This window comes from Acomys minous (genome assembly GCF_964271855.1).
Source record: "Acomys minous genome assembly, chromosome: 6".
Classification (NCBI taxonomy): domain Eukaryota; kingdom Metazoa; phylum Chordata; class Mammalia; order Rodentia; family Muridae; genus Acomys; species Acomys minous.
In genome coordinates this window covers 112948876-113020017 of record NC_140487.1, presented here as the reverse complement: position 1 = coordinate 113020017, position 71142 = coordinate 112948876, and the positions used below count along the sequence as shown (strand labels likewise).

Below are 71142 nucleotides of genomic sequence, written 5' to 3'. Positions count from 1 at the left end.
TTTGTTTTGCTTTGGGTTTTTTGTTTGTTTGTTTGTTTGTTGTTTGAGACAGGGTTTCTCTGTGTAGCCTTGGCTATCCTGGACTCACTTTGTAGACCAGGCTGGCCTCGAACTCACAGAGATCTGCCTGTCTCTGCCTCCCAAATGCTGGGATTAAAGGTGTGCGCCACCATGCCTGGCTAACTTTAATTTTTGTTTATGACTAGTGTGTGTCTGTGTACAGACACAGGCCTGATATGTATGTGGACATGTGTGCCAAGATCAGAGGCCAACTTTGTGAGTTGGTTCTTTCCCGTCACCTGTACATGGGCTCCAGTGATTCAGCTTAGGTGGCAGGGTTATGCAGCAAGCACCTATACCCACAGAGACACTTTGCCGGCCACTCCTCTTCTGTGTTTGAGAAAGAATCTCATAAAGCCTAGGGTGGTCTCGAACTTGCTGTGTAGCCAAGGGCAACCTTGAACTCCTTATCTTCCTGCCTTGTCCTAGGATTACAGGGGCTATCAGCATCTCCCCTCTCACCCACTATTTTTTTTCTTTTGACTGGTTCACACTCTATAATGCAGACTGGCTTGGAATTCATGATTTTGCCTCAGCTCCCAAGTGCTTGCACTGCCCTGTGTACTGCCATGCCAGGCTCCCTTCATCCCTTCCTGGTGACCAAGTCTGGGATCTCTGCATGCTAGGCAAGCATCGTGCCACTGAGCTACTCCCTGTTCCCTTTTTTATTTGTTTGTTTGTTTGTTTGTTTTTTCCGAGACAGGGTTTCTCTGTGTAGCTTTGGCTGTCCTGGACTCACTTTGTAGACCAGGCTGGCCTCACACTCATAGTGATCTGCCTGCCTCTGCCTCCTGAGTGCTGGGATTAAAGGCGTGCGCCACCACCGCCCGGCCACCCTGTTCCTTTTATTATAGCTATTTAAATTTTATGTGTATGCGTGTGTTGCCTCCATGTACATACGTGCACTACAGGTGAACACAATGCCAGAAGCAGGGGTTTGATTCCCTGGAATTGGAGTTAAAGACGATTGTGAGCTGCCGTGTGGATGCTGGGAACTGAACCTCGGTCTCTTGCAAGAGCAGCCAGTGCTCTTAACTGCCGAGCCATCTCACCAGCCCCTACCCAGGCCCGCAGTCTTTGTTGTTTTTTGAGACAAGGTTTCTCTATGTAGCCCTGGCTGTCCTGTAACTCACAGAGAGATCCGCCTGCTTCTGCCTCCTGAGTGCTGGGATTAAAGACATGTGCCAGCCGGGCAGTGGTAAGCGCACACCTTTAATCCCAGCGCTCAGGAGGCAGAGGCAGGTGGGTCACTGTGAGTTCGAGGCCAGCCTGGTTTACAAAGCGAGTCCAGAATAGCCTAGGCTACACAGAGAAACTCTGTCTTGAACAAAAAAAAAAAAAAAAAAAAAAAAAAAAAAAAAGAAAAAAGAAAAAAAGAAAGAAAGAAAGAACCCAAACAAACTAAAAAAACAGAAAATAAAGGCATGTGCCCCCACCACCATCAGGCCAGCCCCTTGTTCTTTATAACACAGGTACTAGTGGCCTCTTTTGTGATTTCTGCCCTGAAGCAACATCTGAAGGCCTCCAGTGACATCCTAGACTTGTTTTTTTCCCCTGTCCCCTCAGCAAATAAGTATTGTGTGCACAGTGTTCCATGACACAACTCGTTCTAGGTTGTCTCTACAGTGCATCCTCCTGATACATGAGCCTGGCTCCAAGAGGAGCAATCTCTTCATTTTTTTTTTTTCTTTCAAGACAGGGTTTCTCTGTGTAGCTCTGGCTGTCCTGGACTTCCTCTGTAGACCAGGCTGGGCTCAAACTCACAGAGATCCACCTGCCTCTGCCTCCCAAGTGCTGGGATTAAAGGTGTGTGCCACCACGCCTGGCTAATCTCTTTATTTCTGTTACCAGCCCAGCGCTGGCACAAGTTGGGAAGCTCATAGTTGCTACCTAATCTTAGATGATCACAAATAAGTTCAGTTTTGTGGTTCATCAAATGTTATGCTGGGGTGGAAACAAAGAGTAAAAGAAACTTCCGCTTCCTGTGCTGGGGACAGTGGTAGAAATAAAACCAAGGAGAAGAGGCGTGGGGGAGGGCTCACCGGGGGCTACTTCCTTCTCAGCCTTTGGCTGCTCCTTTTGAAAGCTGGAGGGCTCTTGGGTACTTAGCAACAACCGTGACAGCCCAGCACAGAAACTGGGTGTGTCTCCTGGGCAGGAAGCCACTAACTCAGCCCAAGCAGCCACTTCCTCTGGCTACAAACTCCGCCCCTAGTCAGCTGAAACTTAGTGGGGTTTTTTGTTGTTGTTGTTGTTTTCTTTCAGACAAGGTCTTATACAGTAGTCCAGGAGGCTCTGGAACTCACTGTGACATCCAAGCTGGCCTCCAGCTGATGGCAATCCTCCTGCCTCAGGCTCTGAAGTGCTCTGATTATAGGCATGAGTCACCACACCCAGCTGCTTAACATCTTGGGGCCCCACGAGCACTTCTACCGCTTAATCCGGTACGTGAGCTCATACATCACACCTCATCTTTGAGCTTTAGCTCCGGCATCTGTCTCATTCCTGCCTCATTCTCAGGTAGGAGCAGCCTCGAATAGCACCTGAGGTGCAGACAACGTCAGTGTCAGTCAGCACCCAGTGTGGGAGAGTATGACCCTGCAGCTCAGGGAGGACCAAGGAATTCTTTCTCAGCTGCCTCTTGCCTCTTGTTTCTCTGACCCTCTCATAAACCAGGGGCAATGTGCAGTCTTTCCCCTCCCCATGTCTGTCTGTCTCATTATTTTTTTTAAATATTTATTTATTATTTATATAATATTCTGCCCACATGTGTGGCTGTACACCAGAAGAGGGCATTCAACCTTATTATAGATGGTCATGAGCCACCATGTGGTGGCTGGGAATTGAACTCAGGACCTTTGGAAGAACAGACGGTGCTCTTAACCTCTGAGCCATCTCTCCAGCCCCCTGTCTCATTATTATTATTATAATTATTATTTTTTTTTTTTTTGGTTTTTCGAAACAGGGTTTCTCTGTGTAGCCTTGGCTGTCCTGGACTCGCTTTGTAGACCAGGCTGGCCTCAAACTCACAGTGATCCACCTGCCTCTGCCTCCCGAGTGCTGGGATTAAAGGTGTGCGCTACCACGCCCGGCCCTGTCTCATTATTATTATCATCGTTATTATTACAGTCTGCCTGGCCTAGAACTTTCTTTGTAGACCAGGCTGGCCACAAATGTACAGAAATCCACCTGCCTCTGCCTCTTGAATGCTATAGTCAAAGGCATATGCCACCATGACTAGCTTTTGTTTTTATTTTTTGGTTTTTTGAGACAGGGTTTCTCTGTGTAGCCTTGCCTATCCTGGACTCACTTTGTAGACCAGGCTGGCCTTGAACTCACAGCGATCCACCTGCCTCTGCCTCTCGAGTGCTGGGATTAAAGGCCTGCGCTACCACCCCTGGCCCTAGCTTTTTTATTTTTATTTATCTGTTGTGTAATGAATGTTTTGCCTGCATGTATGTGTATGTATGTGCACCACATACATGCATGGTGTCTGTGGAAGACAGGAGAGGGGTTCTGATCCCCTGGGACTGGAAGTAAGGATGCTTGTGAGCTGCTATGTGGGTGCTGGGAATTGAATATGAGTCCTATATAAAAGCAAAAAACAGAGTCAGGTGTGGTGGCGCACGCCTTTAATCCCCGCACTCGGGTGGCAGAGGCAGGCGGATCGCTGTGAGTTCGAGGTCAGCCTGGTCTACAAAGTGAGTCTGGGACACCAAGGGTACACAGAGAAATCCTGTCTCAAACAAACAAACAAACAAACAAATAAATAAAGGCAACAAATACTCTTAAGCACTGAGCTGTCTCTTTATCCCTCTTTTATCATCATCATCATTTATTTATTTATTTATTTATTTATTTATTTATTTATTTATTGAGACAGGGTCTCTCCATATAGTCCTGGTTGTTCTGGAACTCACTATGTAGACCAGGCTGGCCTCGAACTCATGGAGCTCCACCTGCCTCTGTATCTTGAGCGTTGCGTGGGTTTTGTTTTGCTTTCTAACCTCTCATTTTTATATTTCATGCACTGATTTTTGATCTCACCTCTTTCCCTTCTCTCTCGGCTTTCTCTTTCCCAGGATCAACAAACCTTTTATTTAAGACTTCCAAGCTGGGCATGATGGCTCATGCCTTTGATCCCAGCACTCAGGAGGCAGAGAAAGGCAAGTTGCTGTGAGTCTGAGGCCAGCCTGCTCTACAAAGAGAGTCCAGGACAGCCATAGCCAAGGCTGTTACACAGAGAAACCCTGTCTTGAAAAACCAAAAACTAAAAAATAAATAAAAAACTTCCAGCTGAGGGAGGCAGATGGATCTCTGTGAGTCCAAGGCTAGCCTGGTCTACAAATTGAGTCCAGGACAGAGAAACCCTGTCTTGGAACAGCCCCCACTCTCTGCAAAAAAAAAAAAAAAAAAAACGACTTCCAGCTGCATCTGCCATCCCAGCACTCAGGAGGCAGAGGTAAGGGGTTATCCATGCCTGCATAGTGAATTGAGTCTAGCCTGGGCTACTTAAGACCTTATCTCAAACAAACAAACAAACAGGACCGGGTGTGGTAGCACACATCTTTAATCCCAGCACTTGGAGGCAGAGGTAGGTGGATCTCTGTGAGTTCGAGGCCAGCCTGGCCTACAAAGTGGGTCCAGGACAGCCAAAGTTACAAGGTAGTCTCAGGGGAAAAAAACAAATAAATAAAAAGTGCCCAAATCTTTACTGAATGACTTAGTGCATTTGCAATTAACTAGTATTCCACAGTTCCTGTGTGGAGGTCAAAGGCCAACAGGTAGGAGTTTGTTCTCTCTGTCCACCATGTTGGTCTTAGGGATAGGACTCAGGTTGTCAGGCCTGGCCACGAGTGCTTCTCCCACTGCGCCACCTCACTGGCCCGCCACCCCCCTCTCCCTGTTGTACGTCCCCGTCTGTTTTGTGCTGTTGTCCTTCTTCCCTGTCCATTGATTCTCACAGGCTCCTCACTAGTTTCCTGCCCTTTGCCCACGCTCAGTCTTACATGGATATCATATATAACAGCGAGCGGTGCAGATGGCACTTAGGAGGGAGCATCTGGCATCAATCTCTCCGAGTCTGAGTTATCTCACTAGAATGCTGTACATACTTTTTAATGACTGACTAAAACTCTGCTGGAGACGTGCGCCACATTTTCATATCCGTTGATTGGTCGGTGGCCATCTAGGCTGATTCCGTGACATTGCCACACGAAAGGAGAGTCAATAAACATGGCTGTGCGCGCCGCGCGCTGCGTCTTAGCACTGAGGGTGCGCCCTGGCAGGAAGTCCTTGGATGGTTTTTTTTTTTTAAGTGAAGGAGACAGAGCACAGGAAAGTAGAGAAGTGAGGTCACTGCTGAGGAAGTGATGAGCCCTGAGAGGGAAGTGAAGTTATGCGGTGAGACAGGGCTGTGGTGCTGCTTAAGCCCAGTCAAGAATAGATGCTCTTTTTTTTTTTTTTTTTGGTTTTTCGAGACAAGGTCTCTCTGTGTAGCCTTGGCTGTCCTGGACTCACTTTGTAGACCAGGCTGGCCTCGAACTCATAGCGATCCGCCTGCCTCTGCCTCCCGAGTGCTGGGATTACAGGCATGCGCCACCACTCCCGGCTTAGATGTTCTTTTGTTTGTTTGTTTGTTTGTTTGTTTGTTTTTTTCGAGACAGGGTTTCTCTGAGTAGCCTTTGGCTGTCCTGGACTCACTTTGTAGACCAGGCTGGCCTCGAACTCACAATGATGCGCCTGCTTCTGCCTCCCAAGTGCTGGGATTAAAGGCGTGCGTCGCCACGCGCAGTTAGAATAGATGTTCTTAAAGAAGCAAGCCTCCAGCCAAGGCCTGTAAGAGGGATGAGTGGGCTGAGGGACAGAACAAGTACAAAGGTGTGAGGAACAGCAAAGAGCAGCATGCTGTAGCTCAGCCAGCAAGTGTGTGGTCCAGACGAGATAGAGAGTTGTACAAGGCCAGCTGTTGAGGGCCTCACAGGTTATAGGCTCCGGGTTTCATTTCAAAGGCCAGGAGGAGCTATTGATGCAGAAGTTATTTCAGAAGTGCCAGAATAAATAGTCAACTGGCCCACAAGAGCAAGTCTCAGATTGCCTCCCTCTTAGAACTCCATCCTTGTGTGAGGTCTCGCTTGAACCCTACAGAATTGGGGGGGGGGCGCAGCAGAGAAGCTTGGCTGTTTTTCTGTTTTCTCACTTCCTTTTGCCCATCATGTTGTCTGTCTTCGGGCACCTAGCTTACTTCCGGTAAGCCTGGGCCAGTCAAAGGAAAGTCAGCCTGAGAGTGGGTTCAGTGGGGCTTTTTTTCTTTGACTCCAAGAATGGTCCTCAGACACGACTATTGATGTGGGCACAAACGGGGAGGACAGGAGGACGGGCTGCACAGGGTGTGGGTGCCTGGGTCATAGAGCAGGCTATGGCTGCAGCAGTGGCACATCCACATAGGTGGCAGGCGGCTGGAGTCCAGCAGCAGGCTGGGGCTCCTAGCAAGGCCTGGGCTGGGTAGTCATGGATAGCCTTGAACTTCTGGTCTTCCTAGATTAACACTCTACCAACTGAAGCACACCCTGCTGTAATTCTTGTTTTGTTCTTTTATTTTTTTAAAAAAGATTTATTTATTTATCCTATATACAGTGTTCTGCCTGCATGCCAGAAGAGGATACCAGATCGCATCATAGATGGTTGTGAGCCACCGTGTGGTTGCTGGGAATTGAACTCAGAACCTTTGGAAGAGCACGCAGTGCTTTTAACCACTGAGCCATCTCTCCAGCCCCGCTCTCCCTTTTTAAGGCTCTGGCTTTGACTCATTGCAAGTGTGCAATGTAAGTCTGTAACCAATGATGACCTGAAACTCTGGATCCTCCTGTCTCTACCTTCCTAGTCCCAGACATACAGATAGACAACAGCATCATACTGGCTTGAAATTGCCAGCCAGGCATGGTGGCGCACGCCTTTTAATCCCAGCACTCGGGAGGCAGAGGCAGGTGGATCTCAGAGTTCGAGGCCAGCCTGGTCTACAAAGCAAGTCCAGGACAGCTGAGGCTACAGGGTTTCTCTGTTACCTTTACTTATTCATTTGTGGGGCGAGGTGGGGGCTCATGCCAAAGCTCAAGAGTGAAGGACAAAGGACGGTTTGTCAGTTGGTTCCCTCCTTCCACCCTGTGGGTCTTAGGGCTTAGGCTCAGGTCAGCAGGCTTAGCAGCAGGCACCTTTACCGGCTGAGTTCAGTCACAGGCCTTTTAAAAACATTTATGGCCCCAGACACCCACTCACCAACCCAGATGGTTGTCAAGGTTGTCATAAGACAACCTATTATAGTACATATGGCTATAGGGTAAGACATTCATTTCTAGGTTCACCGATGGTGAAAATGCATGCAGACCAGAATAAGCTGTAAACAGGAGAATGAGGTAGAATAAAAGTTACAATTTCCGGGGCCGGGCGTGGTGGCGCACGCCTTTAATCCCAGCACTCGGGAGGCAGAGATAGGCGGATCGCTGTGAGTTCGAGGCCAGCCTGGACTACAAAGCGAGTCTAGGACAGCCAAGACTACACAGAGAAACCCTGTCTCGAAAAAAAAAAAAAAAGTTACAATTTCCTTGTCAAAAAAAAAAGGGGGGGGGGCTGGAGAGATGGCTCAGTGGTTAAGAGCACTGCCTGTTCTTCCAAAGGACCCGGGTTCAATTCCCAGCACCCACATGGCAGCTCACAACTGTCTGTAACTCCAAGATCTGATGCTTTCACATCAATGCACATAGATTAAAACTAAATAAAATATTAAAAAAAAATTGTCAGGCAGTGGTACCAGCACTCGGAAGGCAGAGGCAGGCAGATCACTGTGAGTTCCAGGCCAGCCTGGTCTACAAAGTGAGTTTCAGGTCAGCCAGAGCTGTCTCGAAAAACAAAACAAACAAATAAATATATATATATTTACTAATTTTTATTTTACATGTTTAGGTGTTTTGCCTGCATGCATGTTTGTGTACCAGATAGTTGTGAGCTAGACAGTCAGATAGACAGTTGTGAGCTGCCATGCAGGTGTTGTTAACTGAACCCTGGTCCTCTGGAGGAACAGCAGGGCTCTTAACTCTTTCTTTTCTTTTTTTAATTTTAAGATTTATTTATTTGGTTTGCTGTCTTTGTCTCTGTCTCTCTGGATTAGTCCACTCACTTCCCTGCTCTCTCCCATGCTCACTTAATAAACTTCTCCATATTAAAAAAGAAAGAAAGAAAGAAAGAAAGAAAGAAAGAAAGAAAAAAGATTTGCCAGGTGTGATGGCACATGCGTTTAATCTCAGCACTCGGGAGGCAGAGGCAGGTGGATTGCTGTGAGTTTGAGGCTAGCCTGGTCTACAAAGTGAGTCCAGCCAAGGCTACACACACTCAGAGACCCTGTCTTGAAAAACCAAAAAAAAAAAAAAAAAAAAAAAGAAAAAAGATTTATATATTACATTTTGCCTTCATGTACATCAGGAGAGGGGTACCAGATCTCATTATAGATAGTTGTGAGCCACCATGTGGTTGTTGGGAATTGAACTCAGGACCTCTGGAAGAGCAAGCAGTGCTCGTGACCTCTGAGCCATCTCTCCAACCCCAAGGATTCTTAACTCTCCCCTCTTTACTCTTAAGCTATCTCTCCCACCCCACCCCCCTTTTTTGTTTTAATTTTTGAGATTGTAATTTAATTGCAACATTGCTCCCTTCCTTTCCTCCCTGGAGATCCTCCCATGACTCCTCCTTGATCTCCTTTAGTTTTATAGTCTTTCCCCCCATTAATTGTTACTGCATGCACATATGTATTTGTGTGTTTATTCCTAAGTAAACCCTGTTGAGTCCATCTGATGTTCTTTGTATGTGTGTTTTTAGGGCTGGCCGTTTGGTCCTGGACACCAATCAGTATGCTCTTCTCTAGGGAGGATCACCTCTCCAGCCCAAGCTTTATTCAGTTGCCTGTGGCTCTTTGTGTCAGGTTGCGGCCTCGTGGGCTTTTCCCCCTTTCAGTTTGGCATGTTCGTTGGTGTCACCCTTGTTCTGCTCGTGTTTGGGCAGCCATACTGCCGAGACTTTACACAAAGTCCTTGATCCTCTGCCTCATACACACTTTCCACCCCTCTTCTGCAATGTTCCCTGAGTCTTAGTGTGGGCGTATTGTGTAGAAGTGTCCATTGGGACTGCACAACTCTGCACAGCGATTGGTTGTGGTTTTCTGTAGTTCCAAAGGGAAGTTTCTTTGATGGGGGTGAAAAACCACACTTGTCTGTCATTCTAACCATTTTTCCCCCCCAAGACAGGGTTTCTCTGTGCAGCCCTGGCTGTCCTGTCCTAGAACTCACTCTGTAGACCAGGCTAGCCTGGAACTCAGAAATTTGTCTGCTTCTGCCTCCTGAGTGCTGGGATTAAAGTTGTGTGCCACCAGCACTCGGGAGGCAGAGGCAGGCAGATCTCTGTGAGTTTGAGGCCAGCGAGGGCTACAGAGTGAGTTCCAGGACAGCCACAGCTACACAAAGCAATCCTGTCTTGAAAAAAAAAAAGAAAGAAAGAAAAGGAAAAAAAAGTTGTGCCCCACTACTTCTCCACCATCCCCATCTTTTAAAATAGGCATAGGTCCCCAGCACTTGGGAGGCAGAGGCAGACAGATTGCTATGATTTTTGAGGCCAGCCTGGTCTACAAGAAAAACCCAAAACAAAAGGCACAGGTCCCATCCCTGCTGTTGAATCAGCAGCAGGTCTTTCTGCGTTGCTGTGATTGGTCAAGCCTGGGCTATACTTCCGCCCCTACAGGTAGAAGCAGCTGCAGGCTCATCTATGGAGCACATTAAGCTGGAGTCTAGGCTGCTTCAGGAGAAGGGGCCATGCTGTCACTACCAGACAAGCAGTTGATGCTTGAGCCAGAACTACAGGTGAGGGACACTTGGGGACCCTCTGGTAGCCACTTTTATGTCAACTTGACACAAGCTAAAGTCATCAGAGAGGAGGAAGTCTCCATTGAGAAAATACCTCCATAAAACCAGGCTGCAAGCAATGCTGGAGGGCATTTCTTCTATTTATTTGTTTGTTTGTTTGTTTGCTTTTCGAGGCAGAGTTTCTCTGTGTAGCCTTGCCTGTCCTAGACTCAATTTGTAGATCCACCTGCCTCTACCTCCCAAGTGCTGGAACTAACGGTGTGTGCCACCATGCTGGCTTGTAGAGCATTTCTTAATTAGTGCCTGCCCTGGTGGTCCTGGGTTCTATAAAAAAAGCAGGTTGGGCAAGCCAGGAAGCAGCACTCCTCCAGGGCCTTTGCATCAACTCCTGCCTCCAGGTTCTTGCCCTGTTTGAGTTCCTGTCCTGACTTCCTTCACTGATGGACTACAGTGTGGGAGTATAAGCGGAATAAACCCTCTCCTCCTCAAGTTACTGTTGGTCATGGTCATTGCAACAGAAACCCTACATAAGAGAGGCCTGTAGGCTGCAGTCTTGTTACTTCAGTGGGGCTGCAGCCAGAAGGACTGGGTTAGGGGAAGGAGACAGGAGCCAGTCCGGCGTCTGGGCTGGGAGAAAGTGTTAGGTAAATTGGGGTCAAGGAGTAACCCCACTCCAACTTGGGGTAATGGAAAGGTCAAGGGTGCCTTCTGACAAAAACTGGACCCAAGAGGCAAAGTGCTGAGTTAGTCCTTGTCCTCAGAATAAATGTGGGAAAGGTCAAACAGTTGGGTGACATCCCATCAAGATACAGCAGTTTGTGGAAAGGGCAGACATTGTCTGGGGACGTTCATGGGACTGTGAGGCAGGATAAAAGAAAGGCCAGAGGCGACAGGCCTTGGGAACAGAGAAAACCAACAGTTTTTCTCAGGCTAAGAAATTGATACCTTATTTTTTTTGTGTGTGTGATAGTGAAAAGTTGGCTTTTTCGCAGACAGTGTTGGTAAATGGCAGAACACTTGCCTAGCATTTGGTGGGCCCTGGATTCTTCCTGACACCAAAGAAAGGCAAGATGACCTACATTCCAACAGGTTGAGATTGTCCACCTAAGGTAAATGCCCTGATGGTAGAATGTGACATGGAAAGATGTTTACAGTGCAGCTTTGAGAGAAGCAGATTCCAGGCTGGGAGGTGGCTTAGTGGGCAAAGTGCTTGCCATGCCCGCGTGAAGACTTGAGTTCTAATCCCTAGGGCCTGCCTACAGCTGGACGCAATAGCAAACACCTGTAATCTCAGAGCTCTACCTCCCAAGTGCTAAGATTATTGACATGCAGTGACACACCCTACTGGATGCCATGCCATGCCCAGTTAAGTGACCTTTGTTGTTGTTGTTGTTTTTTGAGATAAGGTGTTATGTTATGGATCCCAGGATAAACTGAAGTCTCTATATGATCAAGGATCAAGGATGACCCTTTATTTTCCTGCCTCTGCCTCCCAAGTGCTGGGATCATAGGTGTTCACCTCCCATGCTTTATTAAAGTGGTACTGAGGATCAAAATCAGGGCTTTGCTGCTGGGCAGTAGTGGTGTATGCCTTTAATCCCAGCACTGGGGAGGCAGAGGCAGGAGAATTTCTTTGAGTTTGAGGTCAGCCTGGTCTACAAAGTAAGTCCAGGACAGCCAAGGCTACAAAGAGAAACCCTGTCTGGAAAACCAAACCAAACCAAACCAAAAATCAGGGCTTCCTGCATGCTAGGCAAGCACTTTACTGACGGGGCTACATCTTCCATCTCCAGCCCACAAATGAACATTATTAAGATAAGATTTCTGGGCTGGAGAGATGGCTCAGATAGTTAAGGACACTGTCTGCTCCTCCAGTAGGTTCTGAGTTCAATTCCCAGCACCCACATGGTGGCTCACAAACATCTATAACGTGGTCTGATGCCCTTTTCTGGCCTGCAGATGTACATGCAGGCAGAGAACTGTGTACATAATAATAAATACCTCTTTTTTTTAAAAGATAAGATTTTCACCGGGCAGTGGTGGTGCATGCCTTTAATCCCAGGTACTCAGGGGGCAGAGGCAGGTGGATCGCTGTGAGTTCGGGTCTACAAAGCGAGTCCAGGACAGCCAAGGCTAACACAGAGAGACCCTGTCTCAAAAAACAAAACAAAGCAAAATAAGAAGATTTTCTGTAATATTCGGAAGCATTTGAGAACAGGAGAGGATGTCTATTCTCTACTAGTTTGCACACTAACAAGGAAGACAGCTAATAAACAGGCGTGAGGAAGATAGGAAAGGTAGAAGGATGTGATGGGTCAGACCAAACCAAAGGGGCCAGGGAAGAGAAGCCAGGCGGAGTAAATGCAGGGCCTTTTTTTTTTTTTTTAAGATTTTATTTATTTATTATTAAGAAAACACTGCGCTACCTGCATGTGTGCCAGCATGTCAGAAGAGGTCATCGGATCACATTATAGATGGTTGTGAGCCACCATGTGGTTGCTGGGAATTGAACTCAGGACCTCTGGAAGAACAGACAGTGCTCTTAACCTCTGAGTCATCTCTCCAGCCCAGTGCAGGCTCTTTTTGAGAGGGAAAGTCTCTAGCGCTAAACAAAAACAGCATGTCACTACCTCTCTTTGAGAAGCAAAAAAGGAGGCAGGGTGAGGAGATGCATGCCTACAGTCCCAGTCCTTGGAGGTGGAGGCAGGAACCTCAGGAGTTCAAGATTTATCTCTGTTACATGGTTGTGTTCAAAGCCAGGCTGGGCTACATGGGACCCTGTCTCAAAAGTCATGAAAAAACCAAACAAAACCAAACCACAGCCTGGGTATGGTATAGGACATCTTTAATCCCGGCACTCAGGAAGCAGAGGCAAGGGGGAATCTCTGAGTTCCGGGCCAGCCTGGGCTATAGAGCAAATTCCAGTACATCCAGGGATACAGAGAAGCCCTGGAAAAACAAAATAACAACAACAACAAAAGGCAGCTCAGGCACGGTGGTGCATTTCTTGACTATCAGAACTCAGGATGCAAAGGCAGGCGGATGGCTGTGAGTTCCAGGACAGTCTAGGACAGCAAGGGCTACATAATGACACTCTATCTCAATAAAACAAACAAACAAACAATATATATATTTACATATTTTCTTTACAAAGTTGCAGGGATCAAAATAAACTTTAGTTACAACACTGTGCACATTTCTGTTCATAGTTTTATTACAAATAAAATCACTGCTAAAAGGTATAGGGAACCCTGTGTGGTGGTTTTAACGCCTTTAATCCCAGCACTGGGGAGGCAGAGGCAGGAGGATCTTTGTGAGTTCGAGGCCAGCCTGGTGTACAAAGCGAGTCCAGAACAGCCAAGGCTACACAGAGAAATCCTGTCTCGAAAAAACAATACAAAACAAAACCAAAAACCTAAAAAAAAAAAAAAAAAGGTGCAGAGAACAAATTTGAGCAAGCAAGGAACACAGGGCGCGCGTGCGCGACACGGGACGAAGCGGTTGTTCAATCCCGCCCCTCCCGGGCCGCCTCAGCTCCTTCTTTCTTTTTGTCCCTCCCACTTCCGCGGGCACCCAACCGTGCGTCCCCTGCGTGCTGACGTCAGGCGCGTGCCCCTGTCCCGCAGCCGAGGAGGCCCCGCGCAGTGCTGCCAACGCCCCGGCGGAGAAGCTGAGGTGAGTGCGGGGCCCGAGTAGCCTCCCCGCGGGAGTGTCTTCAGTGCTGCCCGGTCCCCGTCGCGTGCCCCCCGTCCTCCCTCGGTCCTCGAGGAGGCTCGCGTCCGGGGCATCCTGGTGCCTGCGGGCCGCGCGGCCGCGAGGGAGGGATTGCCGGGTTCGCATGCGTCCGCGGGCCGGGGTTCTGAGGGGAACGAGGCGGGGTCGCGGCGAGGCTTGGGGCCGGAATGGCGGCGAGGCGCGGCCGGGGATGGCGGCGGCGGCGGCGGCGGAGGGCGCAGCCCCGCCGAGCTGTCAGCGTCGGCGAGAGGGCCGGGCACACCCATCCCACTCGCTCCCCTCCCCCTCCGACCGCCCGCGGGCTCGGGAGGCGCCGAGGCGCGGGGTGGGGTGGGGTGGGGTGGGGGAACGTACGGCCCGGACCAGGGCCTCTGAGGCCGGGGGCTGCCTGTGCGTTGTCGGCCTCGACTTCCTGCTTCCCGGGCCCCGCCGCGGCCGCGTTGCTGCTGGCGGGGGAGGGGAGCGGAACTGCGGCCGCAGGGCCGGGCCGGGGCCGTGGTGACGGACCGGGCGGCTCTGCGCCTGCGCCCCTCGGCGGTCCCCAGCCCCGCGCTGTGTCCTCTCCTGCCCTGCGGCTCCCGGGGCTCTCAGGACCGGGGCGGCCTCTGCCTTCCGGGACCTGCTTAAGCACCTCCCGAAACCCCGCCTAGCCACTTGTTCGGTTCCTCATTACTAGCAGGAAATTTTCTTTGTTGTTATTATTTTTTAAATTCCTTTTTCCTCTCCCTTTAAGTCCGGGAGAAATCCAGTGTGGAAGATTACGTCATCGCAGCATAAGGGGTGAGAGTTTTAACTCCTACAAAGTCGGGGCTCACCAAATTAAGCCTGCATTTTGCGGCCTTAGTGGGTCACTCCACTCACTCAGCACATTGGTTTAGAGTAAGGTTTTTTTGTTTTTGTTGTTGAAATCCTGTTGTCTTTAGGTGCCTGAGATGCACCTAAAATACGGAAGGTTCAAAATCTCAGGCTTACGTTATTTTTGGTCAGAGAATACAGGCTGTCTGCAGTCACTTGTGTAGGCATGAACTTTAAAGGATTCCTTGGCTGTGTTTTCTTGGTGAGCTCGTGGGAGCAATTTTTTTTTTTTTTAAATCACACTCAATAATTGTGACTTACCCTGATGTGAAGAACCCAAATTCAGTGTGTGGTTTGAAGAGTGAGCTGAAAAGAGTAGCCATTCACCTGATTTGTCTTTCTTAGAATTGCAACTTAAAGTTGCATATTTTAGTTTTACCTTTAAAGATGGCCTTTGGATTTATTTTTTACTTTGGTACAGGGTCTCCATATGTAGTCTCTGCTAGCCTTGAATTTAAAGGGACCATCCTGCTAGTCTCTGCCTCCCAAGTGCTGGGATTACAGACATGAGCTACTTAAATTACCACCCTTGATTTAAATTTTTAACCCCAAAACCTGAGTAATATTTTTAGACTTCTTGGATTACTAGAATTGTGTGTCCTTTAACTATAATATATACTTGTGTTGAAGAATATTAATATTGTAAAACAAATGAGATCCAGTGTGTAGTGCATTTTTTGTAGTGGTGGCTCGTGTTTGAACAAGACTTAATCCCGTTATTGCTCCTCTGTATAGAAAACAGGATTACTTGTTAAGAAATACCATAGTGGTGGATTCAAATTAGCTTTTTGTAGTTTGTTGGTAGGGAGCTTGAATCTTCCAAAATACATTGTTAGTCTTGTTGTAGTTTTCTTCTGAGACAGGGTTTCTCTGTGTAGCCTTGGCTGTCCTGGACTTGCTTTGTAGACCAGGCTGGCCATGAACTGAGCAATCCACCTGCCTTTGCCTCCCAAGAGCTGGGATTAAAGGTGTACGCCACCACCACCCAGCTCTACATTAATTTTAATGTGACATCTAGGAATATAAAATTGGAACACTTATTTACTACTATAATGTTTTTTAGCTTATATTTAAAAATAAGTTTATATGTGGGCCAATTTGTATTCATTTAAAAAGCTTATATGTGAACCAATTTGTATTTTTTTCTCTTTTTAATTAACTAGTCTGGGCTGGTAAGATGGTTCAGTGGATAAAAGCACTTGTCAGACAGGCCTGACTACCTTAGTTGGATACCCCAGAAACCCATGGTGGAAGGAGAGAATCCTGACTCTCAAAAAGTGTTCTCTAGCTGGGCTTAGAGGTCCAGTATGTATGTATGTATGTATGTATGTATGTATGTATGTATGTATTTTTTGAGACAGGATTTCACTGTGTAGCCTTGGCTGTCCTGGACTTGCTTTGTAGACTAGGCTGGCCTTGAGCTCTCAGAGCTCTGCCTGCCTCTTGACTCCCAAGTGCTAGAATTAAAGGCGTGGACCACCACATGGTCTATGTTTTAATCTCAGTGCTGGGAAGGCAGAGGCAGGCAATCTCTGAGTTTGAGGCCAGTCTGGTCTATATAGAGAGTTGGAGGACAGCCAAGGCTAGAGAGACCCTGTCTTGAAAAACAAAAAAGCTGTCTTATGATACTCTCACTATTCCCAAAATGCATGTGTACACACTTTAACAAATACACACAATAATAATAAATAAAAATTAATTTACTTAGGCTTTTTGAGACAGGGTTTCTCTGTATAGCCTTGGCTATCCTGCACTTGCTTTGTAGATCAGGCTGGCCTTGAACTCAGATCCACCTGCCTCTGCCTCCCAAGTGCTGGGATTTGCACCACTGCGCCCAGCTTAAATTTTTAAGTTTTAGGCTGAGGCAAGGACATAGATTGATAACTGAGTATTTAAAAGGAGTTTTTAAAAACAGTAATTTGTTCAAGACCCAAAGGTGTCTTGTCTTCTGTTAAACTCTCAATGTGTTTTCATACCATGACAACACCTGTGCTTAGTAAACATACCCCCCACTCCCCTTAACCTAAGCAAACCCTTTCAGACTAAATCCTGAACTTTATAGTTAAAAAGATTTGTTTTCATAGGGTTTTTTTCTTTTTTTGTACTTGATGTATTCTAAAACTTTTATTTCAGATTTTCATACATGTATACAGAGTATTTTATGTGTTGCTAATACTCATCCCTGTTTCCTTCTGTCCCTTAATCTTCTCAGGATGTCCCTCTCTTTTTCTTTTTTTTTTGTGACCCACTGAGTCTAATTAATGCAGCACCACTTGGCATCTTATGATCTATAAAACATTTCTAGTTATCTTTATGAAGTGTTACTGCTTTTTAAAATTTTTTTTTTGTCTAAAAGCTGTTAAATCTGTAAAACTCTGTACTTTGTCTTTTGGAGGAAGGAACACTGATAGGGCTTGGATGCACAGGTCAAACTACTTTGATATATAAGGCCACAATTTAAATAGAATTCTCTCATTTTAGTTTTTTTTTTTTTTAAAGAGGGTAAAGAGCATTTAATCACTCTTTTGAAAGGGAACAATTCATATTGGATGCATTTTTCTTCCATAAACAGCTCTCTATATTCCTCAGTGTAAAAGGGCTATTCTGTATATCTGTGATAGTGCTTTTTCAATCTTTGCAAAATGCTTGCTGCCAGCTTCGGCTGATAGAACATAAATGAGTCCTATGAAGCCAAGGGGTTTGACTTGGTATGATCATCCTGTATCCCTGGCACCTGCCGTACATATAATATGTCTTTAATAAAAAATTGTAGAATGAGTAAATTTGGTAATTTCTAAGGGTTATTACCATTCTCATTTACTGTACATCTTTAGGCCTTCGTGTTTGTTTCCTTAGATTACTTATGTGCCTGGTCAACCATATCTAAATCTGGACTCTCTGAAACTTGCTAAGCGCCTCTTGCTTGACCTTATCCATTTGCAGCTGCACTATCTGGAAAATTTGCTACCAATTAGAAAATCATCTGGTCATTATTCTTTTATTCTCCTAAAACATATCCAGACTTAACATCTGTTTCCTCATCTTTCCTTCCTTTCTGTGTTTGCAAATAGTAGCTTATTTCTGCCCCCTTCTTCCCCCCTGCAGTGTCAAGTTTCCTGGTCATGTGATGTTTTGTCCCTTTGAGTTTCTACTTTTAGTTGCTCATCTCTTCTGTCCAAGTATTTTTATTGAACCATTTTTTTGTTAGTGCCCTTCATGTTTGTCTGCCACTGCTGCTGTTTAAGTTCAGGGTGTCAGGATTCCTCTTCATTAGCGTCAAAGCGCCTCTTTTTTGGTTACCCTGGGACATTGGTCTCGAGAGTGTTTATTCCACGAGGAGACTTTAAATGTTTTGTTACCTAAATGGTGTTCTTGAAGTTGAAAAAAGTTAAGCTGGTCAGGGTAGCACATCATTATAATCTTAAAGCATGGGAAGTACAGGGAGATCTGGAAGAAGTTTAAGGCTTGCCTTGGTGACACGGAGTTCAAGGCCAGTCTGAATTAGATGAGACCATGTCTCCGTTAAAAAAAAAATCAGTTTTTATTTGTCCCCCACCCCCCCAAACGGTTTCTCTGTGTAATAGCCCTGGCTGTCCTGGAACTCTTTGTAGACCAGGCTGGCCTCGAATTTACAGAGATCTGCCTGTCTTGGCCTCCTGAGTGCTGGGATTACTGGTGTGCCCCACCACACCTGGCTTTCTTGAGGCTCTTTATTCCATTTGCTGCTTTGTGTTCATGAACTGCTGCTCCTGCTTAGTGTGAGTAGAAGCATAGACTGGAGCCTGACTGCTTGAGTTGAAGTCCTTGATTATTAGCCATGTGCACTTTTTTTTTCAAGACAGGGTTTCTCTGTGTAGCCTTGGCTGCCTGCCTCTGCCTACGTAGTGCTGGGATTAAAGGCGAGTGTGGGCCACCACGCCCAGTTCCATGTGTAGTCTTAAGTCAGGTGGCTTTAGTTTATTCTTTGAAAAATGAGACTAGCAAGCCTGGCAGGTAACTCAGGCTTGTAATCCCAGCACTTAGAAAGAGGAGGCAGGGAAATCTGGAGTTTAAGTTTATAAGTCTTGGCTGTAGGAGTTAGATGCCAGGCTGAGTGAGCTATATGAGGCCTGAAAACTGAAAACAAAAAATAAAGCTAGTAACAGTACCTGCCTCACAGTGTGAAAGATTTTATCAGTTAATGTATATGACCTGTTTTAAGACTGGTCACCTCCAGGCAGAGCTGTGTAGTTGTTTGCTCTCACTATCACTACCTCTTAGGCCCTACCCCGTGACCTTTAGAAGTTGTGCTTATTTCACACATAAATGGGTTTATAACTCTCCCTCCCACAAACTAATCTCATGAATCCTAAAGAATTCCAAGTGGAGATTGTTATCTCCTTTACATTTTTATCTTTCCCACTGTCATAGAATCAATAAATACAGGGGCTGCAGGTGTGACTCAGAACAGTTATTAATATACCCAACACAAAATCGTAAACATAACTTAAAATCTGAGGGGGTGTGTGTATGTGAGAGAGAACGTGTGAGAGTGTGATTGTGTGGTGTGTTTGTAGGTACATTCTGCCACAGTTTGTGCGAGTTTAGAGGACAGTTTTGCTGAGTCTGATCTTGATGCCATTAATATGGGTTCTGGCAATTGAACTGAGATATTTAGGTTTGCATAGTAGAAACTATTATCCTCTGAGCCATCCAGCTAGTCCTTTTCTTAGTTTTTCTTTTCTTTCTTTCTTTCTTTCTTTCTTTTTTTTTTTTGAGACAGAGTCTCATGAATCTCAAGCAGGGCTTGAACTACATTGTGTACAGATGACTTAAAATTTCTGGCTTTCCTGCTTCCATCTCCCAAGCACTAGGATTAGAGGCATGTGCTACTACTATGCTAGATCTATGTGGGTGTTAGAGATCAGGGCTTCATGCATGTTGGGCAAGTGGTCTGTCAACTGAGCTATATTAAGAAATATTTTTTATTTGCTGATCATGGTGGTGCAAGCTTTGATCCCAATAGTTGAGAATTGAAGACAGAGAAATCTCTGTGAGTTTGAGGCCAGCCTGGTCTCCATAGAGAGTTACAGGACACCCAGAGCTACATAGTAAGACTTGGCCTTCCCCCCAACCCTCCCCCCCCAAAAAAAAAGACAAACAAAAAACAAAGCAAAGCAAAACCATTTTTTTATTTACTATGTATGTGCATGTGTGGGTACATGGAGGTCAGAAAACTAGTTAAGGGAATAGAGAATTGGTTCTTTTCTGGTCCATATGGGTCTAGGTATTGGACTACGCTGTCCACCTATTGAGGAGAGCACCTTTTCCTTCTGAGCCGTCTCCCTGGTCTATTCTGCCATTTAAAAAAGACATTTTAAAACTCAGAGTTTGGTTTGTAAGGATCCTTAAACCAGTCTCCCCAGATAGCAGGGATGGCTGTAGTTATCCTCTGAGAATGTTAGCAGAGTGGCTCTATACTTGCTTAATTTTAAAGCTGTAGATTAGGGTCAGAAGTAGAGTTTTTCTCTTTTAGAACAATATCAGTTTATATTTCTCCAACAAAACTTGCTTGTTGTTTAAGGTACTTTTTGTAAGAATTACAACCTTTTAATCAGGAGTTGGGCAGATAATCTTTTACAGTGTATAAGAACTTTGGAATTCCCTTATGGGCTATCACAGTCAAAGATACTATAGAATATGATTAAGTTGTCACATTTAAAGTGAGGATTGGCATTTCATGTTAGCATGTTGTTGAATGACTTTTCACATATTGACCCTGACTTTGAGGAAATGAAGTGAAAATGGCAGAATTATCAGTCTGAAGGAGCCACAAATGGAACTACTGTGGTGATAGAGAGCTGCCTTAATGGTTTAACCCTTGGCTGTCTTCCCCCTTTAGTTCCCAGCACTTGGGTGGCTCAAAACTACCTTTAGCTCCAGCTCCTAGGGCACCTACACACACGTGCATATATTCCCCCCCCCCCAACTTCTTTTGAAGATCATCATTTCAGTGTCATTGCGAATCCCAGATTGTCTGACATACTGGCAAAACTAATTTTAGGAGGTGGAGAGATGGCTCAGTAATTAAGAGCACTAGCTGCTCTTCTAGAGGACCCAGGTTTGATTCCTAGCCCGTCCACGGCAGCTCACAAACACCTGTAGCTTTAGGTCTAGGAGATCCGATGCCCTCTTTTGGCCTCTGTGTACACACATAGTGTAGGCAAAACAATGGCATACACACAAAATAAAATATAAAAACAATTTGAAGGGGTCAGGTTCCAATATGTGTCTGGTGTAAAAGAGAGTTAGAGACTTTAGAAACTAGAAGATAGTTCAGTGGACAAATCAAGTGTGAGGAGTGCCAGTGGTATCCCACAGGTAATACCAGCTTGCAAAGTCAAGAGATGTGATCCCCAGAGCAAACTGTTTAGCAAGACTAGCATATTAGTGAGCTCTGTTTGACTGAGAGAGACCCTGTCTTATCCTATAAAGGTGGAAGGAGGGATAGAGGATGATTTCCAGATACAAACTTCAAGTGTTTGCATCCACATGAAAAATTTATATGCACATATGTACATATTAAACACAGGAAACTGAGAAAAGAAAAGGTTAAGTATATGTTGATGGTGGAAAGGGAGGAAGATAGAAATAAATTTGGGATTTCCCACATGAAGGCATTTGTGCTGAGGTTGGTATTGTGCCAACATAGGGAACTCCTCCTCCTGAGAACCAGCAGAGAACAGTGCTTTCCTCCCACATCAGTTACAGTTTGGGAAACATTGTTAGTGATGCATGCTCTTTCCATCCAAAACAATGAGGTGTTCTGTGTGCTGTCAACATAACAAGCTGGGCAGTGGTGGCGCATGCCTTTAATCCCAACACTTGGGAGGCCAGAGGCAGGCGGATTGCTGTGAGTTCGAGGCCAGCCTGGTCTACAATGCGAGTCCAGGACAGCTAAGGCTATACAGAGAAACTCTGTCTCAAAAACAACAACAACAACAACAACCACCACCACCAAAACCAAAAACCAAAAACAAAACATATCTTAACAAAAAATGTAAAAGAGTTCTGCATCTTTATGCAATTTAATAAGGCATTACAAGTCATTAGAAGTACACAGTAACTTAAAAAATGCATGCTAGCACTTTTAGCTTTCTACGCTTGGTGGTCAGTTTGGCTTCTCCTTTTTTGCAGTTTTTCCTGATCTACCACAAAGTGCCTCTCCCCTTTTCATAAGGCCTTGTAGACAGCCCCATTATCGCCTAGCTTTTGTTCTTTACCTTTTGTGGGAGGTTGTTGAGACAGGGTTTCTCTGTACAGCCAGGCTAGCCTTGAACTCACAGAGATCCACCTGCCTCTGCCTCCCTGAGTGCTAGGATTACAGGCATGCACCACCTTGCCTGACTCTTCACCTTTTTTGTTGTTGCTGTTTTTTGTTTTTTGAGCCAGGGTTTCTCTATGTTATCTTGGTTGTCCTAGACTCACTTTGTAGACCAGGTTGGCCTCGAACTCACAGCGATCCACCTGCCTCTGCCTCTGGAGTGCTGGGATTAAAGGTGTGGGCCACCATGCCTGGTGCCCCCTGCCCTTGCTTTTTAATACCTTTACTATTTCCATCAATCAGGCTTTGTTTGGGTAACACAATGATGCATGATGCTTTGATTTTTCCCAAGGGTGGTTTTTGTTGCTGTATCCAATTTCTGATTCTTGTTTTGGTCCCCCTGCCCCCCCCCCCCCCATTTGTTTTTGTTTTGAGACAGGGCTTCTCTGTGTAGCCTTCGGTATCTTGGACTCTCTTTATAGACCAGGGTGGCCTCAAACAACAATCCACCTGTCTTTGCCTCTCCAAGTGTTGGGATTACAGGCGTGTACCACCATGTCCAGCTTTGTTTTTTTCTTTTCTTTTTTCCTTTCTTGTTTTTGTCTGAGACAGGGTTTCTCTGTGTAGCCTTGGCTGTCCTGTACTCACTTTGTAGACCAGGCTGGCCTTGAACTCACAAAGATCCTCCTGCCTCTGCCTCCCAGCTTTCTTTTTAATTCTTTATGTAGATAGTAATAGATTAGGAAGCTAGAGGAATATATTATAGTTTATTTTGTGTCCAATGACCACATTTTGACTTGATGCATATCTAAACCACACTCACTGTCTTACTGGTTTAGGAGCTTCAGCTTTGTGATGGTCATAGTTCCAAATGTTGGTGGTGAGCAGTGACTAAAAAGGACTAAGACAAATCTGTCAAAATTTACACGGGAGTGTGTGAGTTGTAGATACAGGTTTGAGAAAATGAAGAGGTGGATAAGACTTGATAGCATGTTTCTCATTGAGCCATCTCCTAGGTCCCAGTGTGTCTGTGGTTCCTCCCTCCCTCCCTCCCTCCCTCCCTCCCTCCCTCCCTCCCGCCTTCTATTCCTCCCTCCCTCTCCCTCTTTCTTTTTTCTTTCTCTTTTTCTTTTCTTTCTTTCTTTTTTTTTTTTTTTTCCGAGACAGGGTTTCTCTGTGTAGCCTTGACTGTCCTGGACTCGCTTTGTAGACCAGGCTGGCCACAAACTCACAACGATCTGCCTGTGTCCTAGATTCTATCTACTTACTTATTTACTTTTGAGACATTATTAATTTGTTGGTGTTATTTGAGCCAGTGTTTCTTTGTGTAGTCCTTGTTGTTCTGGAACTTGCTTTGTAGACCAGGCTGGCCTTGAATTTAGAGATTGCCTGCCTCTGCCTCCCAGTGCTGGGATTAAAGGAGTTAGAAAACAACACAGGGTTGTCTCTTCCCCTCATATTAAAGACACAGTCAGCTGGGCAGTGGTAGCGCACGCCTTTAATCCCAGCACTCGGGAGGCAGAGGCAGGCCGCATCACTGTGAGTTCGAGGCCAGCCTGGTCTACAGAGTGAGTCTAGGACAGCCAAGGCTACACAGAGAAACCCTGTTTTGGAAAAAAAAGACACAATCTTACTCTTAAGCATGGCCTAACCTTGTTATTGGTATGTTGCCTAGGCTAGCCCTGAAGTTACAGTTACCTTCTTGCCTCAGTTTACCAAGTGCTAGGATTACAGATGTGCTCTACTGAGCCAGTTTTGTTGTTGGTAGGGTGTCTGTGCTGGAGATCATACCTGTACTTTTTTCTTCCTAGAAATGCTCTGTTACTGCATTAAAGCCTCATAACCCCATCTTTAATCTTCCCTTATATAAATATACTAGTCATGGATAGGGCTGCCCATATGATGTCATTTTCCTTATTTTTTTTTTTTTCCCCTGAGACAGGGTTTCTTTGTGTGTAAACTTGCCTGTCCTGGACTTGCTTTGTAGACCAGGCTAGCCTTGGTCTGCCTGCCTCTGCCTCTGGAGGCACGCCACCACACCCGGCTTCATAGCATTTCTTTATATTACAGCCTTTCTTACAGTTTTCTATTGTCTTTTGCTCCTGTTTTTTTGTGTAAGCAGGCTTAACAATGGAATTGCCAGGTCAAAGAATGTGCAAAATTTGGATACTTACCCTAGTACGGGAGACAGCTTGTTGGTTTTGGTCACCTCCCTCCCCTGGGCGCACCCACGAGCAAAAAATTATTTTTACTTGCATGTATGCATGTGTACCACATTGTGCCTGGTGTTTCACAGAGGCCAGAATGCATTGACTCTTTTGGGACTGGAGTTAAAGATAGTTGATGTTGTGACCCCTACAGATGGTATTGGTAATTGAACCCTGGTCCTCTGTAAGAGCAGCTAGTGCTCTTAATTCTTGAGCCATCTCTGCAGCCTCTTACAAACTTTGAAAATAAACTCTGGTTAGGTGCACAGCCATTTAATCCCAGCACTCAAAGGCAGAAGCAGGCAGATCTCTTGAGTTCCAGGCTGGCCAGGGTTTTATAGTTAGAGCCTGACTCAAAATAAAATCACTCAAAACCACCGATGCCAACAAGAGTAACAAAAACACAAAACAAACAAGAGTATTGAAAACAAGCTCTTCCCTTCTCCCCTCCCCCCCAGACAGGGTTTCTCTGTGTAGCCTTGACAGTCCTGGACTTGCTTTGTAGGTCAGGCTGGCCTCGAACTCACAGCGATCCACCTGCCTCTGCCTCCCAAGTGTTGGGATTAAAGGCATGCATCATCATCCCTGGCCCACAGAGATCTTCTTGCCTCTCTCTCCCTGAGTGCTAGGATTACAGGCTTGTGCGACCATGCTTGGCTTCAGAACTCACATCTTAAACCACAAGCAGGAAGCAAAGAAAGAGGAAACTAAGAAGTCTCAAAGCTACCTCCTCCTCCCACATACGTCTCTAGCAGGGCCACACCTCCCAAATCTACCCAAACAGTGCCACTAACTGGGACAAGAGCCTTTGAAAGATGTTCTCAGTCAAACCTCCGGTGGAGGGAACTGACTTTACTGAGATGTGAGGGATGAGAATCATCTACCAGAACAGTGGGAGGGAGGCTGGAGTGTTGACTCAGTGGTGAAGAGTACTTGCTGCCCTAGCAGAAGGCATGGGTTCAATTCCCAGTACCCATGTGCTGACTCACAACCACCTGTAATTCCAGTCCCAGGGAATTCAGTGTTCTAGTGTCCATGTGCACTTGCACACATGTGTACATACACATATACACAGGCAAAACACATACACATATAAAATAATCTAAGAAAATTGTTTTTAAAAGAATAGTGGGGAAAGGAGTATTGTTAAGTGAAGGCTTGGGAGTGGTGCTGGAGAGATGGCTCAGAGGTTAAGAGAGCTGGCTGTTTTTCCAGAGGTCCTGAGTTCAGTTCCCAGCAACCACATGGTGGCTCACAACCTTCCAAGGAGATCTAGTGCCCTTTTATGGCATGAGGCAGAACACTGTATACATAATAAATACATTATTCTTAAAAAACAAAACAAAACAAAAATGCGATGGTGGCGCATGCCTTTAATCCCAGCGCTCAGGTTGCAGAGGCAGGCAGATTGCTGTGAGTTCAAGGCCAGCCTGGTCTACAAAGGGAGTCCAGGACAACAAAAGCTACACAGAGAAACCCTGTCTCAAAAAATCAAAACAAAAACCAAAAACGTAAAGACAGGCTGCTTGACATGTTTGAAGACCAAAGGTTCAGCAAAAAAGGATGAAAGCTGGGTGTGGTGGCACACGCCTTTAGTCCTAGCACACTGTGGAGGCAGAGGCAGGCGGTCCCTGAGCCAGCCCAGTCCAGGACAGACAAGACAGGGCTACAGAAAGAAGCCCTGTCTCGAAAAACAAAACAAAACAAAACAAAACAAAAAAGAGCCAGGAAAGGATTTGCTTTGGAAGCTGCCCTTGTTTGGGCTGTGATAGTAAAATAACTGAGGACGAGGCAATAAACTAATCTCTCATAGTCTGGAAGGGAGACAGTCAAGATAAAGGTGCTGGCAGATGAAGGTTATGTGTGGTTGCCTTCTGAATACACAGTTGGTGTTTTCTTGTTGCTCTTATTCACCAGCTAATACTTAATCCTCTTCCCAAAGGCTCCCTCCCGATGCTATTACCACAGGATTTAGAGTTTTGTCATGAGATTTAGAGGGATTCAGACATTCAAAACACAGTAGGAGGATTTTGAACACACAGTTGGCAGTTTTGAAATCTAGAATAAGTAGGTTTTGCAGAGGCGAGGTTTTGGGTGGAAGGTTGGGTGATGGTGCGAATAAAGGCAGACTTTGAATAAGCACGGATCATTTTGGACAGCTGAAGTGGCTGTTTATTAACAGATTATCTTGGCAATGTAAGATTCCTAGAAGCAAAGTAGTTCTACTGCTCTCTGTCAACCTCACCTGAGGTGTTGACTGGCTTCTCTTGTGTTACCTGGTTTCTTAGGTGAAGTGTGTGAAGATGCACCTTTAATCCCGATTTCTTTCTTTCTTTCTTTCTTTCTTTCTTTCTTTCTTTCTTTCTTTCTTTCTTTCTTTCTTTCTTTCTTTCTTTCATTGTACATTGGTGTTTGCCTGCATGCATGTCTGTGTGAGGGTGTTGGATCCCCTGGAACTAGAGTTATAGACAGTTGTGAGCTGCCATGTGGGTGCTTGGAATTGAACCTGGGTCCTCTGGAAGAAGAGTCAGTCAGTGCTCTTAACTGCTGAGCCACCTCCCCAGCCCTATCCAGATTTTTTGAGGTTGGAAGATCTACCTTTGTAGGCCACACAGTCTAGTTGCAGTTTATATTATATAAAGGACATGGAAGAAGCTTTTTTTTTTTTTTTCACTTTGCCTACTTGCTCTCACTGGCAAGTCCATTTCTTCACTGGCATTAGAACTTACTTCTTCAGGGTTCTAGTGTATACTAAAGACCAGAAGAGACATCCAGCCTTGTGGACTGAACAGTTATTGGATTCTTGGGCCTTCTGATGGTAGATAGCTATTGGACTAGCTGGACCACAGCTTGTAAGCCATTCTAATGAATCTCCTTTCTTGTTCCTCTGTCTGTCTGTCTGTCTGTCTGTCTGTCTCTCTTTATATATCTATATAGATAGATACCCATTCCTCTAGAGATCCCTGACTAATACAGATTTTGGTACCAGAAGTGGTTCTAGAGCAACAGAAGTATAAGGATGAATATTTTAAGTATCTGGAATAGGCTTCCCAATTTGCAAACACTTAAGAGTTACTGAAACCTCTACTAGAAGCGCCAAGAGTACGGCAAGCCCATATTATGAACTATTTTTACAAACTTGAGACAAATACATTTCTTACCCTGATTCACCAGTTGCAAGATACAAAAGATTTGATGACTCTGCATATAAAACTTGACAGTTTGTGGAAAAATAAGGAAAATGATGACGTTAGTTGGTTGTTCCTAGCATCTCTGGAAAAACTGACAAAGGAAAAGAATGTGCTCCATGATAAAATTAACCAGCGTCTAGCATCTCAGAATATGATGAAGGATAACAAACTTAGTGATAGGCTCCAGATGCGCATAAACAATTTACAGGTTTCTAAATGTGTACTGGAAGAGACTCTTCTCTCCAGGAGCCACAGAGCTCAAGTTGTGGAAAATGAAACTGAAGTCCTCATAAGACTAGCTGAATTACAGTGAGAATTCAAGTCCCACACAGTTAAAGTAGAGTGGGATTCTGAAATTTAGGATGGAGATGTATGGGAGGAACCTATTGAGGCTGAGAACTTTGAATTCTCAGATTATCTTACCTGAGGGAATACTCTTCTCACCCTCAGCAAAAGATGTACTCTTACCCCACCCCCTAAAATAGTCTTTCTACCATTGACCGGAGAAATTAATCCAACATTATCTGTTAAGCCAGCAGTAGCTTTCCCTGAAGGAGATGCCAGTCAAGTCAATAATGATGTACTTCAGAGCCCACCAATACTTGTCTCTAGACCTATAACAGACTTGGAACTTTGCGTGGAAAAGCCATTTAGTGTTGAAAGGTTGGTGAGCTGTTCTGTGGGAGCTTGGAAGAGAAGAACATTGAGAGTGCAGACAATGCCCGCCTGGCCTGTGAAGTTTCAGAGGGAAGTTTGAGAGTCCCTTAATGACTTCCATCAGGGCCATTTGCTGTTTTGAGTTAAGAATTTGTGGGGTTGGTTAGCTGGGGCCAAGAATCAGCTGTGATTAACAAGATAGTAGAACCACTAAAGAAAAACCTTTGCTGGGACAATGAATGCTGGTCAGCTGGGGAATGGCACCTTATCTGGGGCTCAGTGCTGATCTCTGCTGTGGGCTGATCTGGCACTCAGCAGCAGCTGTAGCCCGGTGAGTGGAAGCCCATGTTGTCAAGCCCTATCATCCTGGTCACTTTGTTCATGGGCCCATTGGGCAGTGACAGGGATAGCTGGAGAAAGAGACTGACTGTCTGCAGGATGTGTCTGTCTGTTTGATTTGGATTCTTCCTCTGCTGGTCACTTTTCGGTGAGCATTCATGTGGGAAACAAGTATCTTCACATCCTTTTGGAGAGATCTATCTACATGCTTCTTACTCAGATATCTTTCTCACCAATTTTCCAATCATGCTGTTTCCAGTCCCTGGCCATACAGCTAATCAGTTGGCTATAACCAATGAATAATCACACACCCAGGCCATTTTTTTCTTCCAAACAAAATGTACGACCATGTGTACTGCTGGAGATTCTGCCCAATGTACTTCGTTGGTGATTTTCAGGGTTATCCCAGAGAGGCTTGCAGCTGTCCAGTGTGGTTCCTGTATAAAATACAGAACCAGGCCCTAGTCCTCTCTTCATAAGAGAATAGAATTGTTGCCTTCTGACTCTCTTTTTTCCTAGTGGGCATTGAACTGTAGGTTATGCAGGCTAGGTCAGTTGTCCTGTTGCTTTTTCTAAATGACTGCCTAGAAAGACATCAGTTATCAGTGATGTTAGGAAGGAGGACTATATGGAGGTGATAAATGCATTTCATCTGTACTCAGAAGGCTTTTTCATTTCTAGGGGGCATGAACATTAGAGATGGCTTTGTATGGTACAAAGTTTAGCACATACCAGATTCTCAATAAAGTTTGTTGAATGAGTGAAAAAAATTATACTAAGGAGGGAGAATTTTAGTTTCTATTCTGTTTATGGTATTTTCAAGTACCAGGTTTAAAATGATATAGCTTATTTAAATATTTAGCAATTGATTAGAAAAAAATTTGGGATGCTGGGATTGAAATCAGGCTTTCTCTATGTTAAACACATTGGGAAGTGGAGGCAGGCAGATCTCCTTAAGTGTAAGGCCAGCCTGGTCTACAAAGCGAGTCCAGGACAGCCAGGACCACACAGAGAAACCCTGTCTCCAAAAACAAAACAAAAAACAAACAAAATCCCAAACACATTATTACTACTGACCAAAACCTTAATTCCTTTACTCAGTTTTTTAAGTCCCTTCCCTACCTCCAATTATGTAGCTCAGACTGGCCTCAGATATGTAGCTAGGATGGCCTTGAAAATCTGATACACTTGTGTGGGTTTTTTTTTTGTTTGTTTGTTTTGTTTTTAATTTTTTATTTTTTGTTTTTTGAGACAGGGTTTCTCAGCCTTGGCTGTCCTGGACTCGCTTTGTAGACCAGGCTGGCCTCGAACTCACAGCGATCCACCTGCCTCTGCCTCCCGAGTGCTGGGATTAAAGGCGTGCGCCACCATGCCTGACCTTTTTTTTTTTTTTGGTTTTTTGAGACAAGGTTTCTCTGTAGCCTTGGCTGTCCTGGACTTGCTTTGTAGACCAGGCCGGCCTCGAACTCATAGTGATCCGCCTGCCTCTGCCTTCTGAGTGCTGGGATTAAAGGCGTGCGCCACCACGCCCGGCATTTTTTTTTGTTTTTTCAAGACAAGGTTTCTCTGTCAGGCTTTCTCTGTGTAGCCTTGGCTGTCCTGGACTCACTTTGTAGACCAGGCTAGCCTCAAACTCACAGCAATCCGCCTGCCAGTGCCTCCTTAGTGCTGGCATTAAAGGCGTGAGCTACCATGCCTGGTGTACACTTGTGTTTTTTGTTTTGTTTTGTGTTTTTTGAGTTGCAGGATTACAGTGACTTGCTACCATGCTGAGCTTTTTGTTTTGACTTTTTGAAGAACTCTAATTTCTGTTTACTGATGGTTCTGAAAACTACAGAGTTTAAAACAAGTCTTTTTTTTTTTTTTGGTTTTTTTTTTTTTTTTTTTTGAGACAAGGTTTCTCTGTGTAGCCTTGGCTGTCCTAGACTCGCTTTGTAGACCAGGCTGGCCTCGAACTCACAGCGATCCGCCTGCCTCTGCCTCCCGAGTGCTGGGATTAAAGGCGTGCGCCACCACGCCCGGCCTAAAACAACTCTTTATAGGTGGCATTTATATGCATGTATGTGCACACGCATATAGTTTATCATTATATTCCCCTGGTTGGTTTGGAACTCATGATTCCTTTGCTGAGATGACAGGCATGTGCCATCATTTGTTTAATGTTTAGAGTTGAGCCGAGCATGGTGTCACATGCTTGTAATCACAGCACTTGGGGAGGTAGAGGCAGGTGGATCGATGGCCAGCCTGGTCTACAAAGCGAGTACAGGACAGCCAAGGCTATACAGAGACACCCCATCTTAAAAAAAAAGTTTAGAGTTGGAAAGGAATGTCAGGACATCCTTACTAGCTTTTTGGCTTTGAGGCAAGTCTTTGTATTCAAGTTAGAATTTTCTCCTTTCCTCTTTTTCTCCACGTAGCCTCAGGGCCATACAGAGCAGACTCAGAATTTGCTGTAAAGTTCCTGCGTCAGTCTTCCAGGTATTGAGATGGTAGGTGTGAGCTTCTACACCCAGTCCAGAATTTTCTTACCTATAAAATGTGGGCTGAAATTAGTTCATTAAAAGATCTTCATATCTAACTTACTCATTCTTTGTCTTGGTTCTTTTGAGGAATGGTGGGAGAATTAATACAATAAGTTATGTTTATTTTAGGGTTCAGAAACATTTACAGTATATTGCTTGTATGAGGAAAAGGGTAACTATGGAGGAAGTATAGAATAATTTTTTGTGAATTGAGGATGTACTTCAGTTGCTTACCATGTACAAAGCTCTGGCTTCTATCCCTAGCTCTGAGACTAGCCTGGGATACATGAGAGTCTGTCAAGCTTTTTTTTTTTGGTAGGAGAAATTTGTAAGCAATGTTGTGTTCTTAGAATATTTGCATCGGCCCATGTGTTACGTGATGTAGAACCAAATAGGACAGTCTGCTAGAGCAACTCCACACACATAAATGTAGACTGCTTCTGTAGTATGAGCACATGTGTGAGGCCAGGGGGGCATGTGAGGTTTCTTAATCCTCACTGTCCTTTTTTGAGGGGGTTGGGGGACGGGGTCTTGCACTGACCCTGTTGCTTGCTGATCTCATCTAGACTACTTGTCCAGCAAACTCAGGGAATAATTCTGTCTCCTACCCAGTCCAGGACCAGTGTGTGCAGATGTGCCTGGCTTTTGGTGCAGGGAGTGGAATTCAGAGCTGCATGGTTGCTAGCACTTAACCAACTGAACCACCTCTCCAGCTCTTTTGTGGGTTTTAACTCCTAGATTCCCAAAGGCTATTTGGAGTGCCAAAATGTAGGAACTAGAAGATCAAGGCATTGGTGTTGAGGCCTGGAGAGATGACCCAGCAGTTGAGATGGGATACTGCTTTAGCAGAGGACCCTAGTTTGTATCCCAGCACTAGGCTGCTCACAACCACTTTTTTGTTTGTTTTGAGACAGGATTTCTCTATGTAATGGCTGCCCTGAAACTCTGTAGTCCAGGCAGGCATTGAACTCAGAGATATGCCTATCTCTGCCTCTGAAGTGCTTGGGATTAAAAGGCGTACATCACCATTGCCCAGCTCACAAACACTTAGAATAGCAGATCTAGGGTACTTGATGTCCTCTTCTGACCTCTGCGTGCACCTGTGCATATCTGCCTTTTCCCCCCTTAAAGATTGAGCATGGTGGCATGAACATGGTGGTGTGAATATTCTAGCACTAAAGAGGCAGAGACAGGCAGTTCTTGGTGACTTCTAGGTAGTGTGGGCTAGAGAGACTCTGTCTCAAACTAATACTTATTGTCTAATTATGTGTAGTGTGTGCACATGAGTGTAGGTGTCAGATTCCTTGCATCTGGAGATACAGGCCTGGGAACTAAACTGGACTGCCTGTAAAGAACAGAATAAGTTCTTAACTGCTGCTACACATCTCTACACATTGCCATCTATTAAGTTTACACTCTGGGGAAGATCCATTTATACATTTTCATATGTAAAGAAGGGAAAGGTGAGCCACAGGAAGTTTTGCCCTACATAGATGGAGTTTGATGGAGCCATCCTGATTCCAGAACCCAGGATCTTGACAAAGGATCCATAACCAGTTTCCAAAAAATTGCTGAGGTTGGGAAACATGAAAAGAGGAGCTTTGTAGGTACACTGCTCTCTCTGCCCCCTTCTACTTAAAATAGCAGTTTGTAGGGTAAAGAAATGGGAAATGAACTCCTGTTTCTTGTTTCTTCTTTATTTCTCCTTCCATGTTACTATCAAAGTGAAGCGTTTGGTCACCATGTCATTGTTTTTATTAATGTTACTTCTTAGAGAAAGCGTGGTAATGTTTAAGAGCAAAGACTTGGGATTTAGGGTGCTTGGATTTAAATTGCAGTTCCACCACTTATCTGCTGAGTAACCTTGATCTAGTTATCACTGAGGCTCATCTTACCTGTGAAATATGTAGAAGATATTGCATACCGTAGAGCAGTGGTTCTCAAACTTCCTAATGCTGTGGCCCTTTAATATAGGTGTCTTGCGGGGTGTGGTGGCGCACGCCTTTAATCTCAGCGCTCAGGAGGAAGCAGCATGTGGATCATCAACAACAGTAACACAAGCAACCAAAACAAAATAATACAGTTCCTCATGTTGTGATGACCCTAACCATAAAATTATTTTCTTTTTGTTTTTGTTCTTTTAATTTTCCGAGACAGGGTTTCTCTCTGTAACCTTGGCTGTCATGGACTTGCTTTGTAGACCAGGCTGGCCTTGAACTCAACAGAGATCTACCTGCCTCTGCTTCCTGAGTGCTGGGGTTAAAGGCATGTGCCACCATGCCCAGCTTCACAAAATTATTTTCATTGCTACTTTATAACTAATTTTGCTACTGTTATGAATCAGCATTCTTGGAGATAAAGGTTTGCCAAGGGGGTTGAGAACCTCTGCCTTTGTACGTGGCTGGGAGGGTGAAGAGTGAATGTGTAATGTGTGTAGAGCAGTCTTGGCACCTATTATCATGGTTATAGCCTTGAGAATAGTTATAGGTTGAACCAGTAACTGTTTGGTGATCAGAGTGTTTGCTCATTAATGTATGTTGCTGCTTTGTTTTTGTCATGTACTTAGATGAGCCTTGAGCTGCTGCTGTGTAGCTGAGGTGTCCTTGAACTTCTGGTCTTTCTGCCTCCACCATTCAGTAATGGGATTATAGGCATGTGCGACCACCACACCTGGTGTTTTATGTGGTGTTGGAGCTCAAACCCAGAGACTTATGCATGGTAGGTCAGTGCGATAGCAACTGAACTATGTCCCTAATTCTGAATATTTCTTTTATGCATATAAAGGAAAAAAGATGAAAATTGATGCAAATTCAATAAAGAAAGAAATATAATCATGATAGTTGAAGATGTGATGCTGAGGACTGAACTTTGGCATTGTGCACGCTAGGCAAGCAGTCCACCTCTGAGCTGCGTTTCTAGCCCTGCAGATTATTTATTTATTTATTTTTAAAAGATTTATTATGTATACAGTGCTCTGCCTGCATGTATGCCTACACACAAGAAAAGGGCATTATATCACATTATAAATGGTTATGAGCCACCATGTGGTTGCTGGGAATTGAACTCAGGACCTCTGAAAGAGCAGCCAGTGCTCCTAACTGCTGAGCCATCTCTCCAGCCCCAGAATGTTTATTTTTAAGTTAAAGGTATATACTATAATACTCCATTTATGTAGCGCCTGCCATTGATCCCAGGACTACGTTTATGCCAGACAAGGGCACTACCAGCTAAGCTACACCTCCAGCCTGCTTCTTTCTTTTTAAAAATATTGATCTCAAAAAGAAAAAAAATTGATCTCACCTTAATTATGTGTGTGGATAAGTTCATGTGTGTACAGGTATCCAAGGAGAACAGAGAGGACATCAGGATATTGAGCTAGAGCTGACAGGTGCATGAGTGTGGCAGTGAGCCTGGGTCTGTCCATCCATCCAATCTGTTTGTTGTCATGGGTCTTACTGTGTAGTTCTGACTGGTTTTGAACTCAAAGAGATCTGATTGCCAATGTCTTCATTGCTGAGATTAAAAGCATGTGCTACCATATCTCACTATATTTACTTTTAAGTATTAGTAAGCATATTTTTCATTTTTAAAACTGCTGGTACCTGTGTGTGTGTGTGTGCGCGCACACACACAGGGTTGCCAGAGGATTATCTTCAGGTACTATCCACTTCTTTCTGGTCTTTTTTTTTGAGGCATGATGTTTCACTGTCTGAAACTTATCAAATAGCTAGTATGGCTAGCTAGGAAGCCCCCGGGGATCAGCCCTTCTCTACCTCCCTAGCTCTGAAATTGCAGGTGTGTACCACCATGCACAAATACGCTCAGCTTAAAAATTTTTCCCCCATTTATTGTGTGTGTGAGTGTTAGGGATTTCATAGAGTGCCATGTCACATGTGTAGAGTTCAGAGGACAACTTGGGAGTTGGTTCTTTCCTTCTACTATGTGGGTCTCCAGTATTGAATTCAGGTCATCAGATTTGGTGACAATTAGCCATCTTGTTAGTCCCCAGCTTTTGTGTGTGTTAGGTGCTCAGGTCCTTGTGCTTGCAAGGCAAGTGTTTTATTGACTGAGCCTCTTATCTTTTGAGACAGTCTCACCTGTGTAGTCTGGTCTGGGATTTACTATGTAGCCCAGCTTGTGCATATATTCAATATTTTCCCAAGTACTGAGATTTTAGTTGTTGCCACCATGTTCAGCTTATAGTTTCTATGAGTAGTGGGGCTTTATATCTTCTGGGACTGATGTGCTTTTATATTTTATGTGAGTTTTTCATCCATTCATCAGCTTATAACGTGTCAGTCTGTGCTGTGTTTAAAGTACAGTGGTATGTGAAATGAAATGCTGTAGGCACCTATACAGAGATGTTAATGAGTATTTATAAATTGTGATAAAAAATTGTGAGGGGAGCAAGTTTTAGAAATACACAGGCAACTGGGCATGGTGGCTCACACCTGTAATCCCAGCATTCTGAGAAGCAGAGGCAGGCAGATCTGTGGGAGTCTGAGGGCAGCCTAGCCTACTAAGTGAGTGCAGAACAGCCAAGGCTACACAGAGAAACCCTCCCCACTCAAAAATACACAGGCATGGCATCTAACCCTTGGGTTTATATTTGAACTAGTGGGATTGTGTGTGTGTGTATTTTAACACATTGATTGATTGATTGATTGTTTATATTGCTTATATATGCTATGCATGGTATGCATATGGTTATCAGAGGATAACTTGTAGAAGTCAGTTTTCCTACCGTGGTTTCATGGATTGAACTCAGGCCATCAGGCTTGGTGGCAAGTGGCTTCATTGGTCAAGCCATTTTGCTGCCCCAAAGGACTATATTTTCATGTTTAATAAGATGGCAGCTCTAACCAGAAAGAAATTGTAAGCCCCCCAGTGATTACACAAATGATTTATTTCAAGAAAAACTGTGGGTTTGTTGAATCTGATATTCCTTTGTGCTGGGGAAGATCATTCATTTGGTAAAGTACAAACTACCTGAGTTCAATTACCAGAACCCACATAAAAACGTTGGTACTTGATGCTCAGTTTGTCTATTTTATTTGGTGAATACTAGGCCATTGAGAAACCTTGTTTGAAAAATAACCAAGCAGCCGGGCGTGGTTGGTGCACGCCTTTAATCCCAGCACTAGTGAGGCAGAGGCAGGCAGACTACTGTGAGTTCCAGGCCAGCCTGGTCTACAAAGTGAGTCTAGGACAGCCAGGGCAACACAGAGAACCAATGAGACTATCCTATACTTTTGCACACAAGTGTATGTGTACTTGTACACAGATACACATACATATACTGACATACAAAGACTTCATATTTTAATTTCAGAGATGTCAAAAAATGAGGGGGGAGTCCCTGAAAAGATGGCTCAGTAGTTAAGAACATTTATTTGTTTCTTGGGCTCTTTTTTGCTTTTTGAGACAGGGTTTCTCTGTGTAGCCTTGGCTGTCTTGGAACTCACTTTGTAGACCAGGCTGGCTTGGTACTCATGGAGATCCACCTATCTCTGCTTCCCGAGTGCTGGGATCAAAGACGCGCACTACCACCCCAGGCCCCTGGGACTCTTGCAGGTGATCTGTGAGTTTGAGGCCTGACTGGTCTACAGAGTGAGTTCAGGACAGCCAGGGCTGCACAGAGAAACCCTGCCTCAAAAAAACAAAAAAAGAAGATGGAGGGCGGGGGTCAGGGGGAAATATACTGGTCACTGTTCTACTTTGGACTTTACCAAAAAAATGGTAGTTAGGACAAAACAACCAGATCTAGAAACTTAGCAAATGGACCATTGTAATTAATGCTCTGAATAAGTTGTCATTTTTCTTTTTAGAGGTTTCGGCCATAATGGTAATGCTAGTTCTTTTCTTTGAGTGGCTGAACTTGTTGCTAGTGTAGAGAAAAAAGTTTGTATATAAAACAGAAATCAATAAAACAATTGTCTTTAATTTTTTGCAGGTCAACATCTAATTTGAAATATTAAAAGTGGATACAAAACTATTTCCGCAATGCAGACAATTAAGTGTGTTGTTGTTGGTGATGGTGCTGTTGGTAAAACATGTCTCCTGATATCCTACACAACAAACAAATTTCCTTCGGAATATGTACCAACTGTAAGTATAAAGGCTTTCTGATAGTAAATGAGATTGCAACATGGTGTCCACTGAAAAGAACTTGGCCTGCCTGCACTGAAATATTTTTATCTGTCTTTGACTCTTAAAAAACTTAAATTTCATTACTTTTATTACTTTGTAGTGTGTGTGCTACATGCAATACCTGCATACCTGCCTTGGTGCATACATGGAAGACAGAGGACAACTTAAAGGAGTCTCTTTCCATCGTGTAGGCTCTGGGGTTGAATTTAGGTTGTCATATTTGGCAGCAAATGCCTTCACCATGTCAGAGCTATCACACCAGCCCATTGTTTAATATTTAAAAAAATTTTTGACTTTATGCGTTGTTTATCTACACTTTAAAATAAAACAGCTGAGGATGGAGAGATGCTGCCACATTTAAAAAGCACTGGCTACTATTCCAGGGGATGCAAGATTCAATTCCTAGCACCCACATGTTGGTTCATAGCCATCTGTAATCCAGCGCCCCTTTGTGAAGTGCTGGAAGATTCTGAAACAGTGCTGTCAGTTTGCAGAAGTACACCCTGCATTTCTCTCTGTGTGTGTGTCTGCTGTCGGGGTGTGTGTGTGTGTGTGTGTGTGTGTGTGTGTCTGTCTGTCTGTCTGTCTGTCTGTCTGTCTGTCTGTCTGTCTGTCTGTCTGTCCCATTGATTAATAAAGCTTTGAAGTCTCCTGGGGCTCAAATAAGAGGGTCTTAGAACTTCAGAGCATTCAGATATGACTGAAGTCTTGTGAGTCTGGCTGTAATTGCTTTATTAACTCCTTGGAAGGGAAGAGGCGAGATAGGAATAATTAAGTGATAGTTAGGGAGAGACTTGTTTACAGTGATACTTGAGAAGCCACATTTGGCCTACAATGTTTATTCTGAGTTGCTTGGTCAACCCAGAGTATAATTATGTCAAAAGCAATTGGTCCTTTAGTGCTGGGAGGGGAATAATTTTAGGGATTGTAAGGGTCGGAAGTATGACTGATATAGGAGTATTTTTTGGAATTGGTCAAAAAGTCTGGATCTGTTACACAGAGAAACTCTGCAGAAAGAGTCTGGAGTCTTAGGTTAATTTTCAGAGACACAGATAGGGTTATCAGATTAACATATTGATAGTTATATTTATTTGGAAGTGTTAGCTTGTATGATGGCACAGCTAATGGCTAAGACTACACGAAAAAAGAAGATGAAGTTTCTTTGAGGGGGTGAAAATTTAAAAATGTGGTTTGGTAATGAAACTATGTTTTTTGAGTTGGCCTGTTAACCAGAAGATGTTTTGAAGTGACAAGGGGCTTTATGAGATGTGATATGGATTGTGTCTCCAAAGTGAGACAGCCATTGGGAATTTTGTGTCCTGAGTTTTTACTTGTAAACACGATTTCCAAGTCTTTCATTACTTTATTTGATGTGATGTATTGAAAACAAGCTTCTTAGTAGTGTGTGTGTGTGTGTGTGTGTGTGTGTGTGTGTGTGTAAAAAGAATAGCAGTGCAGTAAATTTTTAAATGGGCATGTTTGAGTAAATAGGCCAAAGTAAATTATATATGTATGATGTCTGTGTTGGCAGGGAAATAGATTTGGTACACGGTTCATATTTATGCCCATCTGTGGGCTGAGTTACCAGTAAGAGAACAGAGATTAGATAGAGCTCAAGGATTAGACACATCAACTTTTCTTCCATGGGAGAGAAAGTTCAGGTCCAACTTGCAGATGAGACTTGAAATCTCATCAGAAGCTTTTCTCATGGCTTTTTTCTCCTTTTTTTTTCTTTTTTCTTTTTCTTTTCTTTTCTTTTCTTTTCTTTCTTTCTTTCTTTTTTCTTTTTTTTTTTGAGACTGGGTCTCATTGTGTAGCCCCAGCCTTCCTGGAACTTTCTGTGTAGACCAGGCTGGCCTTAAACTCATAGAGGTCTGCCAGTGCTTTCTGATTCTGATTTTCTCTCCCCCTCCCCCTTTTTTTCCTGAGGCAAGATTTCACTACGTTGTTTGTTGTTCATGTTAGTTTCCAGGGCTCAAGTGATCTTTCTGTCTTAGCCTCTCAGTGACTAGGATTGACGCTATCCAACACTCCTAGCACATTTCTGTTTTTTTTTCTTTAATTAATTATTTTATTGATTAAAAAATTATTTATTATGTATACAGTGTTCTGCCTGCAGGCCAGAAGAGGGCATCAGATCTCATTATAGATGGTTGTCAGGTCCCAAGTGATTGCTGGGAATTGAACTCAGGAACTTTGGAAGAGCAGAGAGTGCTCTTAATCTTTGAGCATCTCTCCAGATCCTATTTTATTAATTTTTAATTGTGTTGTGTATGATGTCCACATGAGTGCAAGTGCCCTGAGGCCAGAAGTGTTAGATTCCCCTGGAGTGGGGGTTACAGGTTGTTATGAGTCTTCTCATGTGGGTGCTGAGAACTGAATGCAGTCCTTTGAAAGAACAGTATAAGTTCTTAACCACTGTCATCTTTCCAGCAGAGTTTCAGTTCTGAATTAAAAGGAACTGTCTGTGAATAAATAGTTTATTAGAAATCAGGTTGGCCATCATTGAAGAATAGCACTGCCCTAAATTTTTTTTAGACTCGAAGGGGATTTTTTATTTTTTGGTTTTTTCCAGACAGGGTTTCTCTGTGTAGCCTTTGCTTTCCTGGACTCGCTTTGTAGACCAGGCTGGCCTTGAACTCACAGTGATCCACCTGCCTCTGCCTCCTGAGTGCTGGGATTAAAGGTATCCCAGAGTGTCCTCAGAGTCATTAAGTAAGTCAGAATGACCTTGATCTTTTTTTTTTTCCTTCTTCTGTCTCTACCTCCTCTATGCTGGGATTATGAGGTGTTTCACTCTACCCATTTACTTATTTTTTAAGCTGACTTATTTTCATTTAGTAAAATGCTTCATTCAAAAGCTTCTCAATACTAATAATTGTCAGAAAGAGTGAATATCTTTACTGCCCAACCCCATTGCAGAGGTTTGGAAGGGCCCTCTCTAGTCAGTGGCCTGGTTTCTGTGATATCACTTATTATGTGTTTCCTTATGTAGTAGACTGGAGTCAGATAGACATCTCAGGACACAGTCTCATATTTTTCCAAGAACCATTCCATTCATGCTAGGACATAGCTGGCAGGATTGGTTACATAAAAAGAAATGGACTAAGGGAAGATCAATATCTTTCTTAGGAAGGAAATAAGTGGCTAGGAATTGTACTATTTCACCCACTAACAATGTTACATTTCTTCTTTTTTTTTTCTGTAGGTTTTTGACAACTATGCAGTCACAGTTATGATTGGTGGAGAGCCATATACTCTTGGACTTTTTGATACTGCAGGTGAAAATTTATGTCTCAATATTTTGATCTGTAACAGTTGCTGCTACTGGATGTCTTTTGGACACCATGAAATTAGTATATTAGTAATTCACTTACCTTTCCTTAATAGCTATCAGGGTTGAATATAATGGTGGTTGTTGGCATGGTGGCACACTCTTCTAATCCGAACACTCAGGAGGCAAAGGCAGTCTGTGAGTGTAAGGCCAGTCTAGTCAACATAGTGAATTCCAGGCCAGCTAGGGCTGTAGAGAGACCCTGTCCCATACTGTAACAACCCCCCCCCCCCCACACACACACACCCTGGGCGGATGGGTGGTATGGAAGAGATACAAATACAGTCAGAGCATCCTTAGGTAAATCGCAGTGGTTTGGGAGGCTGGAAAGAGACTAAGGGAATGAGCTCAGAAAACATGTCTGCTGGTCCCTCAAGTCCTTGATCTCACAGCTGGGGACTAGGGAGGTAACATAGTCTGTAGCATACCCCTTGCACACATGAGGCCCTGGGTTCAATCCCTAGCATTACCACATAAATTTGGTATAGCTGTAATCACTGCAGTCCTGGGTAGAATTAGGAGGATCAAGGTCTTACTTTTATAGAAAATTCAAGGCTAGGCTGGACTACATAAGACCTCGGAATGAAATAGTCTCAGTTTTCTAAATATGACCAAGGTTGTAGACTTGGTATTTATTAGCATTGTCCTTTTGTTAGAAGATTTATATAGTATATTTTGTCTGTATAATGCATGTGTAAAGAGTGTCTTATACATAAACCACATCTAGCCGAGAGTGCTGCTTCTTTGTTAGCTATCCAAATTATTTTCAACTTTTTGGTTTTTTTTTTTTTTTTCAAGACAAGGCTTCTCTGTGTAATAGCCCTGGCTATTCTGGAACTCACTCTGAAGACGAGGCTGGCCTCAAACTCTAGCGATCCTCCTGCCTCTGCCTCCCTGAGTGCTGGGATTAAAGGAGTGCACTACCACACCCCACTTTCAACTTGTTTTGAACACTAGATACCTATCTTATTTTTCTCTGTGTAGAAAGTCCTCTGCCTTTTTCTTCTTTTGTGGTTCTCCTGCCCCCCCCTCCCCCCATGGTTTTTCTGTGTAGCCTTGGCTGTCCTGGACTTGCTTTGTAGACCAAGCTGGCCTCGAACTCAAGGTATGCGCCACCATGTCCAGCATCTGCCTTTTTAAAAAAAAAATTGATCTTTTTGTAATTTGATTGACCATTAGGAGTTCTCTAGATCTTAATATCTCATCTAGATCATAACTTTTTTTTTGGAGGCAGAGTCTTACTGTATAGGTGTTTTGCCTATATGTCTATCTTTGCATTACATGCATGCGGTGCCTGTGGAGGGCTAAAGAGGGTGTTGTATCCTCTGGCATTGGAGTTAAAAATGGTTGTGAGGGCTGGAGAGATGGCTCAGAGGTTAAGAGCGTGGCCTGCTCTTCCAAAGGTCCTGAGTTCAATTCCCAGCAACCACATGATGGCTCACAACCATCTACAATGAGATCTGGTGCCCTCTTCTGGTGTACATGCAGGCAAAATACTGTGTATATATGATAAATAAATAAATCTTTAAAAAAAAATGGTTGTGAGTTGTCATGTGGGTGTTGGGCACCAAATCCCCAGCCCCTTTTATTAAGTTTTGAAATAATGAAATAGGGTGTTCTAGCATTGACTGTGTAGGTTGCTGTGGGTGGAGTTCACAGTATTTATTTATTTTTTTATTTTTGATATTTTGAGTCACTCTGTGTGTATAAACATGGGATATCTTTTCATTTCTTAGGGCTTCTTTACTTCCAGCAGTTTTTACCATTTTTATTTGTGAATCTTTCGCCTTCCAGGCTAATTCCTAAGTATTTTATTCTTTTTATATATCCACTGATTATTGACAAGTTCATTTTTTCTAGGTCTTTTCAGTTACATGCACGTGTGGACCAAACATAGGACCAAGTTGGTAGTCCTTAGGGATAGTGGATGGCTTCAGTAGAATGTTTTCTTAGGTGATTTCACTGATTGTTACATAGTCAGAAGTAGTGTTGATTTTTTTTTTTTAAACCTACTAGTAGAATTAGCACAGAGAGTATTGTTCAAACAGCATATTACCAAGCCTTACCTTTGATTAGGTAAATTGCTTTATGGCTAGTATGCTAAGGGCTGCACACTTGATATGTTGATATATCTGTAATTTCTCTTCTTTATTCTTCTTGGAAACAAGAATCTTACTATGTAGTTTTGGCTGGCTTGGAGGTTGCTTTGGTCTCTAACTTGTGGTTATTCTCTTGCCTCTGTCTCCTGAGTACTGGGTTTATGGGCATGGCCCACTATCTCCGTGCTTTTTGTTTTTTCTTTTAAATTACACTTATTTATGTGGAAGCACATGCCACAGCATGTGTATATGGAAATCAAGAGGATAACTTGGAGTGGTTCTTTCCCCCTGTGTCCCCCCTCTCCAGCCTCTCCCCCCCAGCCCCCAGCCAGGGCTTTAATGTGGTATGGGGATTGAACCCAAGACTCTATGCATGCTAGGTAATCACTCTATGTACTAAAGAGCTATAGCCTTAGCCTTGACCTGTGATTTTTTTTTTTTGTTTGTTTGTTTGTTTTGTTTTGAGACAGGGTTTTTCTGAATAGCCTTGGCTGTCTTGGACTCACTTTGTAGACCAGGCTGGCCTTGAACTCACAACAATCTGCCTGCCTCTGCATCCCAAGTGCTGGTATTGCAGATGTGAGCCATCATGCCCGGCTTTGACCTGTGATTTGTATTCATTTACTTAGACCTGTGATTTTTTGTTTTCAAACTCACAGCAATCAACCTGCCTCTGCCTCCTGAGTGCTGAGACTAAAGGCGGGTGCCACCATGCTCGGCTCTTAGACCTGTGGTTTAAAAAAAAAAAAAGATTTACTTATATATGTACATTGGTGTTCTTCCTGCTTGTATGTGTCTGTAAGGACGTCAGATCCCCTGGAACTGGAGTTACAGTAAGAGCTGCCATGTGGGTGCTGGCAGTTGAACCTGGATTCTTTGGAAGAGCAGCCAGTGCTCTTAACTACTGAGCCATCTCTCCAGCCCTTAGACCTGTGATTTTATTTATTTTTTATTTTTATTTACTTATTTATTTTATTTTATTTTTCAGACCTGTGATTTTAATGTCATAAAAATAGCAAATTTTAGTTGCTGACCGCTCTAACTTTTTCTTTAGGGCAAGAGGATTATGACAGACTACGACCACTGAGTTATCCACAAACAGATGTTTTTCTAGTGTGTTTTTCAGTGGTCTCTCCATCCTCATTTGAAAATGTGAAAGAAAAGGTGAGTCAAACTCTTCCTCCTTGAAGCCTACACAGAAGTTCTGTTGCCCTGAGGCTTGTGGATTAACAAAAGCATTTTAAAACCTCCTTTTAGTGGGTGCCTGAGATAACTCATCACTGTCCAAAGACTCCTTTCTTGCTCGTTGGGACCCAAATTGATCTCAGAGACGACCCCTCTACTATTGAGAAACTTGCCAAGAACAAACAGAAGCCTATCACTCCAGAGACTGCTGAAAAGCTGGCAAGGGATTTGAAGGCTGTCAAGTATGTGGAGTGCTCCGCCCTCACACAGGTAAGGCTCTAAATCCCAGGTCTCTGTAGTTGATTGTTTTAAGCATTAGGACACAGAGGCTCTTTTCCCTATGTGTACTGTGTGAGTGCAGTTCTGCAGAGTGTCTAACATGAGAGGGCTATGAGGGAGAGTACAGCCAGAGGCTTCTGGAGAATTTAGAGCAGAGAGAGAGAGAAAATAGTAGACAGAACATGGCCTATAAGACTGTGAAAAAAGAAGAAAAGGGAGTGGGGGGAGCAAGGGAGGGCTGAAATAAATGAAAATAGCTGAAATAGAATTGGAAGGTCATGAGAAAATGGGGGTGGGGGAAGAGAAGCTTCTGAGTTGGAGAAATTTAGGGTATGGAGTCTGGTGAGCAGAGCTAGGATGCTGGCATGGACTCTGAAGTGGGTACTTGTGCTACTGAGGCCAGCCTGAGGTTGGTATGCTAATAGGCATCATAGGTAGCCATTTATCTCTTCTGCCAGTGATAAGGAAATGGCTTCCTGAGGGGTGGGGCCTTTTGTGGAACTGTCAGATTTTGGGCCTGACATTCCAGTCTTTTGTTTATGATAAGGGCAATGTAATCTCTTCTGTAACTGCTTCTTAGCTGAAATTAGGAATTTGTTGTCAGGGCTCAGGAAGGCTGAAATGCCCATTTAAGGTTGGGGGTTGGGGAAGGCTAGACTGCTTTGAGCAGTCTGGAATGCTGGTCCAAAGCCAGGGCTCAAGTTGGAAGTTCTATTGGAGGATATGGTTTACGTCAGCGTTCAGTAAGTACAGGGCTTACTGTTTCTGAAGGACCACCTGAGGCTGGCATGTTTGGAGCAGTTTGCATTCTGCAGTTGATTGGAATTCTGTGGGGACTGATACAGACTAAAAACAGAATATAAAGATAAGGGGCTTACAGGAAGATCTTTATTTGGATATACACTCGAAACTTCCAGGCCTGTGGTCCTGGTAGTCGGGGGAAGGAGTCCCAAGACCAGGGGAAGGAGAGAGCCCACCCCCAGGGATAGGTAGCAGGCAGGTAAGCTTAATCTGTTGATTGACAGGGCTAATCTGGAGTCTGTTTGACTTGTGACAGGTGTATCTAAGTCTCAACTCCCTAAAGCTTATATGAGTTTTTAAAGTTTACAAAAAAATAAAAGTTTTAGATAAATGAGCATTACTATTTGTAGTCTGCACTGAAATCCTCATTGAAGAAAAAGCAGTTAACAAGTGTCTGTAAGCCAAAGATGTTTTCAGCACATTGAGAAATACTTTTATTTTTGGCAGGGGGAGGGGAGGGCTGGAGACAAGGTTTTTCTGTACGGCACTGGCTGTTTTGGACTCAATAGACCAGCCTGGCCTTGAACTCACAGAGCTCAACCTGCCCCTGCCTCCATGTGTTAAAGAAGAAATATGTGCTACACAACATGCATGATAAGAGATTTATTGTAGACAGGAAGAAGGGAGAGAGGAAAGAGGGGGAGGGACGTCCCAGGGGGAGAGAGAGATACAGAGTAAGAGAGGGAGAAGGTGGCAGGTCAGCTCCTTTTATATCCTGGGTCCCTGGTACATCTAGTGGTGGGCTGTGATGATGTCAGATTGCTAAGCTACTGAGTATGCTACCACCCTGAGTGCTGGGGTTACAGGCATGTGCCACCACTGCCCAACCAGTGAGAAGCACTTTGTAGTTTATATTTAGAAAACAACCAAAAGAAGTTTAAAAAAAATTTGAGCCTGATATAATAATGGTAGTCAGTGCTTTAGTAGGGCTACATTAATAGGTTATCAGAACTCCATTGATTGCTACAACTTTGAAATTTTGAAGTAGCATAGTGAGAAGGAAAGAAATCCAAAACATTTCCACTTTTCACATACCTTAAATCACTTTCTCAGACCTTTACAATTTAGCAAATTCCTTTCTTATGGACTGTCACAACTTAGTTAAGCACTAACAACCTTGGGCCTTTTAAACTTGCACTAACACACTTTAAATTGCCTTCTTAGACCTTCACAAATTACATACTCTTTCATATCCTCAGACTTTACAACTTGTATTTAACTGGAGTTAACAGGAGTTGTGAATTACCTGTAGTGGGTGCTGGGAATGCAACTCCAGTTTTCTGGAAGAGAAGCAAACACTATTAGCTGCTGAGCCATGTCTCTAGCTCTCCTTTTCTATATAGCCTGGGCTGACCTTGTACTTGTTTTGTAGCCCAGGCTACAGTGTGTGGTTTGTAGCAGTCCTGCTTCAGGGTCTTGAAATCCTGGGTTATAGGATTGCAGCACCAAGCCTGGCTCTACAGAGGTGTATTTAGCGGTAATGCCCAGGAAGAGCATGTCTTCAGTATGTTTTGTGAGAGGACTGTGTGTATGGAAAGTTTTGTTAGTCTCTTACAGGTCTGGCATTGCTTACCTCCGATGTTGTACTTCTGCTGAATGATTTGGAGTGGTCCAGGTGGTGTTAGTAAGCCTTCAAGTGAGGTCCAGATAAGGGGCAGACTAATAAGCGGGCTGCCTGCCTGCCTGCCTGCCTTCTTTCCTTCCCTCCTTTATATTTTTTTGTATTTATATAATTAAAATTTTTTTCTTTATTACTAATTCTGACAAATACCACACAATCTCTAGGGTCATTCAACTGACACCGAGAATTAGGCATAATATTTGAGGCTCTGTAGGCTACTGTTGCCATAGTCCTCAGTCATATGTTATATATTATCTTCAGTCCTGTGTTTCTAAGGGTATTGTTTTCCTTATGTTTTTTTTCTCTAGCCATTTTTGAGCAATGTGTTTGGAAGTCCTCTTGGAGCTGAGTTCAGGGAGCAGTAACAGCCATCATGCTTGTACATTTCACTCTTCTGTAGATTTATGGTATTGTGCCTTAGTTCCTTATCCTTTTGCTCTAGCAAAATACCCTGGCGAAAGCAACTTAAGCCGGGTGTGGTGGCGCACGCCTTTAATCTTAGCACTCGGGAGGCAGAGGCAGGTAGATCGTTGTGAGTTTGAGGCCACCCTGGTCTACAAAGTGAGTCTAGGACAGCCAAGGCTACACAGAGAAACCCTGTCTCGGGAAAAAACAAAAAGCAAACAAACAAACAACAACAACAAAAAGCAACTTAAAGGAGATAGGTTTATTCATGCTCAGAGTTTAAAGTACTGTCAGGTAGCAGGAGCTTAAGCAGCTGGTCACATTGCATCCAGTCAACAAGTAAATGTATGCTAGTGCTAAGTTGACTTACCCAGCTCCAAATCCTCTGTCCCACCCACAGCTAAAATAGATCTTCCCACATCAACCAGTGTAATCAAGTTCATCCCTGCTCACCGTACATTGCCCATTCCTGGTTTTACATGTGGTTCTAGGAACAAAGGAAAGAATTTTGGAAATAATTAACATTGTACTCACTGATCTACATGCCTAATGAAAATAGGGGTTACTAATATATTAATTCAGTTTAAAAAAAAAGATTTATTATGTATACAACGTTTTGCCTGCATGTACAACTGCAGGCCAGAAGAGGGCACCAGATGTTGTGAGCCACCATCCTGGTTGCTGGGATTTGAACTCAGGACTTTTGGAAGAGCAGGCAGTGCTCTTAACCATTGAGCCATTTCTCCAGATCCTAGCATACAGTTTTTAATATTGTTGGGTTCTTGATCAAGTACATGTCAGTAGTATATGTATAACTATGCACAGTTAAGATTTTCATGAGGGATTTAGTGTATGGAAGACTGGATATATAATTTAAGCTCCCAGCTTTTTGCTTGATTGTATATTTAAACATAATGCTTTTATGCTTGACTAGATTCTGCAAGATAACTTTTAAGGCCTAATTTCTTAGTCCACCTCCTCCTAGCTCAGCTTAGTTGATCTCGGTGGAGAAGCTAATACTCAAAGCTTCACAAGAGCTGGGCAGTGGTGGCTCATGCCTTTAATATGAGCACTTGAAAAACAAAACAAAACAAGACGCTTCACAAGAATGTAACCTCTTTTTACAGCACAGACTGAGACAATAACCAAATAGTGCCTTAAGTGAAGGCAGCGTGGGGTGTATGTAGTAGGGAGGCAGGAGAAAGTATGTATCTGAGGCATGTTCTCTGATCTTTAGATATGGGGATGCTTTGGAGAAATAGAGTTAAAAGTAGGCCATGTGGACCCAGTTCAAGGTCACTGGCGAAGCTTGTTTTAGACAGTTGGATGCTGTATGTAAGATCTCCAGAGTGTGAGCAGATTATTGAGTCATTAGAACTTGAAGCATGGGGAGTTAATATAGGAGGAACATCTTTTTTTCCAGATTCTGAAATTAGAAGTCAGAGATAGAAAATTGGATTTGTGGTTATGTGTATAAGTTAAAAATTCTGTTGGTTGATTCCTCTATAACTAAATAACAAGATAGTAGTAAAGCCAAGGTTAAACTTGTTTCATAAAATACTTGCTTATCTTTTCCCAAAGTAAATACACAAGAAAGGATTGTCTTTATTATTTAAAAAAAAAAAAGAGTTTTAAAATTTAAATTAAATTAAATTTAAATTAAACAAACAAAACTAAAAAACCAGGTTTCACTGACAGGCTGACTTTAAGCTCAGGATTTTCCTGCGTGCTCAGATTAAGCCACCACGCCCGGCGGGGTTCTTTCTTCAATGGAAGGAACTATGTGTTAGTAACCGGGCACTAACAGTATACCCGACTTTATCAGTCCTCTTCCCGTTTACAGTTTTTACAAAGTATTTCCCCCACCCTATTCATTTACCTGTGAGTGTTCCTACAGATGCATGGATAGGCTGCAGAGGTACTTTAGCATTAGTGTAATGTTTCTCCTGGGAAAAGGGTGTAAAAGAGAAACTGTTGAAACCTCATTTTCTGATTACTATCTCACTTATTTATATCAAATGGACCATGTGTGTATGTTTCCTCTGGGGTGTAGGGTACAAGAAGGGCAACGCCTGTGCTAGTCCAGTGGCTGACACCATTGGGCTGTGCTCTAGGATTTGGGGAACAGGTAAAACTGCTCTGAGTGGTGAACCTATGGGCTCAGGGGTAGGCCATCTGTCTGGGCTCCGAGTTCCACTGTTGTGAATCACAGTATCCTTGGAGTTTCTGGTGGAGCTGTAAGTGTATTTCTAGTCTAGTCCCTATAGATGTGAGAATGTTGTGTTTCCATTCCATGCTACATGTGCTGGACCCATCCAGACATCTGAAAGCATGGGGCTGCTTGCTGACTCTCATTCTGAGACCCCGTTCTCTGTTTCCTTATGACTTGGGTGGTGGTTCCTTGCTCTAGCAACATGGCTCAGTATCCGATGTGCATGCTGTTTCTGGGGTCCATTACTTACAGTGGCTGCTACTGCTGCACAGGGAGTACTCCAGAGTGGCTGGGAAACTGGTTTACTAAATCCTGATTAATCCCATCCAGATATGTCACCCAACCTAGAAACATGGAGCATGCCTGTTAGTCGCTGTTTGTGCCCTTCAGTTATTCAGGGGCTGAATTCACAAAAGTCTGGGATTCTAATAGATTTATTTCCAAAATATGTATGTCATCATCATCAGTAGAGTAGTAATGTTGGAGGAATCTCACTTTTCTAACACATCTATCTTGTGTTTATATATTTCTATCTTGTGTTTACATATTTTTTTTCTCTTGGGATTTTACACCAAAATATAATATTAGATTTCAGTATGTGATTCTTTTAGACGTTAACATACTGCATTTTTCATTAATTTTTTCCCTTGCTTGGTTAACTTTTTTGAGGTGAAATTTCTGTCCAGTTATCTACCCTCTCAATGCTTTCTAACCTAAGAATGAACATTCTAGTGTCTCCTTTCCTTAAGCACATTGCTTCTGTGAATTCAGCTCTTAATCCAGACTGCTATTGTAACTGCTAGTCTCTCTAATCCTCTAACCTGCCTGCTATTCTCTCTCCTCCCCTCTGTCTTGTAGAGAGGTCTGAAGAATGTGTTTGATGAGGCTATCCTAGCTGCCCTCGAGCCTCCGGAAACTCAACCCAAAAGGAAGTGCTGTATATTCTAAACTGTTTTCTCCTTCCCCTCTTTGCTGCTGCTTCTTGTCCCACTACTGTAGAAAGATCATTTAAAACAAAGGAATAAAACCATCCTGTTTGAAAGCCTCTGCGTCTCCTTACTCAACACCTTAGAGCAAACTCTGTATTCATTTTTGATCAGAATGCAATATCTTAGAATATTTTTTTTGTGTGTGATCAGTAGTCACATTAGACTTGTTTAACTTTCTGCTGCTTGAGTTGCCTGATGCTCAGAGCTTTTGGTTTGAATAATTATTGCAAAAGGGAATGTGGTCTGGCATTAAGAATGATGTCTTTTTGGAGAAAATAAGAGTCTCAACACTTCTAGGTGTTAGTTCTAGATGGAGAAAGTATCGCTAAACACCATTTTACTCTTACTGATTGTTAATTGTAATTGCATGACAAACTATGAAAAAGGTTGACTTGCTAGTAGAGTGTAATGGGGAAGGGAGGATTCTCTTATGGTTTTCCTGTGTGCAGTGAAACTTTTGTGTTGCTCTTGCTTTGGCTGCTTGTGCTGTAGGTGGAGTGTTTGTCATTCTGGGATGGGGAAGGTATCCATGTATCTGCTTATTGCTTAATGAGTTCATTGTTACACATTATCTCCTAATCCTAGCATCCATTTAACAATTGATTTAAGGTTTGCTGATGTTGAAATGTAAAGCTACTGCCTTTATATTTTCCTGCTTTTGATTCTATTGTTGTGAGGGAAACATACAATTGTGGTTATCTTTACATTTTGAAATTAAAAATATACAATTGTTTGTATAAATGCCTGGTGAAGCTTTATTCCTGTTGCACTGACTGGCTCTAACTTTAGTTTTGTATCAGGTACCAACCCCTGCTTCCTTGAATCCCCTTGGCTCTGTCTAATTAGTGGGATAAAGGGTATTCAAAGTCAATATATTTATAGCTGCCATACCCTTGCTGCCCACTCCCTGCCTTTCATAGAACATGGATGCCACTGCCCAGGTGTTTTCTCTGTTTTACATGCTGCTGCTCTACATCACACAACTCATTGAATGAGCAAATGACATGTGCTTGTTTGCTTCTTGTGACGTTATCTCAGAGGACCACTCACGAGTATCTGCTCATCTGTGCCAGCATTGCTGAATCTCTCCTGTACTCTGACAAGACAGAAGTGGGTGAAGCAAGATTATTAGGTTGAGTTTCAGGGCTATTAATGTTTGTTTCTTTGCCCACGGTTTCTGAGGTTTGACTGTTTTAAACATGAACTCCAGCTCTGTTGTCATACCAAAAATCAGATTGCCCATTTCTTCTTTCTACCCCTTTTCAGAAAGGCCTAAAGAATGTGTTTGATGAAGCAATATTGGCTGCCCTGGAGCCTCCAGAACCCAAGAAGAGCCGCAGGTGTGTGCTGCTATGAACGCCTCTCCAGAGCCCTTTCTGCACAGCTGGTGTTGTCATCATACTAAAAGCAATGTTTAAATCAAACTAAAGATTAAAAATTAAAATTCGTTTCTGCAATAATGACAAACGCCCTGCACCTACCCACATGCACTCATGTGAGACAAGGTCCATTGGTATGGTCCCCTTGCCCTCCCAGTAATAGTTAATTTTAAATAATTGTGTATTGTCTGAAAAGTGATGAGTGCTAGTTTTTGTTTCCTTGTTTAAAACAACAACAAAAATCCCCACAAATGTTTTGTTTTGTTTAAAAGCAAGGCATGCTTGTGATGACTGTAACAGACTAATTTCGAATTGTCAGAGCTGCTCCCTGGTGCCATTTTGGAGAGTAATCTGGGGCATCTTAGTGTCTTTTGTTTTTGTTTTGCTTTTTATTCCCCAACCCTTCTCTCCTTTTGGGGTGTGTGTGGGGTTGTTTCTTAGTCTTGTATTTTGAAATTTGTTAACCAGAGGACAGCCCATGGGGGAGGAGGGCAGGTTATTTCCACATTCCACCCTCTAGGTCTACTTTAGCAAATCTGTCCCCACCTGGTGCTCTTAGGAAGGAGTATAGAAATGCCTCATTTAACACCACACTCCTTCTTGAAAGTTGCCTTTTCTCTCCACCCTTAAGTGGATCCAGTCTTTGATGAAACTCATGAAGGTGGGTGGAAGCTGTGTTGCCCTCTTTCTAGGATGCACTCTACATGTGACTGTGACTTTCAAGGGCATTTATTTGCCATTTGCTGATTTGGGGAGGAGGGATAATATCTAACTAGTTTCATTGATAAATGAAAAAAAGTATTGCACCTTTTGAAATACACCAAATGGATTGAGTTCCTAATTAAAAAAGTTCTTTTGCCCTGTCAGTCATTTTCTTTATGCTTAGCATAGATTTACAACTCACTGTGTAGTGTTCCTAGATTCAGCTGAAGACCTGGTACCTCGGGTTCCTTAGGGGATGGTGCTAGAAGACACATGGTCACTGATGATTGCCATCTCCTTTCAGGTGATGAGGTTACAAGCCTGCTTCATTAAGAAGCTATGAGCATGTGGGGTGGGGAGCATACTTTTAACTAACATGGGGACCAGTCAGGGCTATCCCCCTTTCTTTTTCTTCCATGCCTATGAGGAACCCTTGAACAACCGGCCGAAGCTCTCTCAAGAAAAATGGCGAGAGCCTCATGACTCTTCATAAGTGTTAATAGAGACTTTATCAGATTATTTTGTTTGCAGGTTCCAGTTTTTAAAATGTTTAGGTAATCTCCTTCCCCAGTCTTGATCTTGTGGATTCGTTAGTGCCGAACCATTGCTTTCTTGTGTCTCAACTTTGTATATGAATTCTTTTCAGATGTATTAAACAAACAAAACCCTTCACAAGCCAGCCTGAAGGTTGTTATTTTCCCTCCGCCTCTTACTTTTCAGGTGTTTAGAAGTGAGGATGTGACTCTTACAGGGCATCAACATCTAACAAATTTTGGGATAAAAATTTAAAGCTTTATTTTTGTTTTCTGGCATTAAGCTTGAGTTGTTTCCTTCCATGTGTTTAAGTTTATGCCTTCTTCCCTAAACTTGACAGCTAGCTCTGACGCTCCTCACTGTGTATGCTGAGTAGGGCAGAGTAGTTGTCAGTGCAGAAGTATGGGTGGAGCTCTGAGCTCCTGGAAGGCAACACTAGCCTACTCCTGTAGTGCATGGGAAAGCAAGCCACCTGCCCCAGCCTGCCTGCCTTGGTGTTTTCATATTTGATTACTTAAAGTACAACTTGTATAGCTGGGTGTGGTGGCGCACACCTTTAATCCCAGCACTCAGGAGGCAGAGGCAGGTGGATCTCTGAGTTGGAAGCCAGCTGGTCTACAAAGAGTCCAGGACAGCTGAGGCTGTTACACAGAGAAACCCCGTCTTGAAAAAACAAAAACAAAACAAAAACCAGTACAACTTGTGTAGTGAAATCTTAGTTTTCCAGGCGTTTCTAAAATGCAGCCAGATTTGAGAATCACTGCTCCTAGGTTGTTTTTTTCTCACCTATTAACAAAATTTGTTTTGTCAATATGATTCACTTTCTTTGGTTGGCAAGAATGATGTGTCTACCTTAATTGCATTATACTGATTGTATGAGAAGCTTAGGACATTAATTTAGTTCAACGTAGTCTCAGTTCTCTGTGGAGTTCTAAGTTTTGCATGACTGCATATTATGATAGGAACTAAGCAGGCCTGGGTGGGAAGGGGCTTGAAAGAGGCACATTGAAGCTTTCCTACGTTTGTTACATTTCTATTTATTTTGTGAATGTATGCATGAGCGTGAGCATGAATGGAGGTCAGAGAACAGCCTACCTGAGTCTCCTTCACCAGATGGATCCCCATGATTGAATTCAGATCTTCAGGTGGCAGCAAATATCCTAATCAGTTGATGTAAGAGCGATCTTGCTGACTCCTCCTTTGATGCTTCTTTTTGGTTGTTGTGGTAACTAGATCTTGTCATATGTTAGAGAGCAGAGATTTGCATCCCTCCTTCATTATGGTTCTACACCTGTCTTAGAATGGTGCTTAGCCCAAGATTTGCCTCTGAAAGTAGTCATTGAATAAGCACATGATTTTAAGAGTCAGTACATAAAATCAAGGCATATGATTGTCTCCACAACTTTCCTTTTTGAGACAGCATCTTGCTATGTAGTCCCAGCTGGCCTGGAACTTGTTATATAGACCAGGCCGTCCTTGAACTCATAGACAGAGATCCATCTTCCTCTGCCTCCTGGGTGCTGAAATTAAAGGTGTGTACCATCACTACTGGCATTACTGGCAGATTTTACACTAGAAGAAGGGTGACAGATAATTGAAGTTAAATTAAAATACTTTTCATTCTTGCTTCTTCATATTAGAAGACATAGGTAGCAAATGGTGGAGGTAATGTGGCTTTCCACTTAAACACGGTTTTCTCTCACTTAATAAATTTGTTTGTTTATGGTCTTTGCTTGGTAGAAGTGATTGATCCTGCTCTGTAGTATGGGTGATTAGACTCATGGCATGTTCAACCCTAAGGGGTGTGTGTGTGTGTGTGTGTGTGTGTAGACTCATGGCATGTTCAACCCTAAGGGGTGTGTGGGTGTGTGTGTGTCTGCCTGCCTGCCTGCCTGCCTGTCTAAGGGGCTATACATACAGGAGTTCAAATACCTGTTCTGGCCAGAAGAAGACATCAGATTCCCTGGAGCTAGAGTTATAGGTAGTTGTGAGCTACCTGACATGGGTCCTGGGAATGGAACTCTTGTTTTTCTGTAAGAACAGAACTCTCTCTTAACTCCTAAGATCTCTCTCTCTCTCTCTCTCTCTCTCTCTCTCTCTCTCTCTCTCTCTCTCTCTCTCTCTCTCTCTCTCTCCAGCCTGTGTCCAATCTTTTGACAATATGACCTGTTCATTTGCAAATACTTTGGCCAAATTCATATCTATCCTGGGGTAAATAATAACAAACTTAGCTTGTAGCAGAGTTTACAAATCAATATAGTAGTGGTTTACTAGGGCTGGGGAGAGGGTGTAGGTCAGTTGGTAGAATGCTTGCTTGGTATGTATGGGTGAAATCCTATCTCTATCTCCAGCATAGGAGATAGAAGTAGGAAGATGAGGTGTTCAAAGTCATCTTCATTGAGCTCCAAGTTAGTCTGGGCTACATGAGACAGTCTCAAAACCAAGCCATGTACAATGGCCCTGCTTAAGGATGTAAAATCAAGAACAGTGTCACAAGCCTGTAATTTAAGCACCTGGGAGTTAGAGGCAGGAGAATCAGAGGTTCAGGGTTATCCTTGGCTATATATGAAGTTTGAGGCCAGTCTCACCCTTGCCCCCACCACACTGTAAGTTCCCTCCCTCAAACAAACAAGCAAAAACCAAGATTGAAATTTGATGCTTGCTGGTCCTAGCTTTCTACCTTAGATGGAAATCTGTTACATAACTGGGAAAGGTACCACCTTACTTGGTATTGACAACTCTAGCTTGTCAGGAATAACCATTACCAGACTGAATATGAGGAAGAGGGCTTCCAGTTCCACTCCCGGTTTTGCTTTCTTTGTTCCCACCCAGCTTCAGAGCATGGTGATATAATTATACAGAGAAACTGAAGACCACATCAAGTGTGTTTTCTTTCTGCTGCTGTTTAAGGTGTTGCTGTAAGTCTCTGCAAAGTGTCCCACTTTTCTTTTAAGTCTCATTTTAGTAGCTATGGCCACAATAGGGTGCTATAAACCATAAGGACAATCGTGGACTCTAGGGTTTATTTCTTGTTGGATCCTCCAGTTCATGTTGTACTCAGCTGGGCTTTATATTCCTCATCCCATAGCCTACCTCTAGAGAGCAGTGACTACCTGTAAGTGCATTTCACATGGACAGCATGTTGGGGTGGAAGGGGCCTACATTCAGAAGTACATTGCCGTGTTCTCATTCCGTTGCTGGAGGATGCAAAAAAGCTAAGCTATCTCAAAATGCTATTCACTTATTCTCAACAATCATTTGGTATGTTTAGTAAATAGTATTTAAAAGCACTTTATGTAAGCTGGGTGTAGTGGTGCACACTTTAATCGTAGTACCCAGGAGGCAGATCTCTGTATGAGACCAGCCTGGTCTATACAGGGTTTCAGCACAGCCAAAGCCTACATAGACTCTGTCTTAAAAAAAAAAAAAAAAAACACAACAAAACAAATCAAAACCACTTACTGCACTGGAGATTTCAGGAGAGAATCAGGTGGCCAACACACCCATCTTCTAATTGGAAGTTTCTTTCCTTTATGGTTTTGACAGCTGTATCTTCGTGAATAACCACATGGTCTCATCCTAGTTTGAACTGCTCCCAAGACATAACATGACACATTTATTTCCCAATATTTAGTAAGGATGTGTCCCACATTGGGTTCTGGAGATACTGGAGAAGGAGTGTCAAGCATTGCCTGTGTAAGCAGGCAGGGTTAAAGATTTCCATCTCGATACCCTATAAATTGCTGTGTCCACTCTATCAGCTGCAAGACACATAGTCATTTGGAAGCCATGATTGGTATGTAGGCCACTGTCAATCCCCATAGGACTTTTAAGAACACTGTAGCTGAACTTTTCTCTTTGTTCCCTCCCTCTCTCCTCACCTTTCCCCTTTGTCTCTGTCTCCTTCTACCCCTCTTTCTTTCCCTTTGTAGCCCTGACTGGTCTGGAACTTGCTTTGTAGACTAGGCTGACCTTAACTCATAGACCTGCTTCTGCCTCCCAAGTGCTGGGATTAAAGGCATGCATTACTATGTCGAGCTTTTCATTGTATTTTTGTGCTTGCCTGCACACCACATGCATGTAGTGCCTAGGGAGGCCAGAAAAGGGTCTGTCTTCTCCCCTCCCCCCACTGGGACTGGAGGAATGGGTGATTTTTTGCCACCATATGGGTGATGGGAATTGAACCTGGGTCCCCTGGAAGTATAGCCAGTATTCTTGACTGCTGTGCAAAGCTTCAGCCCTGCTAAAGTGGTTGCTACTTTATGTCAAATTTAGGTAGAAGAATTAAGCAAGCTAAGGACACCTGGTTGGGTAAACAGTTTTGTTTTCCTTGTATTTTGTAATCACAGAATTGAGAGTAGTTCATACAATTTCTTAATTCTGTATGTGCTGAAGAGGCTGAGGTAGTTTAGCCTGTAAGTTATTAGTCCCAGGCTTGAGTGATAGGGCCCCACCTAGTCTCAGAGCTAAGCACTGCTTTCCACCCTGCTTTTTTCTAGACTCTTCATATCGTCTTGTTGCCTTTGGATAGTGTGGGGTTAGAGCTAGCTACTGACAGGACGGTTAAACTTTTGTGACAGTAGATACTTGTTTATTAAAGGTATATGCATTAGATTCCTGTGTTGCAGGAAGATTGAAATAGATGTTGAATAAAGGAGGTTTAAAATAAGTGTGCAGATTAGTGAGGCCAGGATGTAAAGAAAACCCTGCAGTAAGTGGTGTCATTGGTCCTCATTGCATTCTTTTTCTGAAATAGAAGGGGCAGGCTTTGGAGGTAAAGGTAAATATTCAGTTATCTATTAGAGAGCAAACCAGAAGCAGCCCTGGCTGCTCAAGACACCCTGTCCATCAGCACTTTTGGTGAGGTGAGCTGTGGGCCATGACCACTGTCTACTCCCTGTTAGGAATCACTGACCCTCAGGCAGATGAGCCTCCCTCCTGATGAAGCTGCCGTGCTGATCCTATTGAGCTGCCCTCTGGAGTGAATATCTGAGCTCATGGTCTGTAAAGTAGCTGTCTGTATGCTTAACTACTTTCGCTGGAGTATACCATCAGATACCAGGAGCCCCACTGTGCTAAATAGCTACTCACACCCAGTATATCAACTAAAGGAATGCATAGTGCCAAAAGCAGGGAAAGGAGATTTACTTAGCAAGGCCATGTTGGGAAATACTGAAAAGGGGGTGCATTGGCTTTAAATCCATTCTTGGAGGTAATGATTTAAGCTTTATGAAAGTGTAGAGGGAAAATTGGGCAGGGTAGAGAGGCAGGCGTAATTAAGCCTCTTGGCAAGGTGTGGTCTTACTGGTCATTGAGTCAGTTCAGGTTCTGCCGGGTGATTGGTGAAGTTATTGCTTGTGGCACTGTCCAGTTCCCAGGAGCTGGGGGTGAGCTCATCTTGGTGTGATCTGTTGGGGAGGCTCTGATGGTCTGCAATCCAAGGTAAAGAACTGGTTTGAGACAGTGACTGAAGACTTCCAGGTACCTTTATGGGGTTCTGGAATCGGATACTGTAAAAGTTGACAGGTGCCTCAATTACTCTTTGTGTCTTAAGCCTCAAAGGAGAGTGAGGTAGGTGTCAGTGGTAGGCCAGACAGACTGTGATTAACATGCCTCTAAGTAGAGTTAAGCATCATTATGACCTGGAAACTGGATAGAGGGAAGACAAGCCGACTTCTGACCTGTTCTAGTTATGGGCACGTGTGAAGTAAGTGATTTTAGCAAAGTCACTTTCTAGTACCCAATAGTGTGCTGTATAGAGTTTTCTTGGAAGTCTGTATATTTCTTAGTAATATTTCAGTTCAACTCCATCCTTCATCCCCCCAACACAACAGCAGATTCCAGTGTTAGAAATGAATGGGAGTGAAAATTGTTCTCGTAGGTTAAGTTGGGCTCCTGGGGAAAGTACGGAAACAAATAAGTTGGGCTCCTGGGAAAAGTATGGAAGCAGTGGTTGCATCTTCCAGTTGCTGAAGATCTCTCCATTTCTGTTACTGTTACTGTTCTGTGTTATGTCATCCCAGCACAGTGTCAGGCCACTGTACTGCTCCTCTCTGTTCATCAGTTGGTGGGAAATTGCAGGTGGATCGAGTTTTTTTCTGATTATTTAGGGTTGATTTTATTTATTGAGACAGAGTTCCTCCGTGTGGCACTGGCTGTCCTGGAACTCACTCTGTAGACCCAGCTGGCTTCAAACTCAGAGATCTGCCTGCCTCTGCCTCTTAGAGGCATATGCCACCACCACCTAGTTTAGGATTGATATTTTTAGCTGTACAGGATTAAACAGTAGTGCCTGCTTTTGTGCTTAGCTTTTGATTAGCATTTGATTAGGGTGGAGTCCTAGCTCTGGTGTCTTGACTTGTGGTTAGCTGCAAATTATATATTGGCTAGTCTGAGAGGCAGGAACTGGAGGGTTGTTATAAGCCTGACTGAAAACCTTCACTTTTGCTTTGTGATCATGAGCTTGAGAACAGTTTTGGGGGAAGGTGGGAATGCCTGTGCTAATACCACACTGTCTAGTTCTTTTAAAATGATTGTAAAAAGACTCTTTTTAACTCTGGGCCGAGACAGTTTTTGACAAGAGTTTCTTGGATGGTTGAGATTAGTCTCATCTAGTGGTAAATTTATGTTAAAATTCTGGTGATTCAATCCAGATTGCACTCTGTTCCTTATGGGGCTTTTTTTTTTTTTTAAATCAGTGGCAGAAAGCAATGGAGCTTACTTTAGTTCCTTGCTGGACTGGGAAAACTAGTGAATTCTTCAAGAGGTTTACAGCTAAGTCTAGAAATTATACAGACAATCAAAGTGTAGAATCCATTGAACTTCTAGAAATTATACAGACAATCAAAGTGTAGAATCCATTGAACTTCTAACTTGAGGAAATTGTGCAGAGCCTTGACTGTGCTTTACAGTCTTGGGACAGTGTATGAATACCCCTGGTACTTTAGTAGGTTGGATATAATGGTTGGCTCTGCACCCGGGTGTAAGAACTAAATGAGATCATAGTCTGTGCTGTGCAGTGTTAGCAATTAGCAGATGTGCATTGCAAGGGGGAGAACATGGTGCACAGAGTTCTGGCTGGCACCCTTGTGGTGTGTGTCAGATAGTTCATGTTTTCTGTAGTTAGCTGTAGATTCGGTTGTTCTTTCTTGAAGCTCATGACTTCAAGGTCTCTTGTATCCTATGCTGACCTTGAACTTTTGTATAGCTAAGAAGGTCCTTTGTTTACCTGAATGCTATGATTATAGGCACGGACTACAACATTTACGCAGTGCTGGAGGGCAAGCATGGCGCTCGAGCATGGTAGGCAAGCACAGGGAAGCACTTTGCCAACTGAGCTACAACCCCAGCCCCAGATTAAATTTTTAAGAAAATTTGAGAACAATGTGAGTAGTAGTGTGAAGAAGTTTTACTTCCTCAAGGAAGGGCCTGAGATGAGAGGTGGTATTTCTCCCAGGTCTTTAATTCCATAGAAGTACTTCATGTGCACAGTATGTAGTTCCTGATGAGCTCCAGAGAGCTTGCTCTGAAATGGCTTCTGCCCTTTGTGATGGCCCTGGACAATCACTGTCTGAAGATCAGACAAGCTGTGTGGTTTTTCTCTGTCCCAGAATGACAAGGACTGTCTCTCTCAGGATGGGTAACACAGGGATCCTGCTGGAAGAAATAAATGCTTAGAGGATATCTTTATATTAAAAGGCATACATCTCCCAAATGTCTTCTGTGTAGAGACAATGCCCTTTTTAAAATTGCTGAGAGGCGTTCTTTGAGATAGAAACTGGATGAAAGCTGTCATGGAGAGAATGAAAGTAAGGGGGGGAGTTACTGAACACTGCAGGGAAAAAAAATCATAGTTGTGGATATATGGGAGGGAGTGAAATAAACCAGAAAAGGCTTTTGCAGAAAATGAAGTTTCAGGGCTGGGGGCAAACATAGATCAGTGGCAGTCGCTTGCTCAGATGCTTCCAATGACATTTAATTGCTCTTTTTTTGTTTTTGTTTTTGTTTTTGTTTTTCAAGACAGGGTTTCTCTGTGTAGCCTTGGCTGTCCTGGACTCGCTTTGTAGACCAGGCTGGCCTCGAACTCACAGCAATCCGCCTGCCTCTGCCTCCCAAGTGCTGGGATGCGCCACCACGCCCGGCCTTTTTTTTTTTTTTTTAAAGATTTATTTATTATGTATACAATATTCTGCCCACATGTACACCTACAGTCCAGAAGAGGGCACCAAATCTCATTACAGATGGTTGTGAACCACCATGTGGTTGCTTGGAATTGAACTCAGGACCTTTGGAAGAACAGACAGTGCTCTTAACTTCTGAGCCATCTCTCCAGCCCCATTTAATTGTTCTTTTAGTTGGCGTGCAGTAATAATGTGATACATAAATTAGGTGCATAGCTAAAAATTTCTGGGTGGGAGAATATGAATAAATATGGGAGAACTTAGGGATAGACAAAAGTCTTGTTTCTGGGCATATTGAGGGGGTAGCCAGCAGTCCCGTTCCACCACAACATGAGAACAGGTGTGCCTAGTGGATGTGACACGCTGGCTCTCAAGGGCTCACAGGGTGAGCTTGTTAAGAGGGAAGTAGCATGCAACACTCAGAGGGCTGTAAAAGAAATGGTAAGTGTTTGCTGGTGGAATAATAGCCATTTTAACTTAGAGTATGCATCACACTGATGTTTATAACAGCCTGTGAGGTTGATAATGCACATAGCTTCATTGACTGGAGGAGGGCTCAGCCATAACTGCCTTATGTCTGCAGCCAGAGTCAGAACATAGGTCTTTGTGATTTGGAACCTGTGGGTTAGACTAGTCCTCACTGGAATTAAAATCTATGTGACTAATAAATGTAGCCTGAGCATCTCAACAGTGGCCAGGCCAACAGAGCAATTGAAAAGGCTTCGTGTACAGGGCAGGCAGACTGGGAAGCAGCATTTTGGACAAGGGACGTGAGGGCCAGCATGAGAGTAAAGCACCTCTTTTATGGCTTAGGGCATTGCCACCATTTAACAAACCTCTGTGTTTCATAACAGTAGCAAAATTGCAGTTACGAAGTAGCAACAAAATAGTTCATGGTTGGGGTGTCATCACAACAGTTAGGAAGATTGAGAAATACTGGCTTAGAGTATCTTGAAAGGGCTGAGGGTGTAACTGAGTGGGAAGCTGTTGCCTAGCTCATGCAAGGCTCTGGGTTTGATTCTCAGCACTGGGGACGAAAGAAAAAATGAGTTTCCAGTTTTGTCGTATCTTGAGGTGACTTTGTATATGGTGGTATAGACTGGAAATCCTAGCACTTGGGAGGTAGAGGCAAGAGCAGGCTGGGCCTAGGTGAGTCCCAATGCTGGGCATAGAAATTTGGCTCCAAAACTTGCTTCCCTCCTTTCCTTCATTTAATCTGAATTAGGGGGACACCTGGGCTCCAGCTGCATCTTTCCTAACAGAGGGTCTCAGCCATTTTTGGATTTGCCTGACCCTATTGAATCCTGAGGAGAAAAGCAGAGAGCAGGTGCGGGTAAGCTAGACAACTTGACATTGTAGTGCTGTGCACTTTATACACAGGCTTAGGGCTTGAGTTTGGCTCTGTTGCTCCCTTGATCCCTGACTTGAGGCAAATAAACATTTTCCTATGCAAAATGGAAGTAGCTGTGCTTTGCTGAGAGTAGAGAATTGCTGTATGCAAAGCTGGGTAGCACCATCACTCATCATTGTCAAGCAGGGCCAGAAGGGTGTTGACTCCTGCCCTAGGGCTGTTCCGTGAGTAAGGGTCTTCATTCCTTCCCTCCTCTCTTGTCTCTAATCAGTTCTGAAAGTGTGGGGAATGTGCCTGAAGCTTTACCCTGGAGCCCTAGGCCTGCCAGCTGCCCACTGTGGTATGAGGGAAGGGGATTTAGGAAGCCCTTTCCTGTCTGTTGACTAGGGCATGGAGCTACTAGAGTTAGCTAGAGTTAGCCTGTAGAGTGGACAGTACCTGTTAATCCTGCCTGGCCTTCCATGGGAGCAACCTCGCTGGCAGCAGCTGAGTTTGCACTCAGTGCTGCTGCAGCAGTGGCAGCAGCAAGGACTGGCAGCTTACTCTTAAGACCCCCAGGGGTCTTGAGCCCTGGTTGAGCTTTCTGCTACGTGGGCTTTTGCGCCTTTCCCACTGTCCTGACAATACCACTGAGAAAAGCTCCAAGAGTTGGGAGACCTAGGTTCTGGTTGGGGTACTTGATTTGTGTGGTAGAACCCCATTACAGAAACAAAAGCTAGTATGAAGCTCTGCACTTGTGCCTACTTACCCTAAGCAAATTGAGCTGTGTGCCCTGTGAGTGGGGTGTTGCTAAGAGATTTAAATACCATTGGTGTAGGGTTGACTCTAGTTTCTTAGTTACACCCCCCATCCCCCCCACCCCCACCCCAAGCCTTTGCTTTAATAGCTTGGGCTGGCCTTGAACTCACAGAGATCCAGTTACCTCTGCCTTCCAAATCCTGGGATTAAAGGAGGCCATCATCACTCCTAGCAACCCTAGGAATTTTCTCCTCTATCCCGTCTTTCTAGTCCTAAGCAGCCATAGAGCTGTCTCTGTCACTGTGAGTTTTCTCAGTTTGGAGGTTCTATGTACAGGAGGTGATAAAGTATGTAGTCTTTTGTACTTGGCTTTGTTCACTTAGCATGTTTTCACCCTGTAGCATGTGTAGCTATGTTATCCCTTCCCGGCATGAATTCAAGGCAAATTCTGCTACCCCTGACTCCTCCTCTATGTCTATTCTGTGACTGTTACATTTTGCTTTTTGATCCATGAGTCAGTTTCTACCTTTGGGCTGTTACACCTCCCGTGAGCCCAAGTACACGTTTTGTATGGCCCTTTAATTTTCTTTCTTTCTTTTGTCTGTGTGTCCCCCCCCCCCCCCCCCCCATTTCTCTGTGTAGCCTTGGCTGTCCTGGACTCACTTTGTAGACCGGACTGGCCTCGAACTCACAGAGATCTGCCTGCCTCTGCCTGCTGCGATCCACCTGCAGCTGCCTCCCAAGTGCTGGGATTACCAGCATGCAACATGACACCTGCCTGGCCTTTTAATTTTCAAAATTGGAAATTAAGAGTGGTGTAATGTGCACATGTGTATCTGGGCCTGGAGGAGACTGGTGTCATCTGTTTGACTTGGTTGGTGACTGGCCAGAGGGAGCATGCAGCACGTAGGGCCTGTGTTGAATTTGGAGCCTCCTGCCTCTTCAGAAGCTGTGTAGCAGGAGGGAGACTTTGGCAGTGCATTTTCTGCTGTCTCCTGCAGCCTGGGATGGCTTCCACTTTACTCACTCTGCAGTTCTCAACCCATTGGTTGCAATCCCTTTGTGGGTCAATATTAGATATTTACATTACTGTTCATAGCTAGCAAAATTATAGTTATGAAGTAGCAGAGAAATTATTTTATGGCTGGGGGTCACCATAACAGGAGGAACTGTATTAAAAGGACACAGCATTAGGGGATGGTTCAGAACCACTGCCCTAACTGAAAAGAGCATATGCTTGTCTTGTAGTAGGTATTGTGAAGTAAAGGTCAGGCATTGCTCAATACCCTGTCTAAATGACACTGTGGACCAAAGAAAATTGCCTTGAAGATGCCCTGTAATGATGCAGAGCATCCACTAGGTGGCAGAGAAACAATAAGAAAAGACTGTTGGTTGGTGCCCAGGACTTAACAAGACTACCAGTTTGCTTTTTCTCATTTCCAGTGGGAGCACAGACTCCAAAACTGCTGTGAAAAGAGCTCGGTGCCCACGGTTTTGTCATCTTCAGCCTGTAGCCTTTTGACTTTTGAGAAGCCCTGCTATTCCCCCCAACCCAGGGATCCTGTTTCCAGTTCTCAAACAGATTGCTTGCCACTCCCTAGTCTCTAGTCGGCTTGATTCTCCTTTCAGGTTTCCTTCAGCCAAGATCATCCTTTTTTCATTTGAGTCATGATACATTTTTGATGTCCACTGCCTCTGGGGAGCTTTTCTGAGACAACCTCTATTGTAGACAGACATAGGAACCCTGAAATGTAGATGGGGGCCTAGGAAGAATTGGTTTATTTCAAAGGTGGTTGGAATATGCAAGCTGAACTCATGAGAGCATGCATTGGGGCCCTTAGATCAGATATGTTCTCTTGTGGCTCAACCGGTTGGGGAAATAAAAAGAATGCTTAGCATTTCCTGGGCTACTTAGATTTCCTACAGCTTAGTTTCTCTTAGTGGCCTTCTGCTCCTGAGGTGGGCAGTTGTACCTATAGAGTGGGGGCTCCCTAGTTAGAGGCCTGTACATAGAGGACAAGGGAAACCGAGCCTTGAGATACCAGTGGTTCCATGGGGAAGGGTTGGTGTAGGAGGGCACTAAACCTCTACCACCAAGGCTCTGCTGTCAAGTGAGAGTGTCTGGGCAGGCCTGGAGCTCAGATTGACAGAAGTAGACAGATCTTGGCCTTTTCTGTGCCTCAGCAGGTCTGTTCCTGCAATGTACCGGGAACCGACTGGCTCTGGGGTTGCACTGTGTGGTATGTCTGCAGTCTCAGCAGGTGTTTGAGCCTTTCCTTGACACTGTGTGTGTGTGTGTGTTTGTACCAGAAGTAGTATTCCCAGGTTTTTGTGCATGTTGAGCTAACAGCTAACATGATATTGAACATAGTTCAGATGTTAGACAAGGTTAACAGGGAGAAGGGGGCACCAGGAATGCAAAATAAAACAGCAGGGGGAGGGGGAGCACATGTGGGCTGTGATGTCATCTGTTTATAAAGCTGTCACAAGTTGCCTTCATGTTCATCTTTGCAAGGGCTGGTATGGCCAATAGAACAGGTATTTATTTTGCAAGTGGGAAAACTGGCTCAGATTTGAGCTTTACAAGATTTCACAGGTTGAACCTGGGCCTGTAAGTTCTATGCCCAGTACTCCCTCTGCTTATATGTATGTTTGATGCCTCTTTCAGCCACTGAGGTTAGAAAGACCAGGGACAACCTTTCAAGTTACGAAGTATGTCAGAGTCATCCTTTGCTCCTCTCATGGCCCCTATGTTCCCTTCACGAAGTCACTCATCCCAGTGACAGACTGTTGCTCTTATTACTTTGTCATATTGAGGTGGAAGTGACTCAGGGGAGACCAGGCTGGCAGCTGTGGCGTTGGCTTCTGCGTTTTGCCTCCCTTGTATGATTTTTCTCCTTCAGATGTTAAACAGAAGCCCCTCCTCACTGGGGTTGAGACATTGGAAGCTGGGAAAGAGGGAGCATTGGGAAGAATCAAAACCAGCATTGGAGTTACTTCAGGAGCCACAGGCTTCAGAGTAAAGCACTGGTAGCCGGGTGTGGTGGCGCACGCTTTTAATCCCAGCACTCAGAAGGCAGAGGCAGGTGGGTCACTGTGAGTTCAAGGCCAGCCTGGTCTACAAAGTGAGTCCAGGACAGCCAAGACTACACAGCGAAACCCTGTCTCGAAAACCAAAAACAAACAAAAACAAACAGAGTAAAGCACCGAGTTACAAACATGGGAAGGATAAGACCACATCTTCAACATTCATTGTGAAATAGTGTCAGGTGTCTGCCATCCAATAGGTATGACTTGGAAAGGGCTTGGAAAAGCCCTTTAACCTCTTGGAGGTTTTGTTCCTCCATGCCTGAAAGTTAGGTCCTGTGTCGTAGCGCTGTTGAGAGCTAGAGATGTGTGTACAGAGACTAGTTGCCATGCCATGGTTGTGACATAAGTTATCACCACCTAGTTAGCCAACCTCTCCTGTGTGTTGCTAAAGGCTGCTCCTTGATCATCTCGTGCTCTGCTGAGCTGGGAACAGGAGTCCAGCTCAGGCCTGGCTCTTGGGAAGCTAACCCCATGGGCTGTAGAATCTGATGAAACTACTTTCCCAGGAGAAGGGGGAGGGATCTCTTTAAACTTGCTGGCTGCTGAGCCCTGGGACAAAGGAGAGACAAGCCCCAGGGCTGAGACAGTCATGTCTTTATTATCTCAGATGTCTCAGGCCTGTCCCCCCTGCCTGGAGATATATGGCCGGGAAGGCTAGCTCCATGGCCTCGGCGTGATTCCAGGTCCTAGGAATGTCTGGCTGTTTTATAGCAAACAGGATCATGCACAACAGCCCAGCATCCAGGCATCCCCACCCCATCGAGCTCATTCTCCTCGCCAACTTATAAAACAGTGGGACCTACAGCAGTGACACAAGCTCCATGGCTCATGGGGTCCCAGAGCTTGGCATAAGACAGCAGTCCTGGGCACTGGTGAACCCATGTAAAACTACGGGCACAAGGCCAGTAGTGAAAAGCTCCATTGAACCAAGGGATGACCTTTAGGGCCAGATCCTGCCAGCTCAGTTTTCACTTGTGAGCTATAGGCTGCCCTGATTTTAGCCTGTTTCTCTCCCTTTGACCCCATGGGGAGCAGCTGCAGGGAGTCACTGAGAAGCCTTGTTTATAGATGCGCTTGGCACAGGATGAGGAGACCAATGTCCAGCTGCTCCCAGGTGCTGGGGAGCCTTCTATTCTGGGCCCCAAAGAAACAAGCCCACACTGTTGTGTTTGGCTGAGGCTTCAGGAACTTGGAGATGAGGAGGCCAGGAGACAGTATGGGTTAGATGGCCATCCAGGGCTTCATTTATAATAAAGCCAAGGGGGCTGGCTTTCCAGGGTGGCCTTACATAGGGACCAGGGGTCACAGACCAGGCCAAGGCTCTCTACTGGGGCTCTGGAAGGGGAACTATGGGGCCCTGGGCCTTAGGGAAAGTGGCACGTGGATTCTTTTGTTCTTAAAGAAAGGACTAGAGCAGCAGTTCTCAACCTGTGGGTCTCGACCCCCTTGGAGGGGTCATATCGGGCGTATCATGTATTTATATTATGGTTCATAGCAGTGGCAAAATTACATTTATAAAATAACAATGAAATAATTTTGTGGTTGGGGATCATCACAACATGAGAAACGTTATTAAAGGGTCACAGGCTTAGGGGGGTTGAGAACCACTGGTCTGGAGTAACAGGCACTGAACTGAACTGGGTCGGACCAGAGCCTGCTCCCCTGCTTTCCCGGTTGGGTCAGTCCGCCTTGCACCTGTGTCCTGCTTCAGACTGGGCAGCCTTTCTCCAGGCTTCACACCTCAGCTCATGTGAACCTCATTCAGTGCTTCTTTGTGGAATTGAGGCACCATGTCCCACTCTGAAGGATTGTATGGTTGAGGCCACAGGCATGATGCAGGAGTAGCGAAATGCATCATTTGTGCTGGGTGATGTGTTGGTGTGCTTTATCTTCCTACACCTAGGAAGTTGTAGAATTGGGGTTTGCCAACTCCACAGCTCTTTGCTACTAGACAGCCCTGAGCAGGGAGTGCCAGTAACTGAGGCCAGAGGAGGGATGAGGGGGATTGAGAGAGAAAGAAGACCCATCGGATCCCTACTTCCTGCTGAGCCTCTGGAGCAGGTTCTCACAGTGCCACCCCTCCTGTCTCACCACACACTTCCCGACTCCTAAGGAGAGGGCCAGGGCACTTATTGGCTGATGTCTGTCATTCACGTTGTTCAAAATGTCCACGTGGAGACCACGTTTCTAGTCACAGTTGAAGCCGCAGCAGTTTCTCCCTAGGTCCAGACCCTCCTGCTCTTCCGGGGACACTCAATGGGACTCAGACTTTTGAGAGTCTCTTCTCGTTCCCCTCCTTATGCAGGTACACCTCCCAGACTGGGGCCTGCTGTGGTTGAAAGTGGGCATCTGAGCAGTTTGGGGGCCAGCAGGCACCTGTTCTATTGACTGTATCCCAGATTCTCAGAGGAAACTATTAGGGTCTCTGTGTGGAATGCCACCCTCAATCCTCAATGTCTGGCTATGCCCACTGTCCTGAAGGTGGAGGAGAGAATGCACCACCACCAGCCCACGACCCCCCAAAAAAAGGACAGGAGGAGAGGGAACCGCTTCCTGGACATCCACCTGCATTGTGGATTCAGTTCTCATAATGACCTGCAGCTGCTCTGGATGGGAAGGCTGAGGGCAACCTATCTGAGGTCACCTGGCCAGGGCAGATCTAAAGGTGGTGCACACCCAGATCTCTGTGGCTTCAGCCCCCGGACTTCTCTTACCGCTCCATGCCTATTGTTTTGAAGGACAAGTCCGAGGTTCCCTCTTCTTGTCCTTTCCGATTTGAATGACTGAACTGCCCCCACAGCAGCCCCACATCATCACAGTGGCTTCTATAGATCTGCTGCAGCTCCATGGTGATCAGGAGGGTAGCTACCGGTCCTGTCAGACCTATGATAGCCATTAGCCACTCCTGAAGCATCACAGGCAGCTCCACTGCTGTCCTAGGAAGGGATGGGGGCTGTGGGAGTTCATGCTACAGGCAGTATTGGAAGGTGGAAGGAGGGATGGGGCGGTTGGATCCTACTTCCTGCTGAGCCTCCTGTCCCACCATACACTTCCTGACTCCTAAGGGGAGGGCCAGGGTACTTACTGGCTAATAACTGTCATTTGTACCCATTAGGGCGCTTCCCAGCCTGCAGACTCCACCCAAGTCCTGACTTGGTCTTCCATAGTAGAGAGAGGGAGAGTGGGCATATGGACACAAACTCTGGTCCTGGCTCTGTGGCCTTCATCTGTTTTCAGGAGGGAGCCAGACATTGCTGAATTGCTTCAGGTTCTGCAGGCTGCTGGCCGAGGAGCTGTCAGGAGACAGGCAACATGTCTCCAGTCTCTGGGTGCTACTTGAAGTCAGCCCTGCCAGGAGATCTGCTTGTTTCTTTGTGCTTATATGGCTTGTTTTTCAGTTATCCATGAAAGATCTGTTTTGGAAGCAACCTCCTTTCCTTGAACTATAGGGGAAAAGGACTCTTCTCATCTATTATACCTTGGTCTATGCCGAATATTCCAGAGCAGTGGTTCTTAAGCTTCCTAGTGCTGTGACTCTTTAATACAGTTCCACATGTTGTGGGACCCCCAACCATAAAATTATTTCATTGCTACTTCATACCTAATTTTGCTACTGCTATAACTCCTAATGTAAGCATCTGTGTTTTTCTGATGGTCTTAGGTGACCTCTGTAAAAGAGTCGTGACCCACAGGTTAAGAGAACTGCTCTTCTAGAGCCAGGTGTCTGGTAGCCCAAAACGAGTAAAGGGTTTGGATGCTAGCTGCCAGCCCCTGTGTCCTACCAGTAAGAACTTGACAGTCCATCTGGCATTTTTGGAGCAGGGCCTAGAGTTTGCCATACCATCTGGGTGGGGACCGCAGAGGGCTGCAATTTCCTGCTCCAGTTTCCTTGCCCTCTGCCTTGAGGAGAAAGCTGTGTGCAGGGTCCCCTGCGGAGATGGTTAAGCTCCACACTGCCGTGGACATTGTTACATTGTGGGGAGGAGGTGGACTCAGGCCTCTGTGGCCCTCTGGTTAGGAAGCATCAGAAGCAAGTGTAGGTCACTGGCAGGTAATGGGAGAGGCTGGTGGCAATGGGCAGGGCCTCTGCTGACACTGGCACCCTATCAGAAGCCCAAAGTTCTGGGCTCTGTCCTTAAGCTCTTTCAGGCTTAGTAGGGCTGCAGAGGGTGAAACTTGTCTGGAATCCAGAAGTGGGGTCTGAGAAGGGACTTGTTTGTCCCAGTGATTGCGAAGCTGACAGGGTCGTCACCACCCCACTACAATCCCTAGTTTGTGGCAATCTTCCTGGGCACCATCTCCTCCATTTGCCAATCTTCTGGGCCTCTGTTTGTTTTATCTCATGTTCTACCCCTCACCTTGGGGATTCACCTTTAACCTTACCAGGTCACGGGGATGCTGATGGCTCTGGATCTTGGCTGTGCTTCAGGGTCCAGTCTGTTCTTTCACTAGACTGGTGACAACTTTTTGAAGGCAAGGGCGTGGTGTGACCTGCCCGTTGGCTCCCAGGTCCAGCATGGAGCCTGTAGACCAAAGGGTCCAGCTCCTGCCGGCCTCAGTTGTTGGGTTGGTCAAGATGGCACAGGCCTTCTCCCTCACAGGTGGCATGGGTGGGGGAGTGTTGCTGAATCAGAATGCATGGCGCCTTGTGTCCAGCTTCCTCTTCCCTGCTGGCCCAAAGCTTGTGAACAGTGGCTGTCTTTCTGGGACAGCCAGGGCATCTGGCCAGAGCATGCTCTGTTGTGCACTGTCAACCCTTCAGAAAGACCAGGTCCTGCTTTTAACCTAGAGAAAGCCCTGGGTTACAGATGTTGTTCTTGGCGGACCACTGGGTCCCTTAGCAAACAGGGAGGCGAGTGTGCACCCAGCCTGGGCCTGTTTGTGTTGGCTCTGCCAGGCGGGGGATTAGCTCAGCTGGGCTGCTAATTGCCTCCAAAGTGCCGGCCGGGATGCTGACAAGGGCTGGGCCTTTAGTCCCCTCCTCCCTAAGCAGGCACTGTGCCAGCCTTGGGGTCCTGGCCCAGAAGGGTCCCTTATGTCCTTCCCTGTCAACGCCTGCTTGGCCTAGACCCTTGAGATACGGGTAGGAGGTCATCAGTATCGGCTCACGAAGAAATGGGGGATGTCTATGAAATCATCGCCTGGAGAAGGCCAGGCCTCACTCTTCCCTCCTGCGGTCTTAGACACCTCCACCCCACTCTGAATGCTCCCAACTAAGAAGCTGCTGAGCTCCTTCCCATAGCTATAGGGCCTTAGTCCCTTCTCATGCCTTCTCCTCCTCCTATGTGTCTTCCTACCCTCTCCCATTTCCTCACTCAG

The 71142-nt window shown here is 44.5% G+C and overlaps 1 protein-coding gene across 2 annotated transcripts; it reads left to right on the top strand.

Annotated features, from left to right (window-relative positions):
- The first annotated feature begins 13503 nt into the window (after window positions 1–13503).
- On the top strand, window positions 13504–52605 carry CDC42 (cell division cycle 42). Of its 2 annotated transcripts, none has more exons than XM_084787939.1 (6): window positions 13504–13640; window positions 36728–36882; window positions 40133–40205; window positions 43412–43521; window positions 43615–43812; window positions 49719–49905. In XM_084787939.1, exons 2-6 carry the CDS (start codon window positions 36778–36780, stop codon window positions 49806–49808), a joined length of 576 nt encoding a protein of 191 aa, XP_084644065.1. In that variant the 5' UTR covers window positions 13504–13640; window positions 36728–36777; the 3' UTR covers window positions 49809–49905. The 2 variants fall into 2 exon arrangements, with proteins under 2 accessions (XP_084644065.1, XP_084644064.1); XM_084787938.1 differs by lacking the exon at window positions 49719–49905 and adding an exon at window positions 51116–52605 and having other exon boundaries at window positions 13505–13640.
- The last annotated feature ends 18537 nt before the right edge of the window (window positions 52606–71142 follow it).

Excerpts from the sequence above, each read along its gene's own strand:
- CDC42 (XM_084787938.1), top strand. The coding sequence starts at position 36,778 with ATGCAGACAATTAAGTGTGTTGTTGTTGGTGATGGTGCTGTTGGTAAA. Across the intron at positions 40,206-43,411 it reads TGGACTTTTTGATACTGCAG|GGCAAGAGGATTATGACAGA; the intron begins GTGAAAATTTAT and ends CTTTTTCTTTAG. Across the intron at positions 43,522-43,614 it reads TTGAAAATGTGAAAGAAAAG|TGGGTGCCTGAGATAACTCA; the intron begins GTGAGTCAAACT and ends ACCTCCTTTTAG.